This window comes from Oryx dammah, unplaced genomic scaffold (assembly GCF_014754425.2).
Source record: "Oryx dammah isolate SB20612 unplaced genomic scaffold, SCBI_Odam_1.1 HiC_scaffold_28, whole genome shotgun sequence".
NCBI classification, from domain to species: domain Eukaryota; kingdom Metazoa; phylum Chordata; class Mammalia; order Artiodactyla; family Bovidae; genus Oryx; species Oryx dammah.
In genome coordinates, this window is record NW_024070212.1 from 37,424,025 (window position 1) to 37,496,113 (window position 72,089).

Genomic DNA, 72,089 nt, shown 5'->3' on the forward strand with positions numbered 1-72,089 from the left:
CTCCAAAGACCAACCTAGGTCCAATCTACCAAGAGGAATTTCACCAGAAATAAAAGGGTCTTTTCTTGAGTTCCAAAAGCCAGTGCACAAGAACACAATGGAGATCTCTGACTCAGTGGAAACTCTGGCTCAGTGCCAGCAGCCTAACCCCAGCCCCATTCTCTGCAGCCCTTTTTGCCCACCTTAGCTCCTACAAGTTGTGCACAATTTGTTCATATTCCCAGAATCCTGTTAAGCATGTATTACTTGGGATATAGAAATAAATTCTTTTCAAAATTGTCTACTTTTCAACTCATTCAACACCTATAGCATTTTAGTCATTATCACAGAAACAATATTCTATGATCACATCTGCATTAGTCTGTTAAGGTTACTATAACAAAATTCTAGTCATGGGTAACTTAAACAACAAAAAGTCATTTTATCACAGTTTTGAAGGCTAGGAGGCCCAAGTCAAGGTGCCAGCAGATTCTATTTCTGGTAAGAGCTCCAGCTTGCAGGCAGTCCCCTTCTCACTGTGGTTTCTTCTCTGTATACACACAGAGGAAGCTTCCTTGTATCTCTTCATTTTCTCATAAGGGCACCAGTCCTATCAGCTTAAGGTTCTACATTTAAAAGCTTATTTAGCCTTTATTACTTTATAGATTCTATTTCCAAATACAGCTACATTAGGGGTAGCAAGATGCTAAGTCGCTTCAGTTTTGTCCACCTCTTTGCGAGCTTATGTCCACCAGGCTTCTCTGTTTGTGGGATTCTCTAGGAAAGAATACCGAAGTGCGGCAATTTCCTCCTCCAGGGGATCTTCCTGACCCAGGGATAGAACCCAGGTCTCTTAAGCCTCCTGCATTGGAATGTGGGTTCTTTACCACTAGTGCCACCTGGGAAGCCCCACACTAGGGGTCAGGGCTTCAAACCATGAATCTTGAAGGCACACAATATGGTTCATAACACCATCCAATTAAATTTAAAAGCAATAAAGATGATAGCTGTCTAACCCATACATATTAGGAAATTAAAACTTACTTTAAATAATGTAAAAGTAAATAAATCTTCACTACTTTTACAAATTTATAACACCAGTTATTTCTTTTGTTTTGCATTTCTAAGGCAAGAGTGGAAAGATGTTTGCCGTTAGATTATTATAGCAAAAGTTAATAAGTTAACAGTGTAAATACATTTATTTAAATACCTTACTTCTGTAGTTCAGTGTCCATCCTGTCTGGCTCAGTTGATAGTACTTGGTTTAAAAATATTTTATTGTACAGGTTTGATTATTCCAATTATTAATATATAAATTTTCATAAATTTGGTTGTCACTGTTTGGTTAGTTGGAAATAATCTGGCCTCTGGATCAAGACAGACTATATCCTCCTGTATAATAATTATTTTCTACTGCTCCTCTTTTCACATGGTTAACACTTTTCACATGGTTAACATTATTAAGGTATTAGTAAATATGCTAAAAAGCCTTCTAAATGTATGTTTGGATATGTATGTATGTATGTGTGTGTGTGTGTGTGTATAGCTTCTTTATATAAAATTTCAATATTAAAATTGCTATGCAATTATTTCTATTCTTTTTATACAGACATCCCAATGAGGCAAATAGGCTCTCTTTTGATTAGTTTTATCCATAGAACTCAGTAGGAACAAGGGTGATATACATATTCATTGTTCACTTTTAGAATTATATAAACATCTTGAATTACCCTACGTTACTACTTACCAACTTTCAGTGCAAAATAATTGCTTGTGATTGTTAACTGAGAAAGGGAAAGGTGGCCACTGGTTGGATCTCCTTGCAATCCAAGGGACTCTCAAGAGTCTTCTTCAACACCACAGTAAACCTTCCAATTCTAGTACACTCAGGAATGTTTCCAATTGTATTTCCTAAGTAAATGTACTATCCAACAGACTCAGTTCAGTTCAGTTCAGTTCAGCAGACTCAGTTCAGTTCAGTTCAGTCACTCAGTCATGTCTGACTCTTTGTGACCCCATGAATCGCAGCATGCCAGGCCTCCCTGTCTATCACCATCTCCCGGAGTTCACTCAGACTCACACCCATCGAGTCCGTGATGCCATCCAGCCATCTCATCCTTGGTCGTCCCCTTCTCCTCCTGCCCCCAATCCCTCCCAGCATCAGAGTCTTTTCCAATGAGTCAACTCTTCGCATGAGGTATCCAAAGTACTGGAGCTTCAGCTTTAGCATCATTCCTTCCAAAGAAATCCCAGGGTTGATCTCCTTCAGAATGGACTGGTTGGATCTCCTTGCAGTCCAAGGGACTCTTAAGAGTCTTCTCCAACACCACAGTTCAAAAGCATCAATTCTTCGGCGCTCAGCCTTCTTCACAGTCCAACTCTCACATCCATACATGACCACTGGAAAAACCATAGCCTCGACTAGATGGACCTTTGTTGGGTAGACAAATTCAAAACTAAGTTAGGTCTTCAGTGCTCATCATGAAGAATCAGATTCTAGATTTTTTTTTTTGTAGCACTTGATGATAAACTCATTGCTTCATTGTACATTAACTTCTTTTACACAAAACTTTGGTTGATGCTATTTGATCAAAATGTCAACAACCACTGGATCATCAAAAGAGCAAGAGAGTTCCAGAAAAACATCTACTTCTGTGTATTGACTATGCCAAAGCCTTCAATTGTGTGGATCACAACAAACTGTGGAAAATTCTTCAAGAGATGGGAGTACTAGACCACCTGACCTGCCTCCTGAGAAATCTGTACACAGGTGAAGAAGCAACAGTTGAAACTGGGCATGGAGCAACAGACTGGTTTCAAATCAGGAAAGGAATACCTCAAGGCTATATATTGTCACCTGCTTATTTAACTTATATGCAGAGTACATCATGAGAAATGCTGGACTGGATGAAGCACAAGCTGGAATCAAGATTGCTGGGAGAAATATCAATAACCTCAGGTATACAGATGATACCACCCTTAGGGCAGAAAATAAAGAAAAACAAAAGGACCTCTTGGTGAAAGTGAAAGAGGAGAGTGAAAAATTGGCTTAAAACTCAACCTTCAGAAAACTAAGATTATGGCATCCAGTCCTGCCGGGAGCCAGTATGGGGAATCCTGCCCGTGGCAAAGGTCATGAAGAAAGGGGCCTGACAAAACACAAAGGTGGGATCAGGCCTCAGGGACCCCCCCCCGCCCCCGGACTTTCTCGAGCATCTACACCCAAAACCAGAGTCTGCTTGCTTTACTATGTTATGCTTTAAACCTACTCTTATAACATTACGGGGGGGCTATCCCCCACCACCTTTCTCTGGAAAAAGTTAACTTAGAGCTCCAGCTAACAGTCTCCTACATTATAAAAGGGGTGTCTCAGCTCAAACCCCTCTGGCATCTTTCCAACTTGCATGACAGGTCTGTCCGAACCTTTTACAACTGCGCATGTAAATTATTTACAGCCTCCCAACCATGAAAGGCACAAAAAGCTTAAAAAATTCTAGAAAAAAAATCATTAGACTAAAACTGATTAAGGGTTTCATTGTTGAGCCAATACTTGCTGCCAAGTATTCATATCTTTTAATGTAACTTTATTTAGTACTTTGAGGGTGATGCAGATTAAAAAAAAAAAAAAACTTCAGAGAAAATGAGATTAACATTCATTAAGGAAGAGAGCCATAAAATGTTAACAGGCCTCTTGGCCAAAAGATAATGTAAATCACCTGAGACCTTTTGTATACTGAGAGATATGCAAAAAGAAAGCCTGGTATCGATAAGGGTCAGGGCTGCTGACCCCGCATAACTTTGTATTATCCATTGATCTCTATGTACAACCAAAAGTATAAAAAACTTTCCTTAAAAATAAAAGACGGACCAGTTTCTCAAAAATCTGGCTTCCCCTACGTCAACTCTCTCTCTCTTTCTCCCTCTCCCTCCCTCTCCTTTTCAGGCTGATCCCTTGGAACACGGAGGCTCTCTGTGTTCACTTTTCTGCCCAGGCTTCTAAGAAGCAAGAGGGAGCCCAAGGCGGGATACCCTCCGCTATTCAAGCGGGTGCTGGTGGCCTACATGAACAGAGCAAGCCTCTTGTCTTGAGACTTTATTAGCTTTCTGTGTAAACCAAAAAATATCAGCCTCTTTTCTCCTCTATTTTTTCACTATATTATTTTTCTCTAATCTCTCTTTAAATTTCTAATTAATCTCTCTTCGCCAACTCTGTCCCCACTTCAGATTCCCTAGATCCACCAGGGCTAGAACCCAACACAGTCCCATCACTTCATGGCAAATAGATGGGGAAACCATGGAAACAGTGACAAACTATATTTTTGGGCTCCAAAATGTGACTGCAGCCAAGAAATTAAAAGACACTTGCTCCTTGGAAGAAAAGCTATGAGAAACCTAGACAGAATATTGAAAAGCAGAAACATTACTTTGCCAACTAAGGTCCATCTAGTCAAAGCTGTGGTTTTTACAGTAGTCATGTATGGATGTGAGACTTGTACTATAAATAAAGCTGAGCATTGAAGAATTGATGCTTTGGGACTGTGGTGTTGGAGAAGACTCTTGAGAGTCCCTTGGACTGCAAGGAGATCTGACTGGTTTATCTTAAAGGAGATCAGTCCTGGGTGTTCTTTGGAAGGACTGATGCTAAAGCTGAACCTCCAGTACTTTGGCCACCTCATGAGAAGAGTTGACTCATTGGAAAAGACTCTGATGCTGGGAGGGACTGGGGACAGGAGGAGAAGGGAATGACAGAGGATGAGATGGCTGGATGGTATCACTGACTCAATAGATGTGAGTTTGAGTGAATCCGGGAGATAGTGATGGACAGGGAAGCCTGACGTGCTGCGATTCATGGAGTCTCCAAGAGTTGGACACGACTGAGCAACTGAACTGAACTGAACTGAATGTGTCCCATTTCAGAATCATTGACAGAGAGAGAATGTCATTTAATATTCATTCCTTTTATGATACTCTGGGAATTAAGAAAAAAGGTTTTCATTATCAGGCTATCTATGCAAATAGCATTATTTAATAAACTAATTTTATTAAAATTAGTAAATTTTAATAAATAAATAAAACATTTGTTTATTTTATTGTAAGTAAATTATAAAAATAAAATTTTGTTAAAATTAGTTTATTTAATAAACTAATATCCCTGAAGAAAGTAAAAATTAATTTTGATAATTAAAACTAGATTTTAAAATCAACCTATTCTTTCTATAGGTGGGTATATCTTTAATTTACTGCTGTTTTAATTTACTTCTATTCTAACTTGTGTGTAACTAATACCATGCCATATAAAATTACTGCATTCCTAGCACTAACTATGTATACAAGGAAATCCCAATTACAAAGATGATTCATCATGGGTTATTTTTTCACAGCTATGATACTAAAGAAGAAAAAATTAGTATTTTTTTTTTTGTCTAAATCACACTAAAGGACAAGCTATGTATATATTTAAACCTTAGCACCAAAGTAATTTGCTGGTAGACTGGATGTGGTGTGTGAGAGGAAAAAGAAATGATTCAGACCAAGTAGAAATGTGGAATTGAATTAAATGAGAAATATTGAAAAACAAAGAATTTTGGGAGCATAAATAACATTGTTTTTTCTTTGTAGTGTACTGTTAGTCACTCCAGTCATGTCCAACTCTTTGCAGTCCCATGGACTATAGTCTACCAGGCTTCTCTGTCCATGGGACTCTCCTGGCAAGAATATTAGAATGGATTGCCATTTCCCTCTCTAGAGGATCCTCCCAACCCAGGGATTGAACTAGGGTCTCCTGTGTTGCAGGCAGATTCCTTACCATTTGAGCTACTGGGAAGACCAATTTTTGCTTTGGACAGCTTGATTGGATATCCATGTGGGAGAGAATTATTAGGGAGACAATTGAATTTAAAGGCCTGCAGTTCAAGAAGATATTGGGTTTGAAGATAAAAAAAATTAGAACTTTTCATCTTTGATTTTTAATGCCAGTGTACTAGATGAAATTACTGAAGGAATATGTGTAAACAAAGAAATTAGAACCTAGGAGGAAACATAGAATAGTCTCTGGAGGCCAGATGAAAACACCTACTCTGTCTCCAGCTTCTAGTATGTAAGGTGTGTGAGAATAAACCCTTTCAAAAATGCTTTCAGGGCACCATTAAGGTTTAATCAGGGCAAAAAGGGAAATGAAAAAAAAATTAGAAAAATTGCATGTAGGAGATTTTATTAATAATTCACTGTGCATTCAAGACAGTGAATGTGTTCAAGACAGTGACAGTGAACTCAAGACAGCAGAGAGTAAGAGTTTCTGCAGTGAGGTGGGATATGTGACTGAACCAGAATAGGAGAACTACAGGAGTATATGGGAATGAGAAATCAGGCAATGGAATATAACAGTTGAGTCTTGTGATTCTTATGGTGACAGGATATAAGCAGAGATGTCTTGTATTTTGAGAATATTCTTGATGATCTATGTATGGAAAGGGTCTGATCTTTCTATACAGTGGTGAGGAAAGAGGGAAGAGGCTTTATCACTTGGAAACTGTGGGCCTCCTTTTCAGTGACAGCAACGACAGTGACAGGACTATGAGAAACTCTGTGAACAACCATGTTTTCACCTCTGGTGATGATGTGGAGAACCAGGGCCATGTGAGTCTCTTTCTTTATCACCTTCTGTCAACTGTTTGGTGAATCTGCCAAGGTTCATAGCTGTGCATTCTTACCAAAATGCTGAGCTCTGAAAGTCTCAGATTAAATCAGGCTATTACACTGTCAAAATTATTATTAAAATTTGCTCAATAATTTTCTTAGCAGAGCCCCATGGAATACACAATTTAAAATTTCAATATGTTGAATTTCAGTGATGTGACTAAGGAGCACAGAGTACATAAACAGCATGGTCAAGATGTTGCAAAGATGTTGAGCGTTCTGTAGGACACCCCATTGTTTTTTCTTAAAGATCTAAATATTTAATTGGCAATCTAAGCTCATATTATAGCATCATGAAACTATTGTCTGATACTATTCTTTTCTCTTTTTACCTCCTTTGATGTTTTAAAAAAAGGATATGAAAGTAAGCATATCTCCACTCATATGTAATGCCTATTTAAAATATTTGTGTTAATATATACTAGTTGGTTTTGTTTGGGGTTTCCCTGGTGGTTCAGATGGTAAAGAATCTCTCTGCAATGAAAGAGACCCAGGTTTGATCCCTGGATTGGGAAGATTCCCAGGAGAAGGGCACGGCAACCCACTCCAGTATTCTTGGAGAAGAATTTCTCCTGAAGAATTTCATGGATAGAGGAGCCTGGTGGGGCTACAGTCCATAGGGTTGCAAAAAGTCGTGTTGAAAAGATGGTGTTTAAAAATCAAGATTTGTAGGAAAGTAAATTGTAGTCTTATTGGGCTATGTGATTGATCCTAAGCCTGGAATGGTCAGCATTTCCTGTCTATAGGGTTATTCAAGGCTGGATTACTTTCAAAAGCAAGCATAAATCTACATAATATTCTTGCTGTAGGTTCACTTGCATTCAATTACTTTCTGTTATAGTAAGCAAAAAAAGAAAAGGAATATTAAGCTTAGAGACTGGTGATAATATAATCAAAATCAAGATGAACTGAGTGAAGCATATAGAAATCAATAACGTTATCAATGATTTCTATTACAATTAAGTGTAATTTAAGATTTTAGACTTAAGTTATGGTTTAAATCTAATATACATGAACTAGGGGCATACCATTAATTGATTGATCCATTTTTAAATACTTATAAGTTGTCTCAGGACAGTATAACACAACTAAGCAAGTTAAATTATACACATGTGATACTACAGTCAATGATAATGTTTCATGGATGCATATGTGAAGATAGGTGAAAATTTGTCACTAATAATAAGGTTTAAAACCAGCACTGCCATTGTATTATTTCCATAATTAAAACCCAGCAAATTAAAATGATAATTACTGATAATGTGTATTTATCTCAATAAAACTTGTACTGCAATTACATTTTTACAAATCCAGCTTCAGAAATGCCCTTGTTATAATGCACTATGGTCTTCATCTTTTTTTCCATTAACAGACAGTAGACTTGCATATTCAAAGCTCTCTTTAATAAAGTATGTTGTCTACAAACACTGAAGTTTCTTTGTGAGTAATAGCATATGATTAGGTTCTCGACAGGATTCAAAACATACCACTAAATTTTCATTTCAATGAGCAGCATGTTCAATACCCAAGGCTGGGGACATTGTAACTCTAATTTATAGAGAAAATATACAATATAGTGTAGTTCCCACTGGAGAAGAGAATGGCAAACCACTTCAGTATTCTTGCCTTGAGAACCCCATGAAGAGTAAGAAAAGCCAAAAAGATAGGACACTGAAAGATGAACTCCACAGGTTTGTAGGTACCCAATATGCTACTGGAGATCAGTGGAGACTTTATTTTTTGGGCTCCAAAATCACTGCAGATGGTGACTGCAGCCGTGAAATTAAAGGACACTTGCTCCTTGGAAGAAAAGTTGTGACAAACCTAGACAGCATATTAAAAAGCAGAGACATTACTTTGCTAACAAAGGTTCATCTAGTGAAAGCTATGGTTTATCCAGTAGTCATGTATGGATGTGAGAGTTAGACTATATAGAAAGCTGAGCACTGAAGAATTGATGGTTTTGAACTGTGATGTTGGAGAACACTCTTGAGAGTCCCTTGGACTGCAAGGAAATCTAACCAGTCCATCCTAAAGGATATTAGTCTTGAATATTCATTGGAAGGACTGATGCTGAAGCTGAAATTCCAATACGTTGCCCACCTATGTGAAGAGATGACTCATCTGAAAAGATCCTGATGCTGGGAAAGATTGAAGGTGGGTGGAGAAGGGGATGACAGAGGATGAGATGGTTGAATGGCATCACGGACTCAATGGACATGGGTTTGGGTAAACTCTGGGAGTTGGTGATGGACAGGGAGGCCTGGCATGCTACAGTCCATGGGTTCACAAAGAGTTGGACAAGACTGAGCCTCTGACCTGAACTGTTAGGTTAGTTTCAATGAGTATCATATTCTTCAGTAATTTGTTCTCTGTATATATTTCTAGATATGCTTTGAGAGTAGATATATTGTTCTCACATTTGCTTTTAATAATACTAGGGAAAGAGCAACTACTCCCAATAAAGACATTTGCACAGAATGCAGTAAATTCCTTACAGGACCCCTATATATTTTGCCATAGTATAAATCATGGTTTGTCACTGCTAGACATATATCTGCATAGATAATGATTTACAATTTTACATGTCAGTATTTCCAATAAATCTTTATTTGGCTCGATCCCTTTGCTCAAAAGGTTGAAAATGTTTTAATGCAAAGCCAAATTTTCTAAGCTCATTGGAGAAAATACAACTGGAGAAACTGTGACTATTACTGTAAGCAGGCAGTCTTTAACTCTGGAGCATGATTTCCTCCTGGAAATATCAGTAACTAGTCCTCATGTATCACATGAATATTTCAAATACTTCATAGTTATGGAATGAGAGAAATGAATGATTATATCATGGAACATATAAAGAAAGTAAAATACATCAATCTAAAATCTGAAAAGATAGCTAATTTTGGCATTCAAAACAATTTATGAAAGATAGATATGAGTTTAATTTATCCATGCGTGCATGCTAAGTCACTTCAGTTGTGTCTGACTCTTTGTGCCATGGGATTCTCGAGGTAAGGATACTGAAGTGTGTTGCCATGCCCCGTTCTGGGGGACCTTCCCAACTGCATAATCAAACCTGTGTCTCTTATGTCTCTTGCTTTGGCAGGCAGATTCTTTACTACTAACAACACCTGGGATGCCCAATTTAGTCATTGTAGACATAATTATTTGATAAATTTAAAAACGCCTTGACTTCTGAAAGTATAAACAAATAGTAGCAAAACAAGACATAGGAGATAACTAATCCTAAAAGTCATCATTTATTGGAACATAGGAATTTTTATAATTAATGTCATAAGCTTATTGGTACAACTAACATCCAACTAGTTTGGCCATAATTATTTTGTAAAGGTGAAGTCTTATAACACCAAATATTAATAATAGGAAGCATTGTACTACTTAGTAGGAATATTTTCATTGAAGATTTCAATTGAATGTTGTTACAGTTAGCCAATATAATACACTAAGGTTCCAAAATCACTGCAGACGGTGATTGCAGCCATGAAATTAAAAGATGCTTACTCCTTGGAAGGAAAGTTATGACCAACCTAGATAGCATATTCAAAAGCAGAGACATTACTTTGCCAACAAAGGTCCATCTAGTCAAGGCTATAGTTTTTCCAGTGGTCACGTATAGATGTGAAAAGTTGAACTGTGAAGAAAGCTGAGCGCTGAAGAATTGATGTTTTTGAACTGTGGTGTTGGAGAAGACTCTTGAGAGTCCCTTGGACTGCAAGGAGATCCAACCAGCCCATTCTAAAGGAGATCAGTCCTGGGTGTACATTGGAAGGAATGATGCTAAAGCTGAAGCTCCAGTACTTTGGCCACCTCATGCGAAGAGTTGACTCATTGAAAAAGACTCTGATGCTGGGAGAGATTGGAGGCAGGAGGAGAAGGGGACGACAGAGGATGAGATGGCTGGATGGCATCACCGACTCGATGGACATGAGTTTGGGTGAACTCCAGGAGTTGATGATGGACAGGGAGGCCTGGCGTGCTGCGATTCATGGGGTCGCAAAGAGTTGGACACGACTGAGCAACTGAACTGAACTGAAGGTTCAGTTTATGTTGTCTTCATTTATGATATCTTACTCTTTCTGATATTGCTAATTGTAATCTCTTGAATAAACCTGATTAGTGAAGTTGCATGTTACCTATTTAAATAACCATGCCATTTCTAACTCAAAGTAAATAACAGCTTTGGGCAACAATAAAATGTGACAGATGGCCCTGTTCACTTATTTGAACACTGTAAGCAAGAGCAGAATTACTCATGGAAAATCATGATTGGTGGAATGAATAAGTGGTAATTGCTTCACATTAAATAAACAAAAGACACTATCATATATTAATACATTCACAGTTTATTACAGTTTAGACACTTATTATAATCAGCACTGACAGCAATTGAATAGATTGGTTGCACCCGATGGTGCTGTTTATTAATTTATCTTAACAAATAATGATATTGTGTCAAGGTAAATTATGTTTCTTCATGTTTCAAGTTTTTATACTGAAACTTAAGTTGAACAGAATGCTTACTCATTTGTCCTTTTTATATGTAAAATTACTTTAGATCAATATTTTAAAAAGAAATAGCTGTTTTTGAATGAATTTTTAAATAATAGAATAAAGGATGCTATTTGAGCTGTTAGTCAAACTGTCAAATTTTATTGAGAAATTCATATTTTGTTTTGTCTGTAAACTAGGAGTAATAATCTTTCCCATGTAAATTTTAGTGTGTTTACACATGTAAATATGGTAGAATAGGAGAATAAGTGATTGTTTTAAAAATAGTGTAATGATAATGATACAAGAAATTTAATTGAAGGTAAAGGACCTTTTTTTGGTTGAGGACCATTTTTAATGGTCTTTATTATATTTGTTACATTATTGTTTCTCTTTTATGTTTTGGTATTTTGGCTGCAAGTCACGTGGAATCTTCCTTCCCCAACTAGGGATTGAACATGTGCCCCCTGCATTGGAAGGTGAAGTCTTTACCACTGAGCCACCAGGAAAATCCCTAAAATAAAGAACTTTTAAGCACTGGAGTGGCCAGCAGCTGAGAGGAAATACCCCACGTCCAAGGTAAGGAGCAGTGGTCACACTTCACTGGAGCAGCCCTGAAGATGTACAAGAGATACCCCATGTCCAAGGTAACAGAAACCCCACTAAGACGGTAGGCACTGAGAGAGGGCATCAGAGGTCAGACAGACTGAAACCACAATCACAGAAATCTAGTCAATCTGATCAAATGGAACACAGCCTTGTCTAACTCAATGAAACTAAACCATGCCATGAAGGGCCACCCAAGGTGAGCAGGTAATGGTGGAGAGTTCTGACAAAATGTAGTCTACTAGAGAAGGGAATGGCAAACCACTTCAGTATTCTTGCCTTGAGAACCCCATGAAGAGTATGAAAAGGCAAAAAGATAGGACACTGAAAGATGAACTCCTCAGTCAGTAGGTGCCCAATATGCCTCTGGAGATCAGTGGAGAAATAATTTCAGAAACAATGAAGGGACAGAGAGAAGGAACAACAACGTCCAGTTGTGGATGTGACTAGTGATAGAAGAAAGGTCCCACGCTGTAAAGAGCAATATTGCATAGGAACTTGGAATGTTAGGTCCATGAATCAAGACAAATTGAAAGTGGTCAAACAGGAGATGGCAAGAGTGAACGTCGACATTCTAGGAATCAGCAAACTAAAATGTACTGGAATGGGTGAATTTAACTCAGATGACCATTATATCTGCTACTGCGGGCAGGAATCCCTTAGAAGAAATGGAGTAGCCATCATGGTCAACAAAAGAGTCTGAAATGCAGTACTTGGATGCAATCTCAAAAACGACAGAATGATCTCTGTTCATTTCCAAGGCAAACCATTCAATATTACGGTAAACCAAGTCTATGACCTGGACATTGAAGAAGATGAAGTTGAATGGTTCTATGAAGACCTACAAGACCTTCTAGAACTAACACCCCAAAAAGATGTCCTTTTCATTATAGGGGACTGGAATGCCAAAGTAGGAAGTCAAGTAACACCTGGAGTAACAGGTAAATTTGGCCTTGGAGTACACAATGAAGCAGGGCAAAGGCTAATAGAGTTTTGCCAAGAGAACGCACTGGTCATAGCATTCCAACAACACAAGATAAGACTGTGCACATGGACATCACCAGATGGTCAACACTGAAATCAGGTTGATTATATTCTTTGCAGCCAAAGATGGAGAAGCTCTATACAGACAGCTAAAACAAGACCGGGAGCTGACTGTGGCTCAGATCATGAACTCCTTATTGCCAAATTCACACTTAAAATGAAGAAAGTTTTGAAAACTACTAGACTTTTCAGGTATGACCTAAATCAAATCTCTTATGATTATACAGTGGAAGTGACAAATAGATTTAAGGGACTAGACCTAATGGACAGAGTGCCTGATGAACTATGGACAGAGAATCGTGACATTGTACAGGAGACAGGGATCAAGACCATCTCCAAGAAAAAGAAATGCAAAAAAGTAAAATGGTTGTCTGAGGAGGCCTTACAAATAGCTGTGAAAAGAATAGAAGTGAAAAGCAAAGGAGAAAAGGAAAGATATACCCCTTTCAATGCAGAGTTCAAAAGAATAACAAGGAAGGATAAGAAAGCCTTCCTCAGAGATCAGTGCAAAGAAATAGAGGAAAACTAAAGAATGGGAAAGACTAGAGATTGCTCCAAGAACATTAGAGATACCCAGGAACATTTCATGCAAAGATAAAGGACAGAAATTGTATGAACTTAAGAGAAGCAGAGAAGGCGATGGCAGCCCACTCCAGTACTCTTGCCTGGAAAATCCCATGGATGGAGGAGCCTGGTGGGCTGCAGTCCATGGGGTCGCTAGGAGTCAGACACGACTGAGCAACTTCATTTTCACTTCTCACTTTCATGCATTGGAGAAGGAAATGGCAACCCACTCCAGTGTCCTTGCCTGGATAATCCCAGGAACGGGGGAGCCTGGTGGGCTGCCGCCTATGGGGTCACACACAGTCGGACACGACTGAAGCAGCTTAGCAGCAGCAGCAAGAGAAGCAGATGATATTAAGAAGAGATGGCAACAATATGCAGAATAACTGTACAAAAAAAGATCTTCATGACCCAGATAACCATATGGTGTGATCACTCACTTAGAGCCAGACATTCTGGAGTCCAAAGTCAAGTGGCCTTTGGAAGCATCACTACAAACAAAGCTACTGGAGGTGATGGAATTCCAGTTGAGCTATTTCAAATCCTGAAAGATGATGCTGTGAAAGTGTTGCACTTAATATGCCAGCCAATGTGGAAATCTCAACAGTGGTCACAGGACTGGAAAAGGTCAGTTTTCATTCCAACCCCAGAGAAAGGCAATGCCAAAGAATGTTCAAACTACAGTACAATTGTACTCACCTCACACGCTAGCAAAGTAATGCTCAAAATTTTCCAAGCCAGGCTTCAACAGTACGTGAAACAAGAACTTTTCATTTCAGATGTTCGAGCTAGATTTAGAAAAGGCAGAGGAATCACAGATCAAATTGCCAATATCTGTTGGATCATTGAAAAAGCAAGTGTTCCAGAACAGCATCTACTTCTGCATTATTGACTACGCCAAAGCTTTTGACTCTGTGGATCACAACAAACTATGGAAAATTCTTCAAGTGATGGGAATACCAGACCACCTGACCTGCCTCCTGAGAAATCTGTATGTAGATCAGAAGCAACAATTAGAACCACACATGGAACAACAGACTTGTTCCAAATCGGGAAAGGAGTACTTCAAGGTTGTATATTGTCACCCTGATTATTTAACTTATATGCAGTGTACATCATGCAAAAATGCCAGGCTGGATGAAACAGAAGCTGGTTTCAAGATTGTTGGAAGAAATATCAATAACCTCAGATATGCAGATGACACCACCCTTATGGCAGAAAACAGAGAAAAACTAAAGGGCCCCTTGATGAAAGTGAAAGAGGAGCATGATAACTTTGGCTGAAAACTCAGCATTCAGAAAACTAAGATCATGGCCAGTCCCATCACTTCATGGCAATAGATAGGGAAACAGTGGAAACAGTGACAGACTATTTTTTGGGCTCCAAAATCACTGCAGTAGGTGACTGCAGCCATGAAATTAAAAGACGCTAGCTCCTTGGAAGACAAGCTATGGCATACCTAGACAGCATATTAAAAAGCAGAGACATTACTTTGCCCACAAAGGTCCATCTAGTAAAAGCTATTGTTTTTCCATTAGTCATGTATGGATGTGTGACTTGGGCTATAAAGAAATCTGACTGCTGAAGAATGATGCTTTTAAACTGTGGTGTTGGAGAAGACTCTTGAGAGTTCCTTGGACTGCAAGAAAATCCAACCAGTCCATCCTAAAGGAAATCAGTCCAAATATTCATTGGAGGGACTGATGCTGAAGCTGAAACTCCAATACTTTGGCCACCTGGGGCAAAGAACCGACTCTTTGGAAAAGATCCTGATGCTGGTGAGGATTCAAGGTGGGAGGAGAAGAGGGTGACAGAGGATGAGATGGTTGGATGGCATCATTGACTCAATGGACATGAGTTTGAGTAAACTCTAGGAGTTGGTGATGGACAGGGAGACCTGGTATGCTGCAGTCCAAGGGATCGCAAAGAGCTGGACATGACTGAGCAGCTGAACTGAACTACTGGATATAATGGAGAAGGAAATGGCAACCCACTCCAGTATTCTTGCCTGGAGAATCCCATAGACAGAGAAGCCTGGACATAGTGATGGCAAAGAGTTGGATATGACTGGGTGACTAAACAACAACATCATATGTAAAGTTATATGTAGCATCATATACTACAGTTATATGTAGCAAGGATCTTGCCAAACGATGTGGTCTACCCAAATTATATTTGCTTTTCCTTGCCTTTGTTCCGTACACATACTGCTCAGAATAATTCCTGTTTCCATTTCCTAATGTAGCCAGTCTTTTTTATTTTTATTTTAATTTATTTTTTATTTGACTTTACAATTCTGTATTGGTTTTGCCATACATTGACATGAATCCACCACGGGTGTACATGCGTTCCCAAACATGAACTCTCCTTCCACCCCCCTCCCCACAACATCTCTCTGGGTCAGTCTTTTTTAAATGTGATTTGGTATGAATACTTAATATGTGATCTATCTTGACAAAATTTTAAGTGTACAATAGACCATTGTTAACTAAAGCCACAATGTTTGATAGCAGAACTCTAGAATTTATATAATTGAAACTTTATACCCACTGAACATCATCATCTCATTTCCCTCACCCCTCATCCTCTAGCAGCCACTGTTTTACTATCTGTTTTATGAGTCCAACCATTTTTGTTACTATAATACAAACAAGTGAAATCATATGGTATTTGTCCTGGTGTGAATGGTTTACTTTACTTAGCATGCTATTCTGCAGGTTCGTCCATGTTTTCACTTATGGCAGTATTTTGTTCTTACGAGTGAATATTCAGTTTTATGTCTATACCATATCTTGACTAATGACTATGCTGTAAGAAATATGAGTGAAGTTACCTTTTCTTATATTCAATTCTTTTAGATATATATTTAAAAGTGGGATTGCTGGATCATATACTGATTCTATTTTAGTTCTTTTCGAAACTTCCAATTAGAATGTCAATGAAAAAGCTCTTTGCATGGAAACAATGTGATCTGATTTATATTTGAATGCTTTATTTTGTTGCTTATGAAGGACTGACTGGCTTGAATCAAGATAATGGAGATAATGTAGATAACTGCATTCCAGACAGTAGATTTATTTATGCATCATAGATGCTTTTTAAAACTGCTAAATCATGATACAAAATGCTAAAGAAAGATATATGATTCTTTTTCAGAAATTACAGATTTACAATTTACTGATCAATTGAATTGGAGTTTGTTTATTTTCTATACAAATCTATTCTTTAATTAAAATATGCAGTTATCTATGAGTGATTTACATTGTTGACTAAATATCCTCATATTTGAAGATAACATATTCCAAAGAACACAGCTGTTACATGCCAATGTATATGTGAAAAAGCATCTGCACAATTAATTTAAATTTTGAAATTTGACTACAAAGTAAATATCTGAAGTATTAAAGTTAAATGTTAATGATCATCAGGCTAGGAAATAGAAAAATCTTGTAGGTCATAAGGCAAGTGCAATATAAATAATTTACATCATTTTATTAATATGAATTTTCTGGGTTATTGACATACACTGCTCTCCATTTTGCTTATTTCTGCTCCATCAAAATTATATATAACTATTGGTTCCCTGAGTATGTTGAAAGGGCAGTATCTTTTGAATTTATATAGACACCAAAGAAAAAAATCAAAAGCTATCTTGTTATGGAGCTATTTCTACTGACATTTCACCACAGTCCAGAATTTTTCAATTTTGGATGGATTCACATTAGCAAATTTCACAGTCATCTTTAATTGCCATATGAATTGGAATATTTTTTCAAATTGACTAACAAGTTCCCTTTATGTAGGATGATAAACCAGAGGAGAGAAGTATAATCAGAAGTTTATAATATAGTTAGTGGTATGATCTACCTTTATGTGTGCTTAGTCACTCAGTTGTATCTGACTCTTTGTGACCCCATGAACTGTAGCCTGCCAGGCTCCTCTGTCCATGGGGCTTCTCCATGCAAGAATACTGGAGTGGATTGCCATGCCCTCCTCCCTACCTTTATATCAGATATGTATAATTTTCTTCCAATCATCTGAACGTAGTAAATAATGTGTGACCTTAAGACTTCTTAGGTTACAGAACTCACTTTTTTAGTATAAAAGATGAAAATACTAAATATTTGCTTAATCAAGTACTCCAAATTTTAGAGCAGAGCCATGGGGCCAGATTCAGAAAGGAAAAAAATCCAAACAAAACAAAACAGATATCTTGAATCCAACATTAGTGGTGAAATCCCAAAATAGAAACAGTGAAGAATTTGAACACTTTATGTAATTAGTCATGAGTGGAACTCACTGATTGATTTCCAGGCTTTAGGAAATCATATAAGGTTTTCAGATTGTACAAGGTGGGACACTGCATTAATCAAGTAACCCTAATAAGCAATTCTGTTAGGTCATTATGTCATCCTTATTTTATAAGTGAAGAAAAAGAGGTATAGAATGTTTATACAATTTGCCAAACTAATAGGCAGTGAGTAAATATAAAATGAGCTGTTAGGGTTCACAGTTTTCCCTCTTAATCACTACACTATGCTGCCATCTTCACCCGTATAAAAATAAATGTTTTCCAAAGCTGTTAATGCACTTTTCAAAGATTCTGACACTTTACTCACTAATGAATTCCTCAAGGTTTTGGTGAAGTAGACATATGAATGTTCCTATAAGGGGATTTAGATGCAAAATGAGTGATTTATGGATTATAACCCCACTCTAACTTCTTTTTTTTAAATATATCTCTATTCGGAGATTATTTTCATCCCTGTTGGTTTCCAGTCAGTCATCAGAATAAGCTATTCATCGTTTGCTTGGTTGATTTTTCTGGGACTGAATCTCAAGAGTGGCCAATGATTATATACTGTAAATCCCTTAATATAATGACACTCTTGAAATTCTCTTCAGTTAAAGATGGCTTATTGATTTTTAGTTGGCATGGCAGGATCCATGAGAGACAAAATGACCAGGGAAAACTCAATACTGTAAACAACAGGGTCAGGGTGAAAATTAGAAGCATCTCATGTGCAGGAGTCGAGTAGCAGCTAAGATCACATGATGGTAAGCTGCTAATCTTCTATTTATGAATAATTTAGAAAATGGAACCTGTATTTGAAATCATAAAATCATGAGTATTTAATTAATTCCTAAGTCAGTTTAGTTCACAGATTCAGAAGACCTAGAGTAATAAGACAAATACATTCTCAGAATCTTCTTCCTGGCATTCTCCAAAGAGAAAGGACTAAGTGTACAATCAGAAAATGAAACCCCGAGATTTTCTGAGTATATTTCAGCAGTGGCTCTAATTTTTTTTTATTAATCTGGAGATTAGAACATGCTCTTCTTTTCTTAATTACAGTGGAGGCTATAGCACCGAGCAGTGAACGATGGCTTGAATGGAATTCATCTCATGATAAGCCTACTTGGACTCTAAAACTAATCCATTATTACTTCAAAAATTTACTAGATCTATAGATAAGGAATACATGTGTTCTACAATCATAATTTTCCCATATTGTCATTTGACCAAAGAAGTAAAGTTTATTATGAGGAAGTCCAAATGGAAATTCCTACAAACATGTGTTTATTTCCCAATATGGTAGTTAGAGCACAGTTCTTGAATCAGAATACACAGGTTAAGATCACCATTTTAACATTGAATGCTTTATGAGCTTATTCAAATATCTTAATACTTTTGGCCTATAAATTCTATGTATGTACTTTAATACTATATATTTTAAAATTCTGTGTATTTTAAGGAACACTTATAACGATGTCTGCACATAGTAATCATATATTAGTGTTTGATCATTCTATCAATCAAAAACCACAGCTTTGGAAAAATTTAAGAAACATTATTCAACTATCTAAAATTTTTTATTGGAGTATAACTGTTAGATGTTGGGTACATACATCTCCTCTTCCTTGGATTTCCTTTCCACTTAGGTCACCACAGACCACTGATTAGAGTTTCCTGTGCTGTACAGTCAGTTCTCATTAGTTATCTATTTTATGCATAGTAATCTAGATATGCCAATCCCAGTCAACCATCTAAAATTTTTAACCAAAATAATAAATATTTCTCTCACATCCCCTTATAGTTATCAATTATTTCAGAAGGATGAAGATGATGGGTCTTGGAAAATGAGTGGATTATCACATTTTTAATCAAATAGTGACTTTCATTGTCACTGCTATTTTAGATATGTTCTCTTCAAGTGAATGAAGGAATGAATAAGTAAAAGCCTTGGTACCTGATATATTGTTTTTCATTTTGTGACTTTAAAAAAAAAGTTCTATCAAAAAATTACAAAAACTTGAAGCAGTTTTTTTTTTTTTTTTGTCCCCCCAATTTGGCAAGAACAGCACTACTCTACATACAGTTTCTTACCTTAGTGTTAAGTTATTTTTTGAATTCTGAACAACCATTTGGTCTTGATGGAACTTGACCATCTTATAGTGAAAAAAGGACTTTGGCCAATTCGCTATCCCAAATGACATCCTCTTATGACATTGGTATTCTCCTCCCAGTAGTACCTGAAAAGGAGAGGATAAGTATTTTATTTTATTTTTGTAATATAAATTTATTTATTTAAATTGGAGGTTAATTACTTTAAAATATTGTATTGGTTTTGCCATACATCAACATGAATCCACCACAGGTATACACGTGTTCCCTATCCTGAACCCCCATCCCTCCTCCCTCCCAATACCATCCCTCTGGTCATCCCAGTGCACCAGCCCCAAGCATCCTGTATCCTGCATTGAACCTGGACTCGTGATTTGTTTCACAAATGATATTATACGTGTTTCAATGCCATTCTCCCAAATCATCCCACCCTCTCCCTCTCCCACAGAGTCCAAAATACTGTTCTATACATCTGTGTCTCTTTTGCTGTCTCGCATACAGGGTTATCATTACCATCTTTCTAAATTCCATATATATGTGTTAGTATACTGTATTGGTGTTTTTCTTTCTGGCTCACTTCACTCTGTATAATAGGCTCCAGTTTCATCCACCTCATTAGAACTGATTCAAATGTATTCTTTTTAATGGCTGAGTAATGCTCCATTGTGTATATATACCACGGCTTTCTTATCCATTCGTCTGCTGATGGACATTTAGGTTGCTTTCATATCCTGGCTATTAAAAACAGTGCTGCGATGAACATTGGGGTGCACATGTCTCTTTCAACTGTCGTTTCCTCGGTGTGTATCCCCAGCAGTGGGATTGCTGGGTCATAAGCTCAACATTCAGAAAATGAAGATCATGGCATCCAGTTCCATCACTTCGTGGCAAATAGATGGGGAAACAGTGGAAACAGTGTCAGACTTTATTTTTTTTGGGCTCCAAGATCACTGCAGATGGTGAGTGCACCCATGAAATTAAAAGACGCTTACTCCTTGGAAGGAAAGTTATAACCAACCTAGATAGCATATTCAAAAGCAGAGACGTTACTTTGCCAACCAAGGTCTGTCTAGTCAAGGCTATGGTTTTTCCTGTGGTCATGTATGGATGTGAGAGTTGGACTGTGAAGAAAGCTGAGCACCGAAGAATTGATGCTTTTGAACTGTGGTGTTGGAAAAGACTCTTGAGAGTACCTTGACTGCAAGGAGATCCAACAGGTCCATTCTGAAGGAGATCAGCCTTGGGATTTCTTTGGAAGGAATGATGCTAAAGCTGAAGCTCCAGTACTTTGGCCACCTCATGTGAAGAGTTGACTTGTTGGAAAAGACTCTGATGCTGCGAGGGATTGGAGGCAGGAGGAGAAGGGGACGACCGAGGATGAGATGGCTGGATGGCATCACGGATTCGATGGATGTGAGTCTGAGTGAACACCAGGAGTTGGTGATGGACAGGGAGGCCTGGCATGCTGCAATTCATGGAGTCGCAAAGAGTTGGACACGACTGAGTGACTGAAATGAACTGAACCGAAAGCAGTTCTATTTCCAGTTTTTAAAGGAATCTCCACACTGTTCTCCATAGTGGCTGCACTAGTTTGCATTCCCACCAACAGTGTAAGAGGGTTTCCTTTTCTCCATACCCTCTGCAGCATTTATTGCTTGTAGACTTTTGGATTGCAGCCATTCTGACTGGCATGAAATGATACCTCTTTGTGGTTTTGATTTGCAGCTCTCTGATAATGAGTGATGTTCAGCATCTTTTCTTGTGTTTGTTAGCCATCTGTATGTCTTCTTTGGAGAAATGTCTGTTTAGTTCTTTGGCCCATTTTTTGATTGGGTCATTTGTTTTTCTGGAATTGAGCTCCAGGAGTTGCTTGTATATTTTTGAGATTAGTTGTTTGTCAGTTGCTTCATTTTCTATTATTTTCTCCCATTCTGAAGGCTGTCTTTTCACCTTGCTTATAGTTTCCTTTGTTGTGCAGAAGCTTTGAATTTTAATTAAGTCCCATTTTTTAACTTTTGCTTTTATTTCCAATATTCTGGGAGGTGGGTCATAGAGGATCCTGCTGTGATTTATGTCGGAGAGGGTTTTGCCTATGTTTTCCTCTAGGAGTTTTACATTTATATCTTTAACGCATTTTGAGTTTATTTTTGTGTATGGTGTTAGAAAGTATTCTGGTTTCATTCTTTTACAAGTGGTTGACCAGTTTTCCCAGCACCACTTGTTAAAGAGATTGTCTTTTCTCCATTGTATATTCTTTCCTCCTTTGTCAAAGATAAGGTGTCCAGGGGTGTGTGGATTTATCTCTAGGCTTTCTGTTTTGTTCCATTGATGCATATTTCTGTCCTTGTGTCAGTACCATACTGTCTTGATGACTGTGGCTTTGTAGTAGAGCCTGAAATCAGACAGATTGATTCCTCCAGTTCCATTCTTCTTTCTCAAGGTTGCTTTGGCTATTCGAGGTTTTTTGTATTTCCATACAAATTGTGAAATTATTTGTTCTAGCTCTGTGAAAAATACCATTGGTAGCTTGATAGGGAGTGCATTGAATCTGTATATTGCTTTGGGCAGTATACTCATTTTCACTATATTGATTCTTCTGATCCATGAACATGGTATATTTCTCCATCTATTAATGTCCTCTTTGATTTCTTTCACCAGTGTTTTATAGTTTTCTATGTAAGGTCTTTAGTTTCTTTAGGTAGATATATTCCTAAGTAGGATAAGTATTTTAGATGCTATGTTAGAAGAGAAGAGACTCTTCATGAAAGTTCTGATGTCTACAGTATTTGTGGAGTAACTGAGCATTAAGTAGATTTGGAAATCTTGAGATATTCACCTGCAGTAACATGTGTCTACATGTTATTTTATATGCCACTAAAACAAGTCATGAAATGCTTGGTAGGCTTTTCAAAGATTTGAAGGCAACACATATCATGTATAGTACTTCTCTGACTCATTTCAAAGCTAGGGAAGCTATAGAAGTTTAGCATTGAATCAGCCCAGAAAGCTTTCTGAATGATGTAAAGTGCCATTATACAACTGTACTGTTGATCCATTATAACCCCATTGGTCTAGTGTTGCTTAAGTGTCTATGGCAAAGGTAAGTTTGGCTTAATTCTATGGCAAAGCTCATTAAAATAGCATACAGTTTTCTTAGGATAAAATTCTCAATGTACCCCAAGGATTGGAAGAAAAAAATCTGTGCTATCTTAATAGTTTTTGAAAAAATTGTTATTTCCTTGTTCCTGGACAATAATATAAGCTAAAATGTATAACTGTGAAATATGAGATGTTTATCCAAACTGAACTGCACATGGTGACTTGGGAGTTAATAATTTTTATTAGCCATAAATTTAGACATTCCCAGCAGCATTTTATTTTAAGATTAGGGTAGTACATATGAGATTATTTCAGGCAGTCTAGACAGTTACACGAAATTTGCGTTAGTTAAGTTGATTCATACTCTCCACATGCCTGTGCTGCCCTTCATGTCTCATCTCAAAACACATATGTGACTTTATCATTAATCTTTATGACCACTGGTCTAAGGAGAAAAATACCCAAGCCTATTTTACGGATAATGCTATAGTGTTTCCTTGACCTACTATACTGTTTGTGTGTCCTGGTGAAAAGTTTATTACAACCACATTGAAATCCTGCTTTTATGTAATTCTAAATTATGGTGAAGAAAGTAAAACCTCTTAGTAGTCAGGACCTCAACAGCACAATCACATTTTCAAGTTTTACCTCAAGCGAGAGAAGAAGGCCTGAGATGAAGTATCTATGAATAATGCTTTGATAAGATAATCAGACATTTAAAAGATGAATGGATTAAAAAGGAGTTTGCAAGGGCATATATTAATGAATCTCCTAATTTATGACCAGAAAGTATAAATATTCATGTTTTGTTGAATGGTCAGCAAAAGCTCTAAAAGCAGGGAAAACTTGTAATAACACAAGATGATCTAGATTATTCATTTTGTGATGTGAGTTCAGCTTTATTCCCCATGTGGCAAATAAAAGAAACTCTGGTTGTGAGACTGGAGACTACAGAATCTCAATGGTATGGCCATCCTGTTAGTAAGACTGACTTGGTTATTGCCAATGCTTACTCTCCAGTACCATAAATCTCATCACTGATCATACACCTAGTGGAAGATGATCATATTTGAATCTTTACCATTCTAAAGAGGGCAGAGACTTATTTGCACCAATATAGAGAGTTGTTGCCTTTTTTTTTTTTTTAAGAAGTAGAAGAAAATAATAGAATGGGAAAGACTAGAGATCACTTCAAGAACATTAGAGAGGCCAAGGGAACATTTCATGCAAAGATGGTCTCAATAAATGACAGAAATGGTGTGGACCTAAAAGAAGCAGAAGATATTAAGAAGTGGCAAGAATACACAGAAGAACTATACAAAAAAGATCTTCATAATCCAGATAATCATGATGGTGTGTTCAGTCACCTAGAGCCAGACATCCTGGAGTACAAAGTCAGGTGGGCCTTATGAAGCATCACTACAAACAAAGCTAGTGCAGGTAATGGAATTCCAGTTGAGCTATTTCAGATCTTAAAAAATGAAGCTGTGAAAGTGGTACACTCAATATGCCAGCAAATTTGAAAAACTCAGCAATGACCACAGGACTGGAAAAGGTCAGTTTTCATTCCCATCCCAATAGGCCCATCACTTCATGACAAATAGATGGGGAAACAGTGGCAGACTTTATATTTTTGAGCTCCAAAATCACTGCAGAAGGTGACTGCAGCCATGAAACTAAAAGATGCTTACTTCTTGCAAGGAAAGTTATGACTAACCTGGACAGCATATTAAAAAGCAGAGATATTACTTTGCCAACAAAATTCTGTCTAGTCAAGGCTATAGTTTTTCCAGTAGTCATGTATGAATGTGAGAATTGGACTATAAAGAAAGCTGAGTGCCGAAGAATTGATGGTTTTGAATTATAGTGTTGTAGAAGACTCTTGAGAGTCCCTTGGACTGCAAGGCGATCCAACCAGTCCATCCTAAAGGAGATCAGTCCTGAGTGTTCGTTGGAAGGACTGATATTGAAGCTGAAACTCCATTACTTTGGCCACCTGATGCGAAGAGCTGACTCATTTGAAAAGATCCTGATGCTGGGAAAGATTGAAGGTGGGAGGAGAAGGAGACAACAGAGGATGAGATGGTTGGATGGCATCACCAACTCAATGGACATGGGTTTGGGTAAACTCTGGGAGTTGGTGTTGGACAGGGAGGACTGGCATGCTGCAATCCATGGGGTCACAAAGAGTCAGACACAACTGAGTGAGTGACTGAACTGAACTGAGAAAATTGTTGAGGTTTATATTGCCCCCCTTACCCCTGCAGGATTTTTGTCCTTATATTTGCAAAATATCACATATACTCACTGGCAGCCCACCAACACTGCTTCTGAGTGAAGAACTTACTTTACTATAATGAAAGAAAAAAGGGACAAATAATTGGTTTTATATATTAATATTTCATGTCCCTGATATTGGCAGACTATATTAAAATCCTTTAATTTCTCTTAAATATGATTCAGAATGCTTGGTGGGGTCTATATAAACCTACCTTATCTGGCTTTTGCCTTCTTTTTTACTTTTAGTGTTTTTTTTTTTTTTTCAATTTTTATTGGAGTGCAGTTGATTTATAATGTTGTATTAGTTTCAGGTTACATCAAACTGAATCAGCCAGTTATACATATGACTACAGTTATAGCCATTCTTTTATAGATTCTTTTCCCATATAGGCTATTGCAGAGTATTGAATAAAGTTCCCTGTGTTATACAATAGGTCATTATTAGTTATCTATTTTGTATATATTAGTGTGTTTATGTCAATCCAAATCTCCCAATTTTTCCCTTTTCACCTCTTTCCCTCTTGGTAACCATATTTGTTTTCTACATCTCTGATTCCATTTCTGTTTTGTAAATAAGTTCTTTGTAAATAGGTTCATTTTTACTATTGTTTTTAGATTCCACTTATAAGCAATATCATATGACAATTGTCTTTCTCTGTCTGACTTCACTAACTATGACAATCTCTAGGCCTATTTATGTTGTTGCAAATGGCATTGTTTTATTATTTTTCATGGTTTCTGTCTTTCTCAAACCCTAACCTCCAAATTCTCTTTCCTCAATTCACAGTGATCCATCCAAATGGACTTTTTTTATGCTTTTCCTGGTACCTACCTCATCCAACATCAAAACGCTTATATGAGATGTTCCTGAGCCTGTAATTCTCTCTACTTCTCTTTCATTCCTTAGATAACTCAAATTTAATCATTATTTAGATGTCAGATGAAATGATATTATCACAAAGAAACCTCCCATTACTTCATACACTGCATTAGGGCTCTTTTTCCTTTCTATACTTTTTCCTCTTATCACAATATAATTAATTGTTTAATAACTATTTCTTGTGTGTCTCCCTTTGGAATTCAGCCTGCAAGTCATAGATCATTTTTTGTGTATCTATTTCTAAATTCATATCATTTAACAATATATTTATACATAATAGGTACTCAAAATATTTGTTGAATAAATGAACAAATAAGTAATTTATTTCATTGTAAGTTAATTTCTCATAACTGTAGTCTTATAGTGAACGAAAAAGAGGAAGGATGTTCTTCCTGTCACTTCCTCATTCTTTCATGATAGCATGGTGACGAGTTACGAGGAGAGGACCTTTATTCTAACATATCCTCCTAGTATACAGACTTATATCTATGCCCCATGTCACTTCATCTAACACTAATTGATACATTAGCAGTACTCTGGCCCATGGAGAGTACCCTAAGCATTTCAAAAATGTTGCATGTTCTGTTTTCTGTCTACATCATCAAATTATTTATGAAGTTTTTGATTTTTATGAGAGCATTTTTAAATTATAGGCATGTAGGATATTTGTACTTTGGCCACCTCATGCAAAGAGTTGACTCACTGGAAAAGACTCTGATGCTGGGAGGGATTGAGGGCAGGAGGAGAAGGGGACGACAGAGGATGAGATGGTTGGATGGCATCACCGACTTAATGGACATGGGTTTGGGTAAATCCCAGATGTTGGTGATGGACAGGGAGGCCTGGCATGCTGCAATTCATGGGGTTGCAAAGAGTTGGACACGACTGAGCAACTGAACTGAACTGAGGACATTTGTAAAAAACAAATTATATACTAGTAATGTGTTCCTGTCTACAGAAAAAAAAAAAAAAATTAGTTGCACATCCAAACCTGTTGTTCAGATTGTGATGATACACTTGTCAAAACACAGTACAATTATGAATAGGAGGTTGATTTCATGTTTTAATTTTAATGGAGATTGGATATTTGAATTCTGTAGACATGCGTCTGAGTTTAATAACCATCATTGCATGTTCAGATTGAATGACTGAGTCAATTATTTCTCCAAAATTAGTTTTTAAGAGAATTTTAAATACATAAGAATAGTAATAGAGCAACTCATGAATACTATATTTTCCAAAATTAATCACAAGTCAACTTTATTATTTATATTCTTGGGATCTTATATTATTTGGAGATATTGATTGAGTTACAAAGGAATGGGATGCTAATACCTTTTGGAAGGGGTAAAACAACTAAAGGACATTAATAAGCTAGGTAGGAATTAGCCTAGTAATCTCATTAGCTATTTATTTTGAATTTGAACTTCCATTTTTCTGAAAGAGATTATTTTCTAAACTGTAGATTTCATAGTTTGTGAACAAAATCTTAAAGTACCAAAATAAACAAAATTTTGTATTTTGTAACTTTAGAGTAGTAAAATAATGTTTTTTTTTCTTTTATCTGCAGTATAAGTTGTTTATTACATGATGTTGGTATAGTTCCAGATTATTTGGGATATTTCAAATACTTTAAAGATAAAAGTATAAAAAAGTTAAACTAAAACATGTTTGCCTTCACAGACTCCCCACTAACACCATGTCACTTTACCACTGCATTTAGATGCCACCAGTTTTCCTTGTGGCTCAGATGGTAAAGAATATGCCTGCAATGCAGGAGACCCAGATTTAATTCCTAGGTTAGGAAGATTCCCTGGAGAAGGTAATGGCAACCCACTCCAGTATTCTTGCCTGGAGAATTTCATAGACAGAGGAGCCTGGCAGGAATAGTCCATGGGGTCCCGGAGAGTTGGACACAACTGATGGACTAAATCTTAATCTCTTACTGGGTGTACAGTGACTGAACAACAACAACTAGATGTATATAGGGAAGATATGGAAGAAATGGAAATGAGCAGGGCTAAATAATCATTATAATACAGTACTTTGCTGTTGTTTATTCACTAAGTCATGTCTGACTCTTTTGCAACTCCATGGACTATACCCCATCAATCTCCTCTGTCCATGGGATTTCCCAGGCAAGAATATTGGAATGGGCTGTCATTTCCTTCTCCAGGGGATCTTCTTAACCCAGGGATAGAACCCACATCTCTGGCATTGGCAGACAGATTCTAATTTACTGTACCGCCTTTGAAGCCCATAATATGGTACAGTCCAAGATTAAAGAAACATACAGTAAACATGTGGCATCTGAGAGGAGATTGTATTTCAGGAGACATGCTAACTATATTTTGCTATTTTCTTGACGAGATCTACAGGAGTTTTTAAACCTATTCCATTAAGAAAGAATAAGAAATAGGATATTGCCTATAGAGCTAAGGAAAATGTTGGTGTTAAAAAAGAAGATATTTATGATTGATTATAAAAATATTTTTAAATGAGTTATGTTTTAGAGAAGTTATTAAAAGGGCATTTTCCAGGAATAACTTTTAGCTAAGTAAACTAAAACATGAAAGTGATCATCTAACATGATATAGTATCAGTTCAGTTCAGTTCAGTTGCTCAGTCATGTCCGACTCTTTGCGAAACCATGACCGCAGCGGGCCAGGCCTCCCTGCCCATCACAACTTCCGGAGCCCACCCAAACTCATGTCCATTGAGTTGGTGATGCTATTCAACCATGTCATCCTGTGTTGTCCCCTTCTCCTCCTGCCCTGGTGTTTGAGTCCCTTGGACTGCAAGGAGATCCAATCAGTCCATCCAAATGGAAATTACTCCTGAATATTCATTGAAACGACTGATGCTGAAGCTGAAACTCCAGTACTTGGAGATTGTCCACCTGATGTGAAGAAATGACTCATTTGAAAAGACCCTGATGCTAGGAAAGCTTAAAGGTGGGAGGAGAAGGGGACGACAGAGGATTAGATGGTTGGATGGCATCACCAACTCGATGGACATGAGTTTGAGCAAGCTCCAGGAGTTCATGCTGGACAGGAAGACCTGACTTGCTGTAGTCCACTGGGTCACAATGAGTTGGACATGACTAAACTGAACTGATAGTAGTTCAGATGAAAAATTTTCTGAGTATTCTAACATTGGATTATTCGAGAAAATGCAGAAGATTCTAAACTTATTCATAAGGAGGGGCCCAATGGAGTTTAGTCTGATTTGGAGGCCATAGTTATTTGCATAAGGAGTGATGAAAGAAGTAATTCTGAATAAATCCAAGATGCAAGTGACCAAATAGAGATAAATAGAGATATTTTGGTAAACAGAGATATTTTGACCAAATGTAGAATAAAGTAGTGAATATTTTGCCTGGTTGGTGGTTTTGTTTATTTGGGGGCTGGAAGAGGAGGGCAATGGGGAAATAGACATGATAAATCTAGAGATGGATATGAATTTTAATGAATTTTGTAAAGATAAATACTTTCCCCAAACATATGGTAATTTGATAAAACATTGAGCTTTTATTTATTTATTCATTTTTATAATTGAATCTTTTTCTTTATCCTTGTTTTTGAAGTGTCTCCCAGGTGAGAGGGCAAAGATTCATGGTTCATGTATAATTTATTTTCAGAAGTTGTAAGGAGTTGCTTGTATATTTTTGAGATTAGTTGTTTGTCAGTTGCTTCATTTGCTATTATTTTCTCCCATTCGGAAGGCTGTCTTTTCAGTTTGCTTATGTTTTCCTTTGTTGTGCAGAAGCTTTTAATTTTAATTAGATCCCATTTGTTTATTTTTGCTTTTATTTCCAGAATTCTGGGAGGTGGATCGTAGAGGATCCTGCTGTGGTTTATGTCAGAGAGTGTTTTGCCTATGTTCTCCTCTAACAGTTTTATAGTTTCTGGTCTTACATTTAGATCTTTAATCCATTTTGAGTTTATCTTTGTGTGCGGTGTTAGAAAGTGATCTAGCTTCATTCTTTTACAAGTGGTTGACCAGTTTTCCCAGCACCACTTGTTAAAGAGATTGTCTTTACTCCATTGTATATTCTTGCCTCCTTTGTCAAAGATAAGGTGTCCATATGTATGTGGATTTATCTCTGGGCTTTCTATTTTGTTCCATTGATCTATATGTCTGTCTTTGTGCCAATACCATACTGTCTTGATGACTGTGGCTTTGTAGTAGAGCCTGAAGTCAGGCAAATTGATTCCTCCAGTTCCATCCTTCTTTCTCAAGATTGCTTTGGCTATTCGTGGTTTTTTGTATTTCCATACAAATCTTGAAATTATTTGTTCTAGTTCTGTGAAAAATATCGCCGGTATCTTGATAGGGATTGCATTGAATTTGTAAATTGCTTTGGGTAATATACTCATTTTCACTATATTGATTCTTCCGATCCATGAGCATGGTATATTTCTCCATCTATTAGTGTCCTCTTTGATTTCTTTCATCAGTGTTTTAAAGTTTTCTGTATATAGGTCTTTAGTTTCTTTAGGTAGGTATATTCCTAAGTATTTTATTCTTTTTGTTGCAATGGTGAATGCAATTGTTTCCTTAATTTCTTCTTCTACTTTCTCATTATTAGTGTATACGAATGCAAGGGATTTCTGTGTGTTGATTTTATATCCTGCAACTTTACTATATTCATTAATTAGCTCTAGTAATTTTCTGGTAGAGTCTTTAGTGTTTTCTATGTAGAGGATCATGTCATCTGCAAACAGTGAGAGTTTTACTTCTTCTTTTCCAATTTGGATTCCTTTTATTTCTTTTTCTGCTCTGATTGCTGTGGCTAAAACTTCCAGAACTATGTTGAATAGTAGTGGTGAAAGTGGGCACCCTTGTCTTGTTCCTGACTTAAGGGGAAATGCTTTCAATTTTTCACCATTGAGGATAATGTTTGCTGTGGGTTTGTCATATATAGCTTTTATTATATTGAGGTATGTTCCTTCTATTCCTGCTTTCTGGAGAGTTTTTATCATAAATGGATGTTGAATTTTGTCAAAGGCCTTCTCTGCATCTATTGAGATAATCATATGGTTTTTATTTTTCAATTTGTTAATGTGGTGAATTACATTGATTGATTTGCGGATGTTGAAGAATCCTTGCATCCCTGGGATAAAGCCCACTTGGTCATGGTGTACGATCTTTTTAATGTGTTGTTGGATTCTGATTGCTAGAATTTTGTTGAGGATTTTTGCATCTATGTTCATCAGTGATATTGGCCTGTAGTTTTCCTTTTTTGTAGTATCTTTGTCAGGTTTTGGTGTTAGGGTGATGGTGGCCTCATAGAATGAGTTTGGAAGTTTCCCTTCCTCTGCAATTTTCTGGAAGAGTTTGAGTAGGATAGGTGTTAACTCTTCTCGAAATTTTTGGTAGAATTCAGCTGTGAAGCCGTCTGGACCTGGGCTTTTGTTTGCTGGAAGATTTCTGATTACAGTTTCAATTTCCGTGCTTGTGATGGGTCTGTTAAGATTGTCTATTTCTTCCTGGTTTAGTTTTGGAAAATTGTATTTTTCTAAGAATTTGTCCATTTCTTCCAGATTGTCCATTTTATTGGCATATAACTGCTGATAGTAGTCTCTTATGATCCTTTGTATTTCTGTGTTGTCTGTTGTGATCTCTCCATTTTCATTTCTAATTTTATTGATTTGATTTTTCTCTCTTTGCTTCTTGATGAGTCTGGCTAATGGTCTGTCAATTTTATTTATCCTTTCAAAGAACCAGCTTTTGGCTTTGTTGATTTTTGCTATGGTCTCTTTTGTTTCTTTTGCTTTTATTTCTGCCCTAATTTTTAAGATTTCTTTCCTTCTGCTAACTCTGGGGTTCTCTAATTCTTCCTTTTCTAGTTGCTTTAGGTGTAGAGTTAGGAAGCAACTCCTACAGCTCAATTCCAGAAAAATAAACGACCCAATAAAAAAATGGGCCAAAGAACTAAATAGACATTTCTCCAAAGAAGACATACGGAAGGCTAACAAACACATGAAAAGATGCTCAACATCACTCATTATTAGAGAAATGCAAATCAAAACCACAATGAGGTACCACTTCACACCAGTCAGAATGTCTGCGATCCAAAAATCTGCAAGCAATAAATGCTGGAGAGGGTGTGGAGAGAAGGGAACCCTCCTACACTGTTGGTGGGAATGCAAACTAGTACAGCCACTATGGAGAACAGTGTGGAGATTCCTTAAAAAATTGCAAATAGAAATGCCTTATGACCCAGCAATCCCACTGTTGGGCATACACACAGAGGAAACCAGAATTGAAAGAAACACATGTACCCCAATGTTCATCGCAGCACTGTTTATAATAGCCAGGACATGGAAACAACCTAGATGTCCATCAGTAGATGAATGGATAAGAAAGCTGTGGTACATATACACAATGGAGTATTACTCAGCCATTAAAAAGAATACATTTGAATCAGTTCTGCTGAGATGGATGAAACTGGAGCCGATTATACAGAGTGAAGTGAGCCAGAAAGAAAAACACCAATACAGTATACTAACACATATATATGGAATTTAGGAAGATGGCAATGATGACCCTGTATGCAGGACAGCAAAAAAGACACAGATGTGTATAGCGGACTTTTGGACTCAGAGGGAGAGGGAGAGGGTGTGATGATTTGAGAGAATGGCATTGAAACATGTATAATAACATGTAAGAATCGAAATGCCAGTCTATGTCTGATGCAGGATATGACACGCTTGGGGCTGACGCGCGGGGATGACCCAGAGAGATGTTGTGGGGAGGGGGGTGGGAGGGGGGTTCATGTTTGGGAACGCATGTACACCTGTGGTGGATTCAAGTCAATCTATGCCAAAACCAATACAGAATTGTAAAGTAAAAATTAAAAATAAATAAATAAATTTAAAAAAAAAAGTTGTAAGGAAGAACTAGCACTTATAAGACAGTATTCTTAAAACTCACAAGGGAGCTACAGATGTATGTGTCTTAAGGAATATTCAGAAAATTAAAGTTTTACTCTTTGGTGCCATCATTTGGCAGTCCTGCCAGGAGGACACAACTATGGTTTTTCTCCTTCAAATCAGTCTTGTTTTAAAAAGACTAAAATACAAACACAATTGAGAAGGACTAGATAACTGTAAGTAGCTATTTTTGAAAAAGATTACTATAGCAAAATTTATTCTAATATTAATTTAAGTATAATTAAGAGAGCATTCTTGCATTGTACCATCCATCATAGGCACTGAATTTTGAAAAAATAAATAATTAAAAACACATTTATTATCTTATCTAACTTCTTGTTCCATTGTGTTCATCTAGGAGAGTTGCTAAAAGGGCAAAGAATTTGTTTTTCAAATTCAAACACATTTTATGGTAGCAAAATCAAATGCACATTATAATAGAAGTCTTTACAAGTATTTTCTTTAATGATCTAAGATCAGTTCATTGAAAAATTAAAACACATTGGTAACTGTGTGTCTTACTAGAAGGAGAGCAAAAATTTGCTAATCTCCTTTCATTTTGGTATACATTCTAAATTTTTCCACATTATCTCATTCAGTTATCACAGTGACTACTTAAGATAGAAATTATTGTTTCAATCATTCAAATGAGGAAACAAATTTTCACAGATTTTATATGCTGTAGGTCCCTCAGCTAGTAGGTAGTAAGTAGAGTTTGAACTTGGATGATACTTAATTCTGTCATGTCCAATACACAAATAGAAAATGAAAAAAAAAAAAGACTTTGAAAGGTAATTCCACAAGCAAATATTTTAAAATGTTGCCTCTGTACTTATAAATATGTCATCATTTCTCCTGTAATCTTTCAAGGCTTCATTCTTTATCTCTTATCCTGATTTGATCACTTCTGTTTATTCCAGGATTTTGTTCAAATATTTTTTTCTCTTCTCTCCTATACATGCAGTCCCTCCTTCTTCACTGGATTCTGTGTTAACAGCTGGAGAATCTGTGTTAACAGCTGAAAAGCTTGTCAGTGTTTGAAGCTGACTTAAAACTAAAAATGTAACAAGTTTCTTGACCATAAACTTTTCTATTTCCCTACCTCCTTCCCTTTTCAATCAGTTTCTCTACAATATGGTAAAGAAACTGCTGTCATTGTGGGACACCCAGATTTGATCCCTGCCTCTGGAAGATCCCCTGGAGAAGGAAATGAAACCCAGTCCAGTATTTTTGCTTGGAGAATCCCAAGGACAGAGGTGTCTGGCAGGCTACAGTCCATGGGGTCACAGAGTCAGATCTGACTGAGTGACTATCAGTTTCAGTTTCTCTACAATATAAATGATCATCTCTGTGTTCACTTTCTCACTTTCATTATACCCTAAACATTTAAGAATTTAATTTTCACTTGAAGAATTCAAATAAAACTAGTTTCCTTGTTGGCATAAAATATGCACTGAATTTTTCAGTTTTATTCTAACTTAACCAGTATAAAGCACTTGACTCCATTGACTAATTATCTCTTGAATTTTCTCTTTAACTTATCTCCTACTGATATTCTACCTTAATTATAGCTTCTCTCTTTGATTGTTTGTTTTTGGCTTCCCTTTGTCATGTGGGATCTCAGTTTCCTAACCAGGGATCAATCTGGATTCTCTGCAATGGAAGTGTGGTGTCTTAACCACTTGACAGCTGCTAAGTTGCTTCAGTCATGTTCGACTCTGTGCAACCCCATAGACAGCAGCCCACCAGGCTCCACCATCCCTGGGATTCTCCAAGCAAGAACACTGGAGTGGATTGCCATTTCCTTCTCCAATGCATGAAAGTGAAAAGTGAAAGTGAAGTCATTGAGTCGTGTCCAACTCTCAGCAACCCCATGGACTGCAGCCTACCAGGCTCCTCTGTCCATGGGATTTCCAGGCAAGAGTACTGGAGTGGGGTGCCACTGCCTTCTCCGACTTGACAGCTAGGGAAGTTCAACTCTGATTGACATGCGTTAAATATTTTCTTCTTCAGGCCATGTATATGTGTTGACATATTTGTTTTCCTTACTGACTTCACTCTGTATAACAGGCTTTCATTTCATCACTTCACTAGAACTGACTCAAATTCATTTCTTTTTATGGTTGAGTAATATCCAGATGTTCAAGCTGGTTTTAGAAAAGGCAGAGGAACCAGAGATCAAATGGCCAATATCCGCTGCATCATGGAAAAAGCAAGAGAGTTCCAGAAAAACATCTATTTCTGCATTATTGACTATGCCAAAGCCTTTGTGTGGATCACAAGAAACTGTGGAAAATTCTGAAAGAGATGGGAATACCAGACCACCTGACCTGCCTCTTGAGAAATCTGTATGCAGGTCAGGAAGCAACAGTTAGAACTGGACATGGAACAACAGACTGGTTCCAAATAGGAAAAGGAGTACTTCAAGGCTGTATATTGTCACCCTGCTTATTTAACTTATATGCAGAGTACATCATGAGAAATGCTGGGCCGGAAGAAGCACAAGCTGGAATCAGGATTGCTGGGAGAAATATCAATACCCTCAGATATGCAGATGACACCACCCTTATGGCAGAAAGTGAAGAGGAACTAAAATGCCTTTGATTAAAGTGAAAGAGGATAGTGAAAAAGTTGGCTTAAAGCTCAACATTCAGAAAACGAAGATCATGGCATCTGGAACCATCACTTCATGGGAAATAGATGGGGAAACAGTGGAAACACTGTCAGACTTTATTTTGGGGGGCTAAAAAATCACTGCAGATGGTGATTGCAGCTATGAAATTAAAAGACGTTTACTCCTTGCAAGGAGAGTTATGACCAACCTAGATAGAATATTGAAAAGCAGAGACATTACTTTGGCAACAAAGGTCCATCTAGTCAAGGCTATGGTTTTTCCAGTAGTCATGTATGGATGTGAAAGTTGGACTGTGAAGAAAGCTGAGTGCCAAAGAACTGATGCTTTTGAACTGTGATGTTGGAGAAGACTCTTGAGAGTCCCTTGGACTGCAAGGAGATCCAACCAGTCCATTCTAAAGGAGATCAGTCCTGGGTGTTCTTTGGAAGGACTGATGCTAAAGCTAAAAGTCCAATACTTTGGCCACTTCATGCAAAGAGCTGACTCATTGGAAGACTCTGATGCTGGGAGGGATTGGGGGTAGGAGGAGAAGAGGACAACAGAGGATGAGATGGCTGAATGGCATCACTGACTTGATGGACATGAGTTTGGGTGAACTCTGGGAGTTAGTGACGGACAGAGAGGTCTGGCATGCTGCAATTCATGGGGTCACAAAGAATTGGACAGGACTGAATGACTGAACTGAACTGAATATTCTATTATATAAATGCACCACAATTCTTTATCTATTCATCTGTAATGGACATCTAGGTTGCTTTTGTCTCATAGCTAGTGTAAATAGTGTTGCAATGAACATTGGGGTACAGGTCTATTTTTAAAAAATTTTAATTGGAGGTTAATTACTTTAAATTATGGTTTTCTCAGTGTATATGCCCAATAGTGGTATTGCTGGGTCATATGGTAGTTTTATTCATAGTTTTGTTTTTTTTTTTTTAAGGAATCTCCATTCCATTCTCTATAGTGGCTGTATCAATTTACATTCTTAGTGCAAGAGTTGTTCATAGATTTTTTATGATGGCTGTTCTGACTGCGTGAGGTGATACTTCATTTTAGTATTTGCATTTCTCTAATAATGATTGATGTTGAGCATCTTTTCATGTGTTTCTTCACACCATATTTTAAGACAGAATGCTCATAATTCTTATTACAATTTTAAGCTTTAATAACTTCATAATTATAAGTAATATGAATTGAAAACTATTTGAGAGTTTAATTATTTAAATTTCATTTACATTGAATTTATTGAATTTTAAGTAATAAAATTTTAGGTTTTCTTTTTAACTGCTTTGAAGAGGTCAGATATTCACTGAAAGAAAAAATATATAATTAAAGATTTATTATTTGAGATACACAATACAGGATGCTTGGGGCTGGTGCACGGGGATGATCCAGAGAGATGATATGGGGTGGGAAGTGGGAGGGAGGTTCAGGATTGGGAACTTATGTACACCTGTGGCAGATTCATGTCAATGTATGGCAAAACCAATACAGTATTGTAAAGTAAAATAAAGTAAAAATAAAAATTAAAAAAAAATAATTGTTTCACTCTCTGTGGTTAAAGATGGAAATGCTGACCAAATAGCTTTATGTGAGTTCCATTCTCATTTACCTATTAGACTCCTTGAAATTCTTCTGTTAGCAGTTATTCAGGCATATAAAAATCAACATGCCCATATCTTTCTTAATTCTTTCTCATATCAGTTCTCCTCAAATATGTTTCCCTTATTTTAAAGGATAGAATCTATTTATCTAAGCTAGAGATCTTTTTCTCCTTCAACTCTTAATATGCAATAAGCCACAAGTTTTGACTACTCTTCTCTTTACACAATTGTATATATCCCCTCCTTTACTGTCAGTAATACTGATGACGTAATTCAGAGACTCATAATAGATTGTCAGTATAATTCAGTAGGCTTTAAACTAGTCTTCCTATATTTTCTAACTTCTGAAATGTCATATTTTAAAATGTGGACAGCACAGTATTAAATATGAATATAAACATATGCATAAACACACACACAATTTATAGATTTTCAAGTTCAGGTAAAGCCCAGTTGGTCAGAACAGACCAGTGTTCCAGCAAAACACTCCTGTACAAGAATGGTAGATTTAAGAAAAAATCATTATTAACTTTATTTGCCATTCTTTATAGACATTTGTCCATTTTTACATTAAAAGTAGAGAGTATCTACTTACACTTAACTTTCTATAGAACAATTTTGTACCATAAACCTTTTTTACACAAGGGAAAAAATGACTGAAATCATGCCCCAAGATGTCCCCCAAATGTTTTTGTGTATATGATTACAAGTGTCTATAACTCTGCAAAACTAATTCCTTCTTATATCAATGTAGTGTGTTCAATATCCACACTTGACCATTCAGATCACCAAACTTTCAGAAGAGATTAAAATAATAGCTATCATCTGTCAATCAGATGCAATTTCAAATCTGAGGGACTGTGTAAGCACATTCATAGTTAATAGCTGCTTGAAGTTAAAAACCTTTTCCTGTTTCAGAGATATTTACATTAAGATATTTAGAAATGGTTCATAGTACATAACAGTCCAAATATCACTTTTAACCTGTCCTGTGTAAGGAAGTTAAACATTTCAAATTCAGCGCATTTTGCCAACATGAATAACACAAACTATGCTAAATGTTACTTATTACAGTGCATATTTCCAAATAGTAAATGGAATAAAACTATATTAAATGGTTATCTCATTGTCTTTGAGCATATTTTGGAATCTATATCACAAAAGTCACCTCATAGCAATACTATATAATTCACTCTAAAAGAACAGGCACACACAAAAGAGAACAAAATTTGATTTTTTAAATAAATTTTTAAGTGTACTATCTAGTTTAAACTACACTAAAAGATTTATTTTAATGAAACAGCCAATTCCAAACCCTCTTTTTTTCCAAGTTTGGCATAAGGAAAGTTCAATCCATTCAAATCATCTGGTTTGTCATCCTATAAATGATTCTATCATTTCCAGGATCAATGTTCCAAATATTGTAACAGGTGACAATCAGAGTCAAGGCCAAGCTGATCATTATCCAAAGTACCAGGCTGAAAACCACTGGATATTCAAAATTATATTTATAGGCAAGATTATCGGGAATTGAGAGGTCCTTCACTTGTTTCGTCTCAAGGATAGTCTTTGTCTTCCTCATAAGGGATGTGTCAAATGATCTGACAGTCACTAACTCTACTATTACATTCCCACCATAGAGATTGTACATGTCATCTGCACACTTTTGCAGAACATCAGCAAGGATCTTAGAGGCATCTATAAATTGTTCACAGTCTTCCACATAATTTTTACCAACTTCTTCCAGACCTGGTAGCTCCAGTGAGTATAAATCAGAATGATCCTCGGCTAGATGCTTATGTCGGGACAACAAACTTGAAATATCATGCAGCACTTGCAGTTCAGAAAGAAGAAGGAGATCAACTTCATTGTTCCTACTCAGAAAATTGGGGGGAAGTGAAGTGAGAGCAGAGGTTTCTTGAAACAGTCGATTGTGGAGCTGTCTGAGCATTACTGAGAAATCTTTGAAAATCGAGTTTGCTTTCCCCACCATGTACACTCTTTCCTCACTGGGAGCCAACTGAAAAAACCACCGGAGTTTATTCAAAAATAAAGAGTGAATGGAATTTGCCATGCTGTCAAGACTAAAAGGAACTGCATTCTCCAAAGTGTACGAAATGACACTGCCTGGGGGTAGAGCAAGCTCGTCCACTCCTTTCACCGTCACCATAATTAGCCTGAGGATGGTGGCATAGGTTACCTACTGCGAGGCCCGGCCAAGAAAAGTCTTCTTTCACAGAGAAGCCCATGGACAATGCAGCCATGTTTGGGGTTCGCTCTCCTGGAATAGGGCAATTTCCATTCTGGAAAACAACAGATACTGGTGATCTTAATATACTAAATATGTTCCCTAAGATGCCTGATACAGGTAAGCATAATAGTGCTGGCTAAGAACTCTCTGTTTCCTGATGACGTTTACTCCACCCTTCAGGGCCAGGCTTGCAGGGTCACTCTCAGGATCCAGTGAGACACCGATGGGCTGGGTTTAGAAGAGAGGTGGATCAGTTCCTCGTGCTGCCCTAATACTGTACAGTCCAAACAGCAGGGAAGATGCATGAGGCAGGACCCAGATGTCAATGATGGGAGCCTCACAAACTTTCAGTTGAAGTCAAGGGCAGTCACAGCCAGATGGCAGGGTCACAAGGAGGTACATCACCAAAGTTTACGGAGCCAGACACAGCAAGATCATATAAACATAAGGGTCCGTATAGAAATGACAGTCATCAAGTTCCATTTGCTGCTTATGTCTGGAGTAGAGACAGCAGATGCCCTCAGGAAGCTGCCGTCGATATTGGCAACAGTTTATTTCACTCCGTGCAGGAAACACAAAACAGACACAACTCCCTGTGCCCTCCAAGAGCCGCTGTGTGTATTTGTTGAATGAATGAACTCAGTTCAGTTCACTCGCTCAGTCGTGTCTGACTCTTTGTGACCCAATGAATCGCAGCACGCCAGGCCTCCCTGTCCATCACCAACTCCCGGAGTTCACTCAGACTCACGTCCATCGAGTCCGTGATGCCATCCAGCCATCTCATCCTCTGTCGTCCCCTTCTCCTCCTGCCCCCAATCCCTCCCAGCATCAAAGTCTTCTCCAATGAGTCAACTCTTCGCATGAGGTGGCCAAAGTACTGGAGTTTCAGCTTTAGCATCATTGCTTCCAAAGAAATCCCAGGGCTGATCTCCTTCAGAATGGACTGGTTGGATCTCCTTGCAGTCCAAGGGACTCTCAAGAGTCTTCTCCAACACCACAGTTCTAAAGCATCAATTCTTCGGCCCTCAGCCTTCTTCACAGTCCAACTCTCACATCCATACATGACTACTGGAAAAACCATAGCCTTCACTAGATGGACCTTAGTTGGCAAAGTAATGTCTCTACTTTTGAATATACTATCTAGAATGGTCATAACTTTTCTTCCAAGGAGTAAGCATCTTTTAATTTCATGGCTGCAATCACCATCTGCAGTGATTTTGGAGCCCCCCAAAATAAAGTCTGACAGTGTTTCCACTGTTTCCCCATCTATTTCCCATGAAGTGATGGGACCGGATGCCATGATCTTCGTTTTCTGAATGTTGAGCTTTAGGCCAACTTTTTCACTCTCCACTTTCACTTTCATCAAGAGGCTTTTTAGTTCCTCTTCACTTTCTGCCATAAGGGTGGTGTCATCTGCATATCTGAGGTTATTGATATTGGGTGACTGAAAAGCTTGCTAAATACGTGTGTCTCAGCTCCCCACTCTCCTCCCAACTAGGGGATTTTGGGAGCAAGTGGCAGTGAAATCAAATTCTGAATGAAAGCATCTGCTCCTAAGAAAATGCAAGCAGGGAGGTCAGGACTGGCATGAAGGTAAGGGAGTCAGGTTTTGTCCCCACACTGCCCAAGATACCCTAATGCAGGTGGCCCCTTTTCATTGCTTTTCTGGCGATCTGCCAAGATGGTGACAATTTATCCCTGCTTTCTCTGAGGGAGGCTCACGCCACAGCTCAGCTTGTCCACAAATGTCAACCAGCCTGGTCCCTCTCCTGGCCACTCTTGGAATCACCTGGGGAGCTTTAAAAGCTGCTGATGCCTCTACAATAGTAGATTTTTTAAAAAAAAATACATTTTTATGAAGGTCAGTTACATTGATCAAGTGTTCATTGTTCTCTGGAACTCTTTCTTTTAAACCTTTTTTTAAAATATAAATTTATTTATTTTAATTGGAGGTTAATTACTTTGCAATATTGTATTGGTTTTGCCATACATCAACATGAATCTGCAACAGGTATACACGTGTTCCCCATCCTGAACCCCCCTGTGCTAATGACACTTATTTTACTTGGAATGTGAACCTTACTCTCTTCAGTGGAGTCTACATTTCTTTAGGGAGGGCCCATTTTGTATTTATTTTCTTATTCCTACAATCTTATATAATGTTTGTTATATAGTTATTTAACTGTTGAAAAATGAATGGGAGGATAAGTAAATGAACATAGACATTAATAAAGGGAACAGATAAATGACTATCAAAATATGTTTAGGAAATACTTTTCAATACCAGTGCAGCCCCCAAAAGGTAGTTTACATGGTACTTTTTATTGATTTCTATAGGGCACATTCTGTCAATACCATAATCATAAGTTGCTTTTGGTACTTTGTTGATTCATTAAGTAAAATATTTTATTCCCAGTGGATTTTTAAAAAAGCATAAAGGTGTTAACTGAGATAGAAGATGTGTATTGTAGCTCTGTTGGTAAATAATCTGCCTGCAAGGCAGGAGACCTGGGTTTGATTCCTGGGTCAGGAAGATCCCGTGGAGAAGGAAATGGCAACCCATTCCAGTATTCTTGCCTGGAGAATCTCATGGACAGAGGAGCCTGGTGGGCTACAGTCCATAGGGTTGCAAAGAGTCAGATACTACTTATCAACTAAACCACCACCACCACTTCTTATGTTAAGAAGCATGGGGCACTTTAAATATTAAGTAAAATATGTTATTCCCAGAGGATTTTTAAAAGAGCATAAAACTGTTAACTAAGATAGAACATGTGAATTTCTCATTAAGAAGCATTGGGCACTTTCGATATTTAAATAAACACTTTACAAAATTAGAGTTAAATTGTTTGAGAAAGAAATTGGAACTTAACATGATGTACATGGATGGGGATTCCCTGGTAGCTTAACTGGTAAAGAATCCCCCTGTAATGCAGGAGACCCAGGTTTGATTCCTGGGTCAGGGAGACCTGCTGGAGAAGGGATAGGCTACCCACTCCAGTATTCTTGGGCTTCCCTGGTGGTCAGCTGGTAAAGAATCCACCTGTAATGCAGGAGACCTGCATTGGATCTCTGGATTGGGAAGATCCCTGAAAAAGGGAACTGGCTACCCACTCCAGTATTCTGGCCTGGAGAATTCCACGGACTGTGTATCCCATGAGGTAGCAAAGAGCCTGACACAACTGAGAAACTTTCACTTTTCATGATGTACATGGTCCATAGAATCCACTTTGATGCTGTTCTGATTAGATTGCCTTGCTGTGGTCCTGTTGCTGGGTGGTAGCTTGATTGGTTGCTATGTGATAGACTTTGGTTGCTGTGTGATAGTCTTTGTAATGCTCAACTCTGTCAGTCAGCCATACAACTGGAGCTAAAGATAAATTCAGGGCTCTGTTTAGCTCTGTGACCTTCACTGGTAATGAATCCTGTAGCCTCATTAGTTGCAATTTAAAGCTTTTTAAAATTAATTGCCTTTTCTTTAATGAAGTTTTTGCTTGCTTGGAAATCAGAACAATGCTAAATACTTCAACAAACTTAACAAAAATTTATTACAGGCTAGTTGTGACCTTGAAGAGGCTTTTTTTTCAATTATAATGACATGTATTATATAGAGTGCATAGGAAGGACTTTATTTTAATTATTATAATCATTCTTTATGTGTTAAAAACTTATTATATTGCAATCTTGTGTACTTCACTATGATACATTAAAATCTCTTCTAAAATCACTTATGTTCATATTCAGGATTTTACATTTTCATTTGTTTAGCTTATTTGGCCATGTGATTGTCATATTGCTCCAGGCGGAGAAGCAACCACTCTGACACTAATGTTTTTTAAACTACATTACATTATACATATGCCTAACAGAAGTATGAATCAATGCCAGCATTGCAAAGGAAAAAAAATCATGAAATGTAGTGTTACATAGAAGAATAATTTACTCTGGAGGAAACCAGGGTTTTAATTTCCATAGTTTGAACTTCTATTTTTACCTGTGCACAAAAACAAGTTGAAATATTTATTCATTGGATCAATTGCATAGTGTGTGTATATAGATAAAGATAGTCATAATTTTTTAAGCCAGAGTTTGTGTCTTTGGGTATGGGCTATTCTATAGCTGCTAGATTATTATGTTTCATAATTATTTTGGGACATATTTTTTCTCTTTAACTGCAGAAGGCATTCACTTTCATTATTCAGAGTGCATATACCTGGGTTGTTTTTATGAGAGTAAGGTGAATTTTCAATGCATCATTCATAAACCAGAGTTACCAAGATATCATTCCTTTAGAGCTATGAAATGAGATAAATTTTAGGATGAATTTAAAAGTTCAGTGTATGAAAAAGTCTCTGTGTCTCACTGGGTCGTTGTAATAATTAAATGAGAAAATGTCTCTGAAGCAATTAAGACAATGCTAACTCAGATAACCAGTGTATTAGGAAGTTCAATAAAAATAAGTTATTTGTATAGTGAAATAATGTTGATAAAATACGTCCCACTTCTTAACCAAAAATATAAGTTTTATAAAAATATTCCATTAAGTCTGGATTAATTTGGTACTTCCTTGATGGTACAGTGGATAAGAAGCCACCTGCCAATGCAGGGGACACGGGTTCAGTCCCTGGGCCAGGAAGATTCCACATGCCACGGGGCAACTAAGCCCATGTGCCACAACTCCTGAGTCTGTGCTCTAGAGCCCATGCCCTGCCACAAGATAGTAACCCCCACTCACTGCAACTAGAGAAAGCCTGCACACAGCGACAAAGACCCAACACAGCCAAAAATGAAATCTAGAGGAATTTGAAAGTCAGAATAAAAGCATACAATTAACTGTACATTAATATACAGATAAATTATATAGTTGGATTCCCCCCCATATTGCCTCAACATATTCCAAGTTATTTGTGAACTCATTTATTTTCCTTTAGATGGCTTGTCATTGAAAATATTTCTATATACCCATTTGCTGAAAAAATTGTATCAAATACCATCACTTTTGATTTCAGTCCCAATATTAAAACATTAGCACTTAAAAAAGGAAAGAAAACTACTAAACTTTCAGGGTATTTAAGCTACAGAGAATTTCAGGAATATTCAACTCTTCCTTCCCATTTTGGTATGAGGAAATTGAGGTAGAGTGGCATAGGTGGTATATGTAATATCTCTTGCTTATTCAAATTTTAGTACACTCTAATCAGTGCTATAAATAGATATGGACATTTTCAGAAGCAGACACTCTTTTTTAAATAGGTAGGAAAGAGGGAAAGAAGTGAGGGAAAAGAAAAATGAGAGAAAAACAAATGGAATTACAAAGCCAATCACATAAGGCAAGGAGAGGAAGGAGCTATGTGTGTTACGGTCTGCAAATACATTTACCTAGGAAGCTCAGAATATCACAACATTCAGACTTAAATGTGCATTTTAAAGCAGACTATGAGTTTTTAAAAGTTACAAATAATACCATATTCTTGCATGTGATAGATGCCTAGGAAAAACAAACCAGAAAGCAACCTTCTTCTGTTCTGTGTGAAAAAGACTTCTAGATAGTGGTGTTTGTTTGTTTCATTAGTCATAATCCATATCAGTATTTTATTGTTTATAACAATAGAGATGTTTTATTTTAATAATTGAGAGTGTATAAAATAAACTTCAGCAGAGCATAGGTATTTACACACTCCTTAAAACATTCAGTTCAGTCACTCAGTCGTGTCCGACTCTGCAAACCCATGGAATGCAGCATGCCAGGCCTCCCTGACCATCACCAACACCAGGAGTCTACTCAGACTCATGTCCGTAAGTCAGTGATGCCATCCAACCATCTCATCCTCTGTCTTCCCCTTTTCCTCCTGCCTTCAATCTTTCCCAGCATCAGAGGGTCTTTTCCTGTGAGTCAGTTCTTTGCATCAGGTGGCCAAATTATTGCAGTTTCAGCTTCAGCATCAGTCCTTCCAATGAATATTCAGGACTGATTTACTTTAGGATGGACTGGTTGAATTTCCTTGCAGTCCAAGGGACTCTCAAGAGTCTTCTCCAACACCAGTTCAAAATCATCAGTTCTTTGGCACTCAGCTTTCTTTATGGTCCAACTCTCACATCCATACATGACAACTGGAAAAAAACCATAGTTTTGACTAGACAGACCTTTGTTGGCAAAAAAATGTCTTTGGTTTTTAATATGCTATCTAGGTTTGTTATAGGTTTTCCTCCAAGGACAAAACATCTTTTAATTTTGTGGCTGTAGTCACAATCTGCAGTAATTTTGGACCCCCCAAAAATAAAGTCTGTCACTGTATCCATTGTTTCCCCATCTATTTGCCATGAAATGATGGGACCAGATGCCATGATCTTAGTTTTTTTAAAGTTGAGTTTTAAGCCAGCTTTTTCACGCTCCTCTTTCACTTTCATTAAAAGACTCTAGTTCTTCTTTGCTTTCTGCCATAAGGGTGGTGTCACTGCATATCTGAGGTTATTGATATTTCTCCTGGAAATCTTGATTCCACCTTGTGTTTCATTCAGCCCACATTTCATATGATGTATTCTGCATGTAAGTTAAATAAGCAGGGTGACAATATACAGCCTTGATGTACTCCTTCCCAATTTGGAACCAGTCTGTTGTTCCATGTTTGGTTCTAACTGTTGCTTCTTGACCTGCATACAGACTTTTCAGGAGGCAGATAATGTGGTATGGTATTCCCATCTCTTGAAGAATTTTCCACAGTTTGTCATGATCCACACAGTCAAAGGCTTTGATGTAGTCAATAAAGCAAAAATAGATTTTTTTTTCTGGAATTCTCTTGTTTTTTTGATGAGCCAACAGATGTTGGCAATTTGATCTCTGGTTCCTTTGTTTTTTCTAAATCCAGCTTGAACATCTGGAAGTTCATGGTTCATGTACCTTTGAAGCCTGACTTGGAGAATTTTTAGTATTACTTTGCTAGTGTGTGAAATGAGTGCAGTTGTGCAGTAGTTTGAACATTCTTCAGCATTAAAATAGTTAATTTTTTGATGATAGGGATTTTCCTCAACAAACGTAAAGCAATCACTGTGCCTTCAATTCTGTTAGCCATGTTGTACCTTTCAAGACAGCTTTTTTAGAATCATTGCCAAGCTTTCTTGAATTTGAGTCCTGGCTTAGGCATGTGGAATTACTACATTCTCACTTGTCATGTTTTGTGATGACTTTTTTCCTAAGCTCTTTTGGTGTATGCAAAGAGAATGGAGTTAGAGCAGTTGGCCAGAAATTCACAATTTCCTTTGTGAAGGATGATGAGTTACTCATTTGTCCAATCTCCTCTTTTATTTTTTACTGAAGTTCAGCTGATTTACAGTATGACATTAATTTCACATGTATAGCAAAGTGACTTGGTGATATGTATAAATATGTATATATTCTTACTCATTTGAAAATTCTTTTTCATTAGAGTTTATTACGAGATATTGAATATAGTTCCTTCTGCTATACACTATATCTGGTCTTTTGTTTTATGTACGATAGAAGGCATCTGTTAAACTGATACTGCCAATTACTCCTTCCATCCTCTTCCCCTTGGTAACCGAAAGTTTGTTTTCTGTCTGTGAGTCTTTCTTTTTTGTAAATAAGTTCATTTGTACTGTATTTTAGGTTCCACATATAAGTGATATCATATATTATTTGTCTTTGTCTGACTTACTTCATTTAGTATGGTAACTTCTAGGGCTATCCATATTGCTTCAAATGCCATTATTTCATTCTTTTTATGACTGAGTAGTATTCCATCATGTGTGTATGTATTAAATAATGTACTATATATACCACATCTTTTGATTGACACTTAGATTTGCTTCCATGTCTTGGCTATTGTAAATAGTATTGCTGTGAGCACTGGGGTACATGTATCCCAGTTCAAATTGGGGCTTTCATATTTTTCAGATATATGCCTAGGATTAGTGGATTGTACAGCAATTCTATTTTTAGGTTTTTAAGGACCTTTGATAGTATTTTCCAAAGTAGCAGCACCAATTTACATTCCCACTAACAGTGTAGGAGGGTTTCCTTTTCTCCTCAGGTTCTCTACCATTTATTATTTATAGACTCTTTGATGGTGGCCATCTGACCACATTAGGTGATGCCTCATTGTAGTTTTTATTTGCATTTGTCTAATAATTAGTGATGTTGACCATTTTATCGTGTGCCTGTTGACCATATGTATGTCTTTTGAAAAATGTCAATTTAGGTCTTCTGCTCTTTTTTTTTGGATTAGGTTTTTCCTTTCCTGTTATTAAATTGTATGACCTGTTTGTGTACTTTTGAAATTAAAAGCCCTTTCAGTCACATCATTTGCAAATATTTTCTCCAGCTCGTAAGTTTTTTCTTTTCAGTTTGTTTATAATGTTCTTTGGGCTTCCCTTGTGGCTCAGCTGGTAAAGAATCCACCTGTAATGTGGGAGAACTTAGTTTGATTCCCGGGTTGGGAAGATCCCCTGAAGAAGGGAAAGTCTACCCACTCCAGTATTCTGGCCTGGAGAATTCCATGGACTGTACAGTCCATGGGGTCCACAAAGAGTTGGATACAAAGAGTCGGACTGAGTGACTTTCACTTTACTTCATTTCATGACGTTCTTTGCCCTGCAAAAGTTGTTAAGTCTGGCTAGGTCCCATTTATTTCTGTTTTTATGTCTGTCGTCTTGGTGACTGGCCTAAGAAAACAATGCTACAAAGGTTTCATATCTTGTATTTAAGTCTTAAAGATGTAATCCCCTCTTGACATGAGAGGTAACAATGGGTAAAGAGACCATTGAAATTTGCCAGGAATCTGCGTTAAGGATTATGTATTATAGGTAATCCCTGAAACTATGTATTTATAGTGCATGGCTTCATAGTCACAGAAGCTACATTAAGGAGTCCAAGTTCATATTTCTCACCACATGACAGGCCAATAAATCAAGGGACAAGTTGTTGGGGCAAGAAATATGACTTTATTCAGAAAGCTGTAAGACCAAGAAGATAGTGAATTAGTGTCCTTAAGAACCATATTTCTGTGATCTGGATACTAGTTTTTTTGTTTTTTCTTCTTTTTATAAGACAAACAGGGAGGAAGTGAGGAGGAGGTAAACTAAAAAGGCCAAAATTTTTGCACGTATTTCCTGGTTTTGGCCAGACTCTATAAGGTTTGTGTTCATTTCTTCTATTCTGCAGCCATTCAAAGTTCAGTTCAGTTCAGTCACTCAGTAGTGTCCGACTGTTTGTGACCCCATGAGCCACAGCACACCAGGCTTCCCTGTCCATCACCAACTCTTAGAGTCTACCTAAATCCATGTTCATTGAGTTGGTGATGCCATGCAACCATCTCATCCTCTGTCATCCCCTTCTCCTCCTGCCCTCAATCTTTCCCAGCATCAGGGTCTTTTCCAACGAGTCAGCTCTTCACATCAGGTGGCCAAAGTATCAGAGGTTCAGCTTCAACATCAGTCGTTCCAATGAACACCCAGGACTGATCTCCTTTAGAATGGACTGGTTGGATCTCCTTGCAGTCCAAGGGACTCTCAAGAGTCTTCTCCAACACCATAGTTCAAAAGCATCAATTCTTCTATGCTCAGCTTTCTTTATAGTCCAACTCTCACATCCATACATGACTACTGGAAAAACCATATCCTTGACTAGATGGAGCTTTGTTGGCAAAGTAATGTCTCTGCTTTTTAATATGCTGTCTAGGGTGGTCATAACCTTCCTTCCAAGGAGTAAGTGTTTTTAATTTCATGGCTGCAATCACCATCTACAGTGATTTTGGAGCCCAAAATAATAAAGTCAGCCACTGTTCCTGCTTTTTCCTCATCTCAGTTCAGTTCAGTCGCTCAGTCGTGTCCGACTCTTTGCGACCCCATGAATCGCAGCACGCCAGGCCTCCCTGTCCATCACCAACTCCCGGAGTTCACTCAGACTCACGTCCATCGAGTCCGTGATGCCATCCAGCCATCTCATCCTGGGTCGTCCCCTTCTCCTCCTGCCCCCAATCCCTCCCAGCATCAGAGTCTTTTCCAATGAGTCAACTCTTCACATGAGGTGTCCAAAGTACTGGAGCTTCAACTTTAGCATCATTCTTTCCAAAGAAATCCCAGGGTTGGTCTCCTTCAGAATGGACTGGTTGGATCTCCTTGCAGTCCAAGGGACCCTCAAGAGTCTTCTCCAACACCACAGTTCAAAAGCATCAATTCTTCGGCCCTCAGCCTTCTTCACAGTCCAACTCTCACATCCATACATGACCACAGGAAAAACCATAGCCTTGACTAGGCAGACCTTTGTTGGCAAAGTAATGTCTCTGCTTTTGAATATGCTATCTAGGTTGGTCATAACTTTTCTTCCAAGGAGTAAGCATCTTTAATTTCATGGCTGCAGTCACCATCTGCAGTGATTTTGGAGCCCCCAAAAATAAAGTCTGACACTGTTTCTACTGTTTCCCCATCTAGTTCCTGTGAAGTGATGGGACCGGATGCCATGATCTTCGTTTTCTGAATGTTGAGCTTTAAGCCAACATTTTCACTCTCCTGTTTCACTTTCACCAAGAGGCTTAACTCGTAGCAAAAACCAACAGAACACAAAAGTTAAAGAAACATCTAATATGGAGTCAGATTTATTCTTCCCTATTAGAGCTGTGCAATTTTCTGGCATATAAAATAGATTTTTTTTGTAGCATAAATATTTGCCAACTTTGGTACAATAACTCACATACTTCATCTAGAAAACTCATCTATTCTGGGTCAAAGAACATTTAAGTAATGCAAGAAAGTACTTTCACTATTCTCCAGATCCTTCACTTCTCATTCTGTTGGGTGCTTCAGTTCTTTACATCAGTATAAACTTTGAGAGAAGACAAGATTTCTATTTTAATGAATCTAATTTGAAAATCTGAATCTTTGTATACTCAGTATTCCCCCAAAAGTTTTAAAGTATTATTTATGACATTGTTAAAAACAGCAAATTAAATTAGAAACTAAACACTTCATATGAGGCTAAAACAGTACAGGGGCTTCTCTGGTGGCTCAGATGATAAAAAATCCACCTGCAATGCAGGAGACCTGGGTTGAATCCCTGGGTTGGGAAGACCCCTGGAGGGGGGAATGGCAACCCACTCCAGTATTCTTGCCTGTGGTCTCCTTAAAATGGCCAGATATTATTTTAGCCCCCTTTGAGGAATTTTGTTTGTATAATCATTTCTTTCTCAATGCTGCATAGATATTTAATACAAAAATTCATATATCCAGTTGTATAATTTAAATTGTCAAAAGTAGATATTTAGTGAGATATATATTGAGTTATCCAGTGAGATATCTCTACTAGAGAACCTATGGTAAGACTAAAGATTGTAGTTGAACATGCACTTAATAACTGATCCTCTTCAGTTAAAAGCAAGGTAGAAACAATCATCTCATATTTAAAACAGTAAATAAAGGAGGGCTTACAGTTTCTATACTATTGATAAAATTTACTCATCAATTTAAATAGAAAATTGTTAGCATTTTATACTAAAATAACATTGGTCATGCATTTGACATGCACTAGATTATACATATTGAAGTTTGAGGGCCCTTACTATGTTCAGTTAATTGAACTCCAACATCAAAGTCTTTTCCATTTTTAGTTAGACCTGCTTTTCTTCTGGCAGTACTCTTCCATTTATCTCCACATATGCCTCCTTTTGAATGTTAAGCATAGATTTACTAAATGTAATCTCTGACAATCTTACTTAGCTAAAGTATCTTCCTCTCTTCAGTCATGAAGTCACTCTGTGTTCATGTTAGTGTTTATTGGACCTGAAATTAACTTACTTATTCAGTTGTTCATAATTGTTTTTTCTGTCTCTTCCCAATGCAGTGTTAGCTCCTGGAACTCAGAGAGTTTGTATAATTCGTTTCCAGTTAAATATCCCCAATACCTAAAATAAGATTAGGTACACAATAAATAAAATAGAAAAATACATAAACTAATTCCTGGAGTTTTCTGGAGTTTCATGTATTCTCTTATGTTGTATTTTTCATATGTTGATATGACACAAATTTGATAAATTTGATAATCTTTCTAATTCATTCATTTCATCTCCAATGAAAGGAGGCTACAAGAATACCTATAGATAATACTCAGTTTTGTTATTACTGTAGCACCTATGCATGAAATCAGTTCAAGTTCCAATTTTTTCACCCAAAAGACTTGCAGTCAGAAATACACTTTCATAATATTATTATACAATTTACAATCCATTGACTGTTTGCTTCAGTTGCCAACCATTTTCATTCCTTGGTAAATGCTGGATTTAACTGTGAACTATTTTAGAAAATATGACCATTCAGACACATCCCAAGACATTCTGATTCAATATGTCTTAGATGGGACTGAATATCTATATTTTAAAACTTCACATATGACTCATGGAGGCTACTGCACTAGGCATTATTTTTCTTTATTCATTTTAATAGATATTTTTCTTTATTCATTTTTTAGAGTGGGTTAAAATAGTAAAAATGGAAAAAATGAAATGATATGTAAATAAAGTGAGTAGTAAAGGAATATAAATTAAGCAGTTCACACACTGGTAAATTATCCCTTGAATAAAAAGTAGTTAATTGATTTTGCATGTCTCCTACTTTCCTAGCCCTTTGTACTATATAGAAAATACTAGGAATCAGTGACAAAGAGAAGAGAGGGGGAAAAAAAAAGAAAGACCATGTTAGTGAATTAACTGGAGTCAATGAATGCTTCTCTTTGGCAGTGAAATATATTTCTTACTTTGCATTCCAGTAAACTCACAGTTTCCAAAATTGCATTTAAAAGTCATTGAACTAATTTCTTCTTTGGTAATAAGACCCTGCTGTGTTCCCAGTTAATTTACTTGATTATTTTATAATGAAGGCCAAGAGTCCTTGTCTTTCAAATTTATTTCTATGTGCAAATTCTATAATTTCAGAAGGGTGCTTAAAATATAGGAAAAACTTGCTTATTCATTCATTTACTTTAGCCTAAAGGAGTAATCTTAATATTCTGATTTATATAAAGTACAATTAATGTTAAATATCCTGAGACATATAATGAGAACTTGGCTCAAGTTTCCCATATTTTCACCCTCCTTCCCCTCAGAATCTCACTTGGGTAAATTCACTTGTGTAAATTCACTAAATAGTTTTCCATTGCCAACCTGATCTATTATGTTGTGGCTGACTAAGCCAGTATTTTATTTTCCCTGTAATGTATGCATAAAAACCTGAAAATTGTGCCATGTTAATTTTCCATACACATGGCTTCACCCAACTCTTTTTATTTAACATTCCTAATTCATTAGTGTTTGAAAGAGAGAAATGCATAGTTAGAGAGGAAGAAAGTAGCAAAGATGAAGAGCATTTCAGTAAATTTCACTATCCTGAATCAAAGTAATTCTGCCCGTTCAGGTTAATGTATTTCTATCCCATGTTTGTGAAAAATTAGATTATTCCCACTTTGTTACTCTTTTGTAAACCAAAATATTTTAGCTTTAAAAAATTTGTTTTAGAAATAATTCAGTTCTTTTCTATAGAAAGTTTAAAATGTTGATTTTTTTCTCTCTGGATTATCCCTACTAATAGTTTAGTTTGATTCTCTTAAGCAAATGTTTATTGTCCTTTTGTGTACCTAACAACATATTAAATAATTAATATACAGCAATTAATATAATGAAGCCTCTGTCCCAAAGAAACTTACCTGTAAGTGAGAAATATAGATATGTAAACACATTAATTCAGTTCAACAGAAAGTTTAAAAAAGATATATGTTCATATAACATAGAGGCAGAGAAGTAGAAGAAGGAAAACTAGTTAATGTTGAAGTTAACTAGTAAATTTCTTCAACTAGAATGTTGCTGCCTTGCATACAGGGTTATCGTTACCTTCTTTCTAAATTCCATATATATGCATTAGTTAGAATGTTGAAGAAATGAATGAGCAAGAAGAAAGCAAAGAACTTATAAATAATCATAGACTAAATAATCATGAAGAAATGATAAGAAAAGACATGTGCCATACAAGTGAATGAGGAAAAAGTTTTAATGAAGGGGGGAATATAGTTCAATAGGGTCAAATATCATAGAGAATTTCTGCATGACAGGGCTGTCTAGGTTCTTAGGTTGTGGCAATATGAATGCAATGGATAACTCTTTACAACCTAAAGAACTATCTCCCAAACGGTGGAGAGAGACATCGTGTTCCAAGTTAGGCGAAAAGTAAGATATCAGAGGTAAAATGTAGGATCATAGATGTTGACTAATCTTTCAAAAAGCTGAGTCAATCCATGGATGATATTCTTTGTTTTAAGGCTGAGACTCAAAATCCAGAGTCTATCATGCTTCAGGAGAAATTACCTTGTAATTCCCTCCTGAAATGGTCTCCAAACTTCAATGAAAATATTTATGTACATAAGTGGATGTTTAGATGGTCTTGGAGAAGGAAGGAGGGGATAATGAGAAAGAAGAGAGGCCTGCCATACTTTAGCTCTTTGCTGCCTGACTTGGGGAGAAAGCATCCCTCTATCATGTTAATTAACAACCCAAGATCCAGACAAAGGAAAGAGTTTGTCTGCAGCAGAGTTTAGGGCAGCAGGAAAGGATTCTTGATCCAGAAGGAGGGGAAACCTTTAAGACAAACAGCAAATAAAATGATTTGCTTCATTTTTTGTTGTCTGTTATTCAGTCACTAAGTTGGGTCTGACACTTTGGGATCCCATGGAATACAGCACGCCAGGCTTCCTTGTTGTTCATTGTCACTTGGAGTTAACTCAAACTCGTGTCCACTGTGTCGATGATGCCATCCATCTTATACTCTGCTGCCCCCTTCTCCTTTTGCCTTCAATCTTTCCCAGAATCAAGGTCTTTTCCAGTAAGTCAGCTCTTTGCATCAGATGGCCAAAGTATTGTAGGTTCAGCATCAGTCCTTCCAGTGAATATTCAGGGTTGATTTCCTTTAGGATTGACTGGTTGGATCTTCTTGCAGTCCAAGGGACACTTGAGAATCTTCTAGCATCACAATTTGAAAACATCAGTTCTTTGGTGCTCAGCTTTGTTTATGGTTCTACTCTCACATCCGTACATGGCTACTGGAAAATCCACAACTTTGACTAGAATGGACCTTTGTCAGCAAAGTAATGTCTCTGCCTTTTAATATGCTGCCTATGTTTGCCATAACTTTTCTTCAAAGGAGCAAATGTCTGTTAATTTCTTGTCTGCAGTCACCATCTGCAGTGATTTTGGAATCCACAAATATAAAATCTGCCATTGTTTCCACATTTCCCCCTACTATTTGCCATGAAGTGATGGGACCAGATGCCATAATCTTCATTTTTTGAATGTTGAGTTTTAAGCCAGCTTTTTCACTCTCCTGTTTCACACTCATCAAGAGGCTTTTTAACTCCTCTTTGCTCCCTGCCAGGAGAATGGTATCATCTGCATATCTGAGGTTCTTGATATTTATCCCAGCAATCTTGATTCCAACTTGTGCTTCATCCAGCCTGGCATTCCGCATGATGTACTCTTCATAGAAGTTAAGTAAGCAGGGTGACAGTGTACAGCCTTGAGGTATTACTTTCCCAATTTTGAAACAGTCAGATGTTCCATGTCTGGTTCTAACTATTGTTTCTTGACCAGTATACAAGTTTCTGAGGAGACAGATAAGGTGGTCTGGTATTCCTATCTCTTTAAGAATTTTCCATAGTTTGTTGTGATCTATATAGTTAAAGGCTTTAGCGTAGTCAATGAAGCAGAAGTAGATATTTTTTTTTCTGAAATTCCCTTGCTTTCTCTGTGATCCAAGTTAATTTGCTTAATTTGATGGCTGATAATAGCAGAGACATTAGTTTGTCAACAAAGGTCCGTCTAGTCAAGGTTATGTTTTATCCAGTAGTCATGTATGGATGTGAGAGTTGGACTATAAAGAAAGCTGAGAGCCAAAGAATTGATGCTTTTGAACTGTGGTGTTGGAGACGACTCTTGAGAGTCCCTTGGACTGCAAGGAGATCCAACCAGTCCATCCTAATGCATATCAGTCCTGGGTGTTCATTGGAACGACTGATGTTGAAGCTGAAACTCCAATACTTTGGCCACCTGATGTGAAGAGCTGACTCATTAGAAAAGACCCTGATGCTGGGAAAGATTGAGGGCAGGAGGAGAAGGGGATGACAGAGGATGAGATGGTTAGATGGCATCACCAACTCAATGGACATGGGTTAAGTAGACTCCAGGAGTTGGTGATGGACAGTGAGGCCTGGCGAGCTGCGGTTCATGGGGTCGCAAAGAGTCAAACACGACTGAGTGACTGAACTGAACTGAATACTGATATGGAGAAGAAAAGGACTTGTACTAATTACACTTCTCTTTAATGTCTTTGTCTTCCCTCAAAATGTTAAATTACTTATGGTCATGGATCTTATCTTACTTATCCCTATACTTCTAGTGTTTTTTATATAAGGTGAATATAAGTTGTTTAATAATAATTAGTTTTTCTTTATTGCTAGGATTTAAAATGCTTGTTGGTGAGCTAATAGGATGTTATCCTTAAAAATAAATTAATATAACTGCATATTGTCATTAATTCAATGGCCTTTGTGGTAGAGTTTTGGAAAGATACATCAAATTTATAATTAAAGGAATAAAAAAATTCCTTGGAAAAAAAAATAAGCATTGCTGAAGTTGGCTGATGTAATAACTGGTGACAGTAACCAAACTTTGACAAAGGAACAATAAGAAACTTTGAATAAAAAGTACTTAAATATTGCTTATGGTTTGGGGAAATAATAGCAAAGAGATAGTACTGATTCTGTAGTATGTGCCTAGCACTTTTTATGAATTTTTAATGTAATGATTTTCATAATCATCACTATAACTGAGATAGATAGTACTTTATCCCAATTTACAAAAGAAGTTATAAAAACAAGGATTAGTCCAGAAACATATTCAAACCCATCAGACTAATAAGCAGTGAATCAAAAGTCAACTCAGGTAATTTAGTTCCAAAGTCTATAAAATTCAGCAGTTTACCATACAACAAAAAACATGAATATAAATAAATTTAATAAATGCAGTTAATTTGAGGATACATACTGATAGTATTCAACCATGAATTATGTTTATGTCAAATACTTTTTATTTATATCAAATACTATTTTTAAAATAGTGTGTTAGGGTTGTATGACTCTGTGTAAATAGGAGAGAGAGAGAGGTTGAGATTTATTATGAGCAGTTGTCTCACATAATTATGGAGACTAAGAAGTTGTAAGATCAGCAGTCCAAAAGCTGGAAACCCAGGAATGTGAATATGTAGTTCCATTACAAGGTCAAAGTCCTGAAAACCAGGAGAACTGATTGTATAAGATTTAGTCTGTAAGCTGGCAGGTTTGAGACTGAAGAATATCTGATATATCAATCTGAATCTAAAGGCCAAAAAATCATCAGTCCCAGCTCATGTAGTCAAGTAGGAGGAGTTTTTTCTTACTTAGCCATTTTGTTTTATTCAGTCCTTCTATTGATGGCTGAGATAGATCCACATTAGGGAGGAAAGTCTGCATTATTCAGTCTACTAATTCAAGTGTTGTTAGTCTTATTCAGACATGTCCTCACAGACACAACCAGAATAATGTTTGTTCAAATGTCTGGGCAGCCTACTAGCTCAGTTAAGTTGACACATGAAATTAACCATCACAGGTCTAACTCATGTCAACTTGGCACCCCTTTGCACTAAACTTAATCACCAAGGAAAGATGATAACAAAGTCATAATTCTCCCTAACATGATATAACAATCCTTATACAGTTGAAATCCTACTAATTCCTTCCCCACAAGATGGGAAAAAAGCCCTTGAGTATTATTATTCTTCTCCTTGATATTGCATAACTTAAATATTATGATGTAAAGTTAATATGCCTTTTGTTACATGATAAAACATTAAGAGAGGGAAAATAAAGATATCTGCAATATGTATGTATATACCTGTATATACAAACACAAATTATTCATAACAAAATAAACAATATAATGAAGATATTCTCATGACAATTATTTTCCTTGTTTCTATAACTTGTCACATGGTTATAGTTAGTATTTATACTCTACCTTCTCCCTGTACCTATTCTGTATTCTTTTTGCCTTTAGCAAATACCTCATATCTCTTTGGCTCTTAATCTGGTGAGGTGACTGAGTAAGTTCATCCTGAAAGCTCTGAACAATTAGTAGTCATCCTGGGTTGGGTTGTTGTAGTTTTCCACTTACCTTAAACATAGTGCATGGTAAAACTAAAAGATGCACTAAGACAAGCTTTAAGTGGTCACCTATATTCTAGACATACTCTGTGCTGTGCTTAGTTGCTCAGTCATGTCTGATTCTTTGTGACCCCATGGAGTGTAGCCCACTAAGCTCCTCTGTCTATGGGGATTCTCCAAGCAAGGATACTGGAGTGGGTTGCCATGCCCTCTTCAGGGGGATCTTCCCAACCCAGAGATCGAACCCAGGTCTCTGTCACTGCAGGCAGATTCTTTACCATCTGAACCACCAGGGAAGCCCGTGAATACTGGAGTGGATACCCTATCCCTTCTCCAGGAGATCTTCCCAAGCAAGGAACCAAACCAGAGTCTCCTGCATTGCAGGCAGATTCTTTATCAGCTGAGCTACCAGGGAAGCCCAGACATAGTCTATTTTACCTCCATTTTGCAGTATTAGTCCAAATTCCCCTTCAAAGTCAGGATCAATCACCCAGCCAGCACAGTAACTCCCTTCTTCACATGTTGATTCAAAAGCCTGAGGATCCCAAACTTTCTGGACTGAAGTCTTAAATTCTAGTTTAACAGAATCTTGATGTGTCTCTTGATGGAGTCTTGATGGAGTCATTCCTCTCTTGTAGCTAGACCTTTAGGCTAGCAGAGCTTAAGATTTTAGGAATAGAAAGCAAAATCTTGCTAGTGGCTCAGTAGGGGCAATAGTGAGTGGTGATATTCCTATTTCCACCTCTGATTCCTTGACCTATGGCAGAAGCAGCAGCATATGTTGGCAGTTTATTCAGAGCTTATGCATTATTCTTAAGAACCTTGCCCCAGCCCTGCAAGGTATTTCCACATAGCTGGTACTAATATAATTGAGTCTTCAAGAGCCAATTCCACTGGTTGATCAAGCCAGCTGCTTCAGGAGGGTAGAGAACATAGTAATACCAGGGAATTCCATGAGCATAGGTCCATAACTGTACTTCTTTTTCTGTGAAATGAGTCCATTAATCAAGAGCAACAGTGACTGTGTAAAGTGTCATGATGGTGGATAAGGAATTCTATGTCACAGGTGGTGGTTTTGGCAGAAACATTGAATGCAAGGAAAATAAATGCATATGAAGAGTATCTATTGTAGTAAGAAATATTGCCTCTTTCATGGTGAAAACAGTCAAATATAATGTAATACCAAGCAAATGACTGATTACCCTGGGGAGTGATGCCATATGGGAACTTTGGCGCAACAGTAGCCTTAGTTAGGTTGACCTTGGTGTGAGAAAGTTCACGGTTTTGGGTCTGTGATTTTTCCACCATGACCACTTTGTTCATGAGATTGCTTGGGCAATGAAGGGATGACTGGGTAAAGAGGTTGCCTGGTATCCACAGAACAAGTCATCTTATCCCTCTTCTATGAAATTACCATTTGGTGAGCATTCACATAAGACAAACATAGCTTCACTTTTTTTTTTTTTTTTGGTCCATTTAGAGAAATCTATCCACATATCTCTTCTTCAAATTTCCTTGCAACTAGTTTTCCAATTGCATTCCTTTCAAGTCCCTGGTCACCCAGCCAAACCACCGGTCACAGCTACGAACTAGCATATAATTCTATGTCTGGCCATTTATTGTCCATGCAAAGTGAACAATCAGATGTATTGCTCAAAATGCTGCCTACTTGGGAGAATTCCTTCCATCATTGTCCTTAGGGATATCCTAGAAAGGGGCTACAATGCTACAGCTGTCTACTTTTGGGGAGTACCTGCACATAGTACAAAACCATCATTAAACTAGGCCTGAATCATCTTTCTTTCGGTAAATTGATCACAGTGAACTCTACTTGAGACCACAGGTGCAGACTGAAAGAGGGAAAGAAGTAGCAAGAACTTGGACCAAGGGCATTTGGACTATGTTTTCATGTAACTTACTTGTGCCTTTAGGCCCTGTGTGGGCCTGGTCTCATAAATACCTCTTCCATTTTATGATAGGATTAATTCTCTCAGAGGAGGGTGGAAAGCCATGGGGGATAGGAAGGCCTCTTTCATTGGGAATGGAAACTCATAAGAACTTAAGGATTCAGTATCTCCAGTTATCAGGGTATTCCCCATGTCCCTATTCCAACTTTTAGGAAGACATTCCCCCCTTTAATTAGGTGAAGGTGAAGTCGCTCAGTCGTGTCTGACTCTTTGCTACTCCGTGGACTTCTCCGTCCGTGGGATTCTCCAGGCAAGAATACTGGAGTGGATTGCCATTTCCTTCTCCAGGGGATGTTCCCGACCCAGGGATCGAACCCAGGTCTCCCGCATTGGAGGCAGATGCTTTAACCTCTGAGCAACTAGGGAAGCCCCACTTTAATTAAAGGGTCATTTTAACAATAGATACACTACATAGCTGAGAGTTCAACTTGCATTTGAAATTCAGTCAGGCATAGGATGAAATTCTGAGTTGGATTTTCAGCAATCTAAAGGATGATGATGTTTCCTTTTCTCACCCTTTGTGATATCAGTCTGCTAAAGCTTCAGTTCAGTTCAGTTCAGTCGCTCAGTTGTGTTTGACTCTTTGCAACCCCATGGACTGCAGCATGCAGCTCTCCCTGTCCATCACCAGCTCCAGGAGTTTCAAACTCATGTCCATTGAGTCAGTGATGCCATCCAACAATCTCATTCTCTGTCATCCCCTTCTCCTCCCACCTTCAATCTTTCCCAGCATCAGGGTGTTTTCAAATGAGTTAGCTCTTTGCATCAGGTGGTCAAAGTTTTGGAGTTTCAGCTTCAGCATCAGTCCTTCCAAAGAATATTCAGACTGATTTCTTTTTGGATGGACTGATTAGATCTCCTTGCAGTCCAGGGAACTCTCAAGTCTTCTCCAACACCACAGTTCAAAACCATCAATTCTTCAGCACTCAGCTTTCTTTATAGTCCAACTCTCACATCCATACATGACCACTGAAAAAACCATAGCCTTGACTAGATGGACGTTTGTTGTCAAAGTAATGTCTCTGCTTTTCAATGTGCTATCTAGATTGGTCATAACTTTTTTCCCAAGGAGTAAACATCTTTTAATTTCATGGCTGCAGTCACCATCTGCAGTGCTTTGGGAGCCCCCAAATAAAGAAAGCCACTGTTTCCCCATCTATTTCCCATGAAGTGATGGGACCAGATGGCATGATCTTAGTTTTCTGACTGTTGAGCTTTAAGCCAACTTTTCACTCTCCTCTTTTACTTTCATCAAGAGGCTCTTTAGTTCTTCTCTTTCTGCCATAAGGGTGGTGTTATCTGCATATCTGAGGTTATTGATATTTCTCCTGGCAATCTTGATTCCAGCTTGTGTTTCATCCAGCCCAGCATTTCTCATGATGTACTCTGCATATAAGTTAAATAAGCATGGTGCCAATGTACAGCCTTGATGTATTCCCTTTCTTTGGACTCCTTTTCCTTGACTTACTCCTTGGACTCTGTCAACCTTTGCCCCAATTTTAAGCCCAAGTCTGCTACATGCCAGCCTATTTGTGAATATGCATGCACCTCCCAAACCCCTTCATGAATATGCATGTACCCTTAGCTTAAAGCTTCTCTGGTTTTGCTGTTCAGGAAACACTGCTTTGGGAAAGATCCCTGGTGTTTTCTTTACATGTTACAAGTGATACATCCTTCCTTCTCCAGGTCTTTATCTTGGCTGTATCTTTTAGCTTGACATCTACCAAGAGAAGAACCCAGTTTGGGTAACACTATGGTGATATTTTTTATATTTTTATTGCCAGATCATGCCATAAACTATCAGTTTTCTTCTTCTCACTAGAAATAGAATTATTAGCATCTCTAAATCTAATCAAATTAGAGATCCAGTTCTGGAAACTCCAGAACCAATTCAGAAAACTCATCCTTGAAATTGTGTTCTAGAACCATCTTAGGTACTAAAATCTGTGTTCATCATAGCTCTCCTGGGAAACAGAACCAATAGGATGTGGGTGTCTGTCTGTGTCTATATATTGTTCAGTTGCTCAGTCATGTCTGACTCTTTGCAACCCCATAGACTGCAGCATGCTAGGCTTCCCTCATCATCCCATCCATCCCATCCCTTCCCTCAGCATCCCATCCCTTCCCTCATCCCACCATCTCCCAGAGCTTGCTCAAACTCATGTCCATTGAGTTTGTGATGCCATCCAACCATCTCATCCTCTGTCGTTGCCCCCTTTTCTTGCCTTCAATCTTTCCCAGCATCAGGGTCTTTTCTAATGAATTAACTCTTCACATCAGGTGGCCAAAGTATTGGTCCTTCAGCTGAATGTGTGTGTATATATATATATTCAGAGAGAGAGAATTGGTACATGCAGTTATAGAGGCAGTGAATTTCCATTACCTGTAGTCAGCATGTTGGAGACCCAGGAAAATTATTTGAGTCCACAGGCCACAAAACCAGGAGAGCCAACCAAGTAAGCTGAAATCTGACAGGCAGGCCTGTGACCCAAGAAAAGAGGTGTTTCAGTTTAAGTTTGAAGTCCATAACAGTTCAAGTCCCAGCAAGAGGTGTTTCTCTTACTTAGCCTTTTGATTTTATTTTATTCAGATCTTCTATCAATTATATGAGGCTCTCCTACATTAGGGAATGCAATCTGCTTTACTTAGTCTTCTGATTTGAATGTTCATCTCATCAACAAACACCCTCACAGACATACCCAGAATAATGTTTGACCAAGTAGCTGGGTACCCTGTGATACGGTCAAGTTGACACATAAAATGAACCATCACAGATCATAAATATTAATTTGTTTAGTGTCAGTTAAAAATAATCATGGGATATTCTAATATTAATACTTTCTTCTTTTACCCCAATAAAACATCTTATAGTGTAGTGTAGAACCACTATACTATACTAGGCTGTTGCTCAATAACAGTTGTCAAAATAAAGACCACAGAAGTGTTACTGATGAAGTAGGAGGCAGAGCAACTGAGAAAAATAGTAACTGGAAATTAGTAAAAATTAACATATTCTTTAAAAGCATGTACTGGAAAATAAATCATGTTTCCTCACTGCATGAGGGAAAACATAATGATGTGAAGAATCTTTGATATAAAATAAAAATAAATCTTTGTATTCGAGTGCATAGAACTAAGAATGTAGGGGGAGAAAAATGTATAGTTTAAAACTCTACATTAAAAAGTTTGTGCAATAACCTGATATAAAGAGAAAAGGTAGGAAACTGTAATTTCTTGAAAAAACTGGTACTAGAAGTGCTAGGTAACTCAAATGAGTCTCATCATTCACTGGGAGAATTTCTTTAAACAAGGCCCATTAATTAAGATGTCATGGAACACAGAAAAGCAAAATAAATGTGATGGGGGCAGTGGATAAAAGTTAAGCTGGCCTAAAAAAGCACCTTAATAGAAGAGGAAAAATATAAAGTAAAAGAGATGTATAATAAAATAAAAATAATTTTAATGCATATAGTTTAGAATAAACATGAAATCACAATACTTTTAGACAAAGCATTGATGAAAGTATTCTAATTTGTAATTGTGACTCACCATTTATTGATTTGAGCAGGAACAAACAACATTAAATAGACTGAGGAAGTAAAAGAATGTGTGTTTTGGCTCTCATTACCTTTTTATTCCAGAAAGATAATAAGTAAATAAATGTACACATGCATAATTAGAAGGCAAATATATTAATGAAAATCAATAATATATTAATGATTAGGTTGTTGATAGTGAATAAGAATATTAATTTATGGAAAGGGGTGAATTTGAGAAAAGAAATTTCTTACAGAGTGAAACAATTCAAGGATAGAGTCAGCTGAGAGGAAGAGCCAGAAATTATAGCATAAGATTATAAATCTCATAATGTAGTCAGATGAATATGAGACAATTCATCATTAGCATATTTCTATGTAAAATATACACTTTAAGCTAAACTCAGGAAAAAATATTTCCTTGGGACTGCCATAATAAATTAGACTTTTACATGAAGCAGAAGAAAGAAAACTTTTCTATTTCTCATCAGCTAAATATTGGAATTCCTCCACTTATTAGGGTCACTAAACAGGTCTAAAAGGGAAAAATTAATTAAATAAAATTATGGCTCAGTGGAAAGAAAGTTAGCACCCTGGTATTGGAGTCAGATTAAAATGTCTACAAAAGTTAATCATGGAAAATACTCCTCCACTTCCTTTATTGGGTAACTTAGAAGGCTGCAAGATTAAGGGAGCTCCAGAATAAAATAGTTTTACAGCTTTGCTAGACTGTGATGTAAAGTTCCCTGCTGCTCTGGCTCAGGGTATATGACCTTAGAAGATCCAGTGTTGCTGGAGGAATCCATAGAAGCTAGAAGTTCTTTGTGAAGTCTTCAGCAAGCTGTGATAGACTCACAAATCTGACTTCTATGGTTTTGGAAATAGAACATATCTTCTGTTTCAAAGAAGTACTATTTAAATAGCAGTTCCTGGTATGCTTCTGGGACCCATTAGAAACTAAGAATCTGGCTAGAGGACACTGGCCAACTGTAAAATTAACTGGTTTTCTTAAGCTGGATATTTTTAGAATCAGTATATCATAAGGTACAAAACATACAACTCTCCAATAATAAGAGTGTATTTGGCATTGGTCTTAATCAATTTTAGATTCACGAGTAAATTATACAAAGAGGCAGACCCAGACAACCATTTCACTGACTTTGGTTGTGTTAATGCTTCTCTTTCAATTCAATGCTTTTTGCTCAGTGGAAGTTTTCATGTGACTAGTAGGCAGGGAGAGAAAACAAAAAACAAAAACAGCCCTGATTTAGAGATATATATATTTGCCTGAAATGTAAGAATTTGCTAAAAATGAAATATTGTCACACTAGAGCCTCGCTTGTTACTGAGACCAAACTCACTTTCTGCTTGCTGCATGACAAGCCAATGAATCCGAGAGAAGGGGTTGAAACAAGGAAGAGACTTTATTCAGGAAGTGGACTGACTGAGAAGATGGCAGGCTAGCACCTCAAAATAACCATCTTCTCTGGGTCTGGATGCCAGGAACTTTTATAGGTTAGAGATGTGGGGGAGGTGAGGAAGCAAAGTAAAAATATCATTAATCAATCTTACAAACATCTCCTAGGATGGCAAGACTCAGGCAAGAGATGTGTTAATTTCTTTCTTCCTGTCATCTATAGGTGGATAGGGTTCTGAACAAAGGCATTTTAACAGTCAGGCAGAGGGGCTGGATTCTCTGAAGCAGGCATTCTGTATAATTATAATAACAAAACTAATGAATAACAAGTCAAAGAAACAGTTCCAACTTAGAGTCAAAACTGGTTCTTCTCTGCAACACACTCAGTGTTCCTAAGGAACAGCGAGGAGTGGAAATCATTCGGATGGACAGAGAAACATACAAGCGGTGCATGTGCTACTTCCACTGTGTATGGAAGAAGAAGCAGCCTGAGATAAGAAAATCAGTTCAGTTGCTCAGCTGCGTCCGACTCTTTGTGACCCCACAAACCACAGCACACCAGGTCGCCCTGTCCATCACAAACTCCCAGGGTTCACCCAAATCTATGTCCATTGAGTCAGTGATGCCATCCAAACATCTTATCCTCTGTCGTCCCTTTCTCCTCCTGCCCTCAATCTTTCCAAGCATCAGGATCTTTTCAAATGAGTCAGCTCTTCACACCAGGTGGCCAAAGTATTGGAGTTTCAGCTTCAACATCAGTCCCTCCAATGAACACCCAGTACTCATCTCCTTTAGGATGGACTGGTTGGATCTCCTTGCAGTCCAATGGACTGTCAAGAGTCTTCTCCAACACGACAGTTCCAAAGCATCAATTCTTCAGTGCTCAGCTTTCTTTATAGTCCAACTCTCACATCCATACATGACCTCTGAAAAAACCATAGCCTTGACTAGATGGTCCTTTGTTGCAAAGTAATGTCTCTGCTTTTTAATACACTGTCTAGGTTACATCAATACAAATTCAAGGGCAATAATAAATGGTTTGGCTGATGGATCAGGCTTCTGAAAGCCACATAACTCTAAGTAGAAAGATCATACACAAAAAGTCTGGGTAATAAACAAATGAATTGACCCATGGAAATGAGTCTGTAGATATTTTTGTCTCACTATCAAATCCCACCAGAGAGCATCCACTCCAGAAGAAACCTTCAACAACCAGGTACATGTGATTTGTTTCTCAGTTGCCTTCTGTTAACCTCTATTCTTAGTTATACTGATGTTTTGCAAGAGGATGCTAATGGAGTAGCATGGTAGCAAGGATAGAGGCCATATAAGTGTTCAACAGAATAGCTTCTCTGACACCAAGACTGATTTGATTACTGTTGCTGTTGAGTGTTCATCTGGTTGGTAGCAATGAATGATGCCAGGTCTTTCATAGGATACCATCTTGTGAAAAGAAGGGCCTGTAATTTAGTGGAAAGTTAATTATGTCTGTTTCCTTCAATCCTGGAGGATTCAGTGATTCATCTTTATTGGAATTGACATTTGCTCTGATACAATTCTCTGCCTACATTTTTTCTGCTAAAGTCACTGGCTTAGAGAATTCTTGCCTTACCTTCACGGTATAACATATGATAAAATTACTAATCAAAGGAGACATCTCATGATGAAGAAGATGCAAAACTAAACATAACCACAGGATCCAGTGATCCTGTCCATCACCATTCAGAAGCACTCATTCTAATAAAATGGTGAAATAGTCTATTAAGGACTCAAGTTCTAGGTTAGGTATGGCACACTCTGTGAGATTAGATTGCAGTCCTCATACAGTTCATACACGGAACAAACAACAGATATATGATATGATATGTTTCTAATATGAGAATACACAAGTTTGGGGAAAACTGGGCCAAATAAGATTGTCTCCTTGCATCGTCACTCTCTCTAGGTGAGAAACTTATTTGTGCCTCTCATTTGCCAAATCATGGGTCTCATTGGACTAAAGTTCTTGAGAAAGCTTTTATTTCTCTGGAGAGACTGTAAGGGCACAGTAAGTTTTAGTGAAACTGAGACTATTACCTAACAAACTGACTAAGTACTATCAGGCACTTATGGACCAGCAGACTAAGAAAGGAATTACTCTTCTGAAAGAGTTAATTGAATGAATGGAACTAATGTTGGTCCAACATAGTGGGTATCACCATGAATAGATTAAAAATTTGGTGATTTCATGAGGTTTCTATGTTATTCTTTGTCTGATGATAACAATGAGCTGGCATGGACAAGGTAACTAAGAGCTTGTACCTTACAGCTTAGTATAGCTGATGTACTGAAAAAATTAAATAAAATCCTAAAAAGGGATGCTGAGTATCAGTTAGAATGTTGAGACAAATTTAAATAACAGAGATTGTAGTTTGTTCCAATAACCATGGTATTTAAGTTTGTCTTTGAGAGATTTTACATCTTAAAGCCCATGTGGCAGAAATTGGATGGAAGCATAGACTGTGACAGGTACTTTTGCTGTCTGATCACATCCTTTCAGCTTACTATGATTTTAGATGCAATTGCAGCTGGTTCAGTAATGTCAGTTTCTTCCAAATTAAATAGTGTGGACTTTTCCAATTTTTTCTTCAGTATCTTCTCCAAAACCACAGGATACCAATTCATCTAATACCCCAGAAAAACCCAGATGTGATGGTGTAAAAGAACACTGCTGGAGTTAAACCTCAGTTAATGGGCAGAAGAAGCTGGTAGATGAATCTTCTAACCTCATATCTTTTGGAAGAAAATATTGGAATTGATTCTATATACTGCTTTAAGAAACTCAAGAAATTTAGCCCCAAATATTTATAGCAAATGTTTCAATTGTTGTTGTTTAGTTGCTAAGTCACGTCTGATTCTTTTGTGACCCCATGGACTGTAGCCCACCAGGCTCCTCTGTCAATGGGATTTTCCAGGCAAGAATACTGGAATGGGTTGCCAGTTCCTTCTTTCTCCAGGGATCTTCCTGATCCAAAGACTGAACCCATGTCTCCTGCATTGGCAGGCATATTTTTTTTTATCACTGAACTACCTTGGAAGCCCAAATATTTCAACATTGTATATCATTATTTTTGCTTTTCTTTATTAGCTGTATCACTTTGCCTACTTTCTACTCCATCTTTGAAATCATCTTTCAAATAAACTACCTACATCCCAGTCATTGTGTTAGGCTCTATTCTGGTGGAATCCAAGCTCAGAAGGCAGAGAATGTCTTATTTGTGACTGTGTTTCTAATTTGTTTAGAGTCAATTCCTGGTATATGGTAGTACTCAATGGTTCTTTATTTTCAAATAGTCAAGATTATTAACCAGGGGGAAATAAATATTTAAGGGACTATTTAATCTGACTAGAATGGAAATAACAACAGAAATATTGTATGTGTCCTTAAACTTTTTTTTTCTAAACAGAGCATAAATTAGAAGGATATAAAATGAAGATGAATATAACTAGCTGAAACTCCAATACTTTGGCCACCTGATGCAAAGAGCTGACTCAGTTGGAAACAGCCTGATGCTGGGAAAGATTGAGTGCAGGAGAAGGGGACGACAGAGGATGAGATGGTTGAATGGCATCACCGACCCAATGGACATGGGTGTGGGTAGACTCCGGGAGTTGGTGATGGACAAGGAGGCCTGGAGTGCTGCGGTTAATGGGGTCACAAAGAGTCGGACATGACTGAGCAACTGAACTGATACTGAATATAGGATTTCCTCTTTATTTACAAGTGATTCTATAAAGCAAATAAGAGAAAATATGAATTTCATAGTTTAAGAAGTTTTTACTTGGAATCTTTTTCAGTCACTAAGTTGTGCCCAAATCTTCATGACCCAATGGACTGCAGCATATCAGGTTTCCCTGTCCTTCACTATCACCTGGAGTTTGCTCAAGCTCATGTCCATTGATTCAGATATGTCATCCAACCATCTTGTCCTCTGTCATCCCCTTCTCCTACTGCCCTCAATCTTTCCCAGCATCAGGGTCTTTTCCAGCAAGTTGGCTCTTCACATCTGGTGACCAAAGTATTGGAGCTTCAGCTTCAGTATCAGCCCTTCCAATGAATATTTAGGGTTGATTTCCTTTAGGATTGATTGGCTTGATCTCCTTGCTCCAAGTGACTCTCAAGAGTCTTCTCCAGCACCACAGTTCAAAAGCATCAATTCTTCGGTGCTCAGCCTTCTTTATGGTCCAACTGTCACTTCCATACATGACTGCTGGAAAGATCATAGCTTGACTATAAAAACCTTTGTTGGCAAAGTTATGTCTATGCTTTTTAATATGTTGTCTAGATTTGTCAGAGGTCTTCTTCCAAGGAGCAAGCTTCTTTTAATTTCATGGCTGCAGTCATCATCTCCACAGTGATTTTGGAGTCCAAGAAAATAAATTCTGCCACTGCTTCCATTTCCCTCCATCTATTTGCTATGAAGTGGTGAGATCAGATGCCATGATCATTGTTATTTGAATGTTGACTTTTAATCCAGGTTTTTACACTCTCCTCCTTCACCTTTATCAAGAGGCTCTTTAGTTTCTCTTTACTTTTCCTGTCATTAGAGTGGTATCATCTGCATATCTGGAGTTGTTGATATTTTTCCTGGCAACCTTGATTCCAGCTTGTGATTCATTCAGGCTGGCATTTCATGTGATGTACTCTGAATAGAAGTTAAATAAGCAGGGTAAACATACAGCCTTGATGTACTCCTTTTACAATTTGGAACCAGCCTGTTGTTCTATGTCCAGTTTATAACATTGCTTCTTTACCTGATACAGGTTATTCAGGAGGCAGGTAGGGTAGTCTTGTATTCCTATCTCTTGAAGAATTTTCCACAGGTTGTTGGGACCCACACCATCAAACTTTTAGCATAGTCAACGAAGCAGAAGTAGATGTTTTTCTGGAATTCCTTTGCTTTTTCTTGTGCTCCAATGGATATTGGCAATTTGATCTCTGGTTCATCTGCCTTTTCTAAATCCAGCTTGTACATCTGAAAGTTCTGATTTCATGTACTGTTAAAACCTGGGTTGAAGGATTTTAAGTATTTACTTGCTAGCATGTGAAAACAGTACAATTGTACTGTAGTTTGAACATTCTTTGTCATTACTGTTATTTTGGATTGTAATGAAAACTGATCTTTCCCATTCCTGTAGCTGGAATCTTTTAGATAGTTTTAAGTAATTGTATTAAATGTTTTGGATATTATAAATACTAATAATCTGAGCCATCATCTTTGATATGGTATTTTAAAGGAAGTCCAGAAAATGTGATGCAAGTTAAATGCTTAAGAACATCACCAATACAGTATACTAACACATATATATGGAATTTAGAAAGATGGCAATGATGACCCTGTATGCAGGACAGCAAAAAAGACACAGATGTGTATAGCGGACTTTTGGACTCAGTGGGAGAGGGAGAGGGTGAGATGATTTGGGAGAATGGCATTGAAACATGTATAATATCATGTAAGAATCGAATTGCCAGTCTATGTCTGATACAGGATATGGCACGCTTGGGGCTGGTACGCGGGGATGACCCAGAGAGATGCTGTGGGGAGGTGGGTGGGAGGGGGGTTCATGTTTGGGAACGCATATACACCCATGGTGGATTCATGTCAATGTATGGCAAAACCAATACAGAATTGTAAAGTAAAATAAAAAATAAATTTAAATAAATAAATAAATAAATAAATAATAAAAAATAAATACTGTACCTAGAAATACAATGGGGAAAAAAAAAGAACATATTAATAGTGATATATGATACATTTTTAAAAATTTATATGTGAAGAAAATATAGAGCAGTCACCAATATTAAGCTAGAATTTTAAAACCAGCCAAAAAGGCTATTGAATTCCTTGAGCTTTTCTTGGCCTAAAACAAATTATTTTCAAGCAAAATTGTATATGATTTACAGTAGTGCTGAAACATTCAAAATTCCTTTGTTGAAAAATTGGCTCATCATTGTTTCACAGCTACAGATTTTCCTGTTTATATTTCTGACAGGTCAAGAGATTCCATATTTTATTATTCTCTTTTTTGCTAAGCAAGAATGACTGGTTAAGGGTGCTAGAAAGAAATTGTTTCCCTTCTGGAATTTAATTAGTTTGACTTTAACTCAAAAAGAGATTCTGCTAGCTGTCAGCTCATATTTGGATCTCTAACTAATTAAAGCTCCTAGGAAGCCTATTAAAATTGTTCAAAAGCCAAACCCCCTTTTAAAAATCTCCAACATTGCCATTCAAGGAGTGATGGTGATATTATTGCTCACATATCTTGTTTATTACATTTGCGTTGAAAATGAGCTGGAATATGCAATCTATTTAATTCTGTCCTTTTTTTTTTCTTTTTATAAAATGCTTTGAAATGCATCAACATTTGACATGCAGCACTTTTATTAAGCTGGTAGATATCTTGATAAAATGGATGTAAGAACAATTTAAAGTCCCCTTTTCTGGTACAGTTGCCAAGATATTCCATTTTTGTATGTTTTGATTTTCAGAGCACTAGTTATTATACTTGTAAAAATCCTGTTAAATTAGAAAATGGAAATTATTTATCTTATTTTTCTTATTCAAACCACTATAAATTTAATTTGGTTCTGGTGAACTCAGAGACATGGCAGTATCTAGAGTATAATTTTTAAATTTGAGACTTGTTAAGGAAATAAAATGATTTACTGTCCATGATATTTGTGTATTTTTAGAGAATGAAGTTTGTCCTCTAATTGAATGTGACAGTCTCCATAGATTCACAATCCCCATAAATTCACACACACATACCTATGTTTTACTCCCCCCACCCCATTTTTACTAGTTCTACTCAGTGTTGTGGAATCTGCTTCCTACCTGGGGAATTGATTGTTAGTCTTGGTCTTTGTGCATGCACATGCTCAAAGATCAATGTACCAAAGCTATTAATTGACTTCTATGAGAAGTTTTTCTTTCTCCAATATTTTCTGCAGGATGATAGCTACGGCTTTTAGATACTGCAGCTCTCTTTCCCTTTGTTCGGGCCACATGGGCTGCACTGTGTCTGGAAAGCAAGTCAGCTCCAAATTCATAAACTAACACATTGAAGAAGGAGGTTGTTGGCAGGAAGAATTTATTTCTATTTAGAGTGACACCTGGAAACCAATGCTTAATGTTTTAGCAATAGAAATGCCAATATAATTTCTGGAAAAGACAATCAAACTGTCCCTGGGAATGTGGGCCAAAATTTTTACTTGTTTATAACTGCATGTAAATCAATGCTTTATTTCTAGGATAGTGACAAGTACAAGTGGCAGCTTCATAAACATTGGTTAATAAAGTGGCCTTGCGTCTATGGCATTACCAAATGAGTGTATCATATTTCATTTTAGAGTTGGTATGAAGTATAGGATAGACTTCTAATTTGAGTGCTAAATTT

At 37.3% G+C, this 72,089-nt stretch overlaps 1 pseudogene; it reads right to left on the reverse strand.

Moving 5' to 3' along the window:
- Positions 1-38,585: 38,585 nt before the first annotated feature.
- Positions 38,586-58,357, reverse strand: LOC120856529 (annotated as a pseudogene).
- Between the last annotated feature and the right edge of the window lie 13,732 nt (positions 58,358-72,089).